This window comes from Pelodiscus sinensis, chromosome 2 (assembly GCF_052426305.1).
Source record: "Pelodiscus sinensis isolate ZL-2025 chromosome 2, ASM5242630v1, whole genome shotgun sequence".
Classification (NCBI taxonomy): domain Eukaryota; kingdom Metazoa; phylum Chordata; order Testudines; family Trionychidae; genus Pelodiscus; species Pelodiscus sinensis.
This window is the reverse complement of record NC_143053.1, coordinates 31,910,599-31,971,546: the sequence shown is the minus strand read 5'-3', so window position 1 is coordinate 31,971,546 and position 60,948 is coordinate 31,910,599. Positions and strand designations below refer to the sequence as shown.

The 60,948-nt window shown below is 43.1% G+C and overlaps 1 protein-coding gene across 1 annotated transcript; it reads right to left on the bottom strand.

Annotated features, from left to right (window-relative positions):
* Positions 1–4,263: 4,263 nt before the first annotated feature.
* On the bottom strand, positions 4,264–58,119 carry EIF3E (eukaryotic translation initiation factor 3 subunit E). The gene is made up of 13 exons (XM_006113017.5): positions 57,961–58,119; positions 55,471–55,585; positions 51,886–52,003; positions 42,382–42,424; positions 41,797–41,901; positions 37,213–37,338; positions 34,476–34,600; positions 25,657–25,783; positions 23,035–23,136; positions 21,511–21,620; positions 7,255–7,357; positions 5,909–6,043; positions 4,264–4,441 (listed from the first exon to the last, which is right to left on the bottom strand). The coding sequence occupies exons 1-13, from the start codon at positions 58,048–58,050 to the stop codon at positions 4,403–4,405; spliced, it is 1,338 nt and encodes a 445-aa protein (XP_006113079.1). The 5' UTR covers positions 58,051–58,119; the 3' UTR covers positions 4,264–4,402.
* Between the last annotated feature and the right edge of the window lie 2,829 nt (positions 58,120–60,948).

Below are 60,948 nucleotides of genomic sequence, written 5' to 3'. Positions count from 1 at the left end.
TCTCACTACTTCTTTTTACTTGGTCGTTAAGCCACGGTGGCACATTTTTTGGGGTTTTTTTGGGTATGCATTTAAGATGAGCCTTCATTATGGTGTCTTTGAAAAGTTTCCCAAGCAGCTTGCAGGGATTTTACTTTAGGCACTGTACCTTTTAATTTTCGTTTAACTAACTTCCTCGTTTTTGAAATTAAATGGCACAGTGTTGAGACTGATTTTTCCTGCCACAGGGATGTTAAATCTAATTATATTATGGTCACTATTTCCAAGCAGTTCAGTTATATTTACCTCTTGGATCCTGCGCTTCACTTAGGAGTAAAGAAAGAATTGCCTCTCCTCTTGTGGGTTCCAGAACCAAGTGCTCCAAGAAGCCATTATTTAAGGTGTTAAGACACTTTCACTCTGCAGCCCATTCTGAGGTGACATGGCTTACGTTGGGGCCCCAGTGTGTATGTAATCACCACCAGGCAGATTTGAACCTAGGATCTCTGGAACTTAAGTGCAGGAACCTCTATAGCAGCCGTGGCCAACCTGCGGCTCACGAGCTGCATGCGGCTCTTGTCCCCCAAAAGTACGGCTTGTGAAGCTGCTCCTGTGCCCCCTTCCAACAGGGCCCCCGCTTCCCTGTGCTTACTGGGTCAGAGCTGCACGGTTTTAAAAATGGTGCTCAAGATGGCAGCCATCTTAAAGGGGCAGCTTTCTTTTTTCCTTTTTTTTTAAATTTTTGTTTTTGCTTGTGTTCTGAGGGCCCTTTTTTTTTGCTTGACAATTCTGGTGCGTCTCTTCGCACTTTTTCTGCTGCTGTTTTGGCTCTTTCTGTTAAATGGTTTGGCTACCGCTGCTCTACAGCTTGAGCTATAAAGCCATCTGGCTGACACTCAGTTTAGGCTGTAGAGCCCCCCTGCTCTTATCTCTCACTGTAAGTGGTCTACGTGCCACTACATGGGACAGTAAATCACACTAGTTGCGTGGGTTACATGTAGATGCCTGGTGAATGGAGTGTGGCCTGAGAAGCCTTCAAAGTATGAAGGGAGCCACTGGTTTTCTCCACAAAAAGCTTAGTGCCTTTAAAGGGAAAACTGATAGGTGGAGGCAAAAGGTACACTGCATTACCACTAGCTGCTGTAGTGGCAGCACCCTGGGCACACTGTATCATTGATTTTGCTACTAGCTACCCTTCTTGGATGATTGCCTAAAATTTACTCATGCAGCTGCTCAATAAAACTATTTGGTTTCAAGTAATTCATGTAATGAAATTTTGTTATAAGCGGTTTGTAATTGGTGATTGAAAATTCAACCGTGGCCAAGGAATATGTCTTCCTGCCAAACAAGTCCAGACATTCCAGTTCCTATCATAGCAAATGGACCTCATGTGGTGTTTACAGCCACAAGAATTCACGGCTTTCACCACAATGGAGTTGAGTGAAGGGTGGAAGAAGAGGGACTCTGTTTCTCTTACAAAGACATACTACTTTGTCTTTGCCATCTTGCAAGCCAGTACAACTGATGTTGAGGTCTGTTATACTGTTCTTGAAGGGTTAAGAAAGGCTCGCTGACAGGAAGAGCCATTTTTGAGGAGCAAAATTAATGGAAAATGTCCAGGAGCTTGTGATGCGTGTCTTTCACTTCCTCCAGAAGTATCTGGAGAGAGGAAGACATGCTCTTAGCCAGATCCTAGAACAAGCAAAAATGATTCTCCTGGGATGCTAGGGGAGGCATGACAGCCTCATGTGGGGAGGAAGAGGATATAGTTCTGGGGGTTACCACCTCTTCAATATTGTCCTCACATTCCTCCACGATTCCTTCTAAGGGCTCTGAAACCCTGGATGCTGTGGCTAAAGAAGTGTGTGTCAGAGGCTCATGAGTGAAATAAAAGCCTCAGAGGTATGGAACAATATGTACTCAAGGGTGGTCATATCCAGATGTCTGCAGAGAGGTCATCTGGAAATACGTCTGTGGGCTTTGGTGGTATTGCACACTATTGGAGGCTTGGAAAAAGGACTAAAGTATACCCTTCTTTGCTTCACTATGGAGAACAAGGGAGCATGGCAAAGCTGTAGGGAAGAGTCCCATGCTGGGTAGAGACTGGGTGCAGAGGTCCTATTGTCAAAAAAGACATAGATGCTGCCAGGTATTTTGAAATAAACTACCACAATAATTGAAATGGATTATACAGTGTTATTTTAACAAATGCAATAGTTTGTAGAATTTTAAAATATACATAGAATTTTAATATTTCTGTGGCACAGGAATTCCTCCAGCGGTAGCTCCTGTAATCACATCTACACAGGCAACCTCCCCATGCTTGTATTGATTACCACTGGCTTCAATAAGACGCCAAGCGGGTATATTGGTTTGGAACACATTATAATAAGTTTGACTACTACTGAATAATTCTAAATATGGCACACCTCTGAAAGAACAATAGAACCATAGAGCTGGAAAAGACCTCAGAAGGTCATCAAGTCCAGTCCCCTGCTCTAGGCAGGACCAATCCCAACTAAATCAACCCAGCCAGGGCTTTGTCAAGCCAACACAAACACCGGTAGGAATGGTGACTCCACTATTTCCCTAGGTAACCCATTCCAGTGCTTCACCACTCTCCTAGTGAAATAGTTTTTCCTAATATCCAACGTGGACCTCTCCCACCCCAACTTGAGATCATTGTTCCTTGTTCTGTCATCTGTCACTACTGAGAACAGCCTTCCTCCATCCTCTTTGGAACCTCCCTTCAGGAAGTTGAAGGAGGTTATCAAATCACCCCTCACTCTTCGCTTCTGCAGACTAAACAGACCCAACTCCCTCAGCCTCTCCTCATAGGTCATATGCTCCAGCTCCCTAATCATTTTGGTTGCCCTCCGCTGGACCCTCTCCAATGCGTCCACACCCTTTTTGTAGTGGGGGGGGTCCAGAACTGGACATAATACTCCAGATGTGGCCTCACCAGAGCTGAATAAAGAGTAATAATCACATCTCTGGATCTGCTGGCAATGCTCCTCTTAATGCAGCCTAATATGCCATTAGCCTTTTTGGCTACAAGGGCACACTGTTGACTCATATCCAGCTTCTCATCCACTGTAACTCCCAGGTCCTTTTCTGCAGAACTACTACAAACTTAGATTAAAAATGGTAACTCATGGAACTCTCCTTCTGCAGATACTAGAATTAGTTATTTATTTGGAAAAGCAGAGGAAAATATTCCTACTCTCAGCTCATCAACTTTTGACTGGTGGATACCATCTAAGCCAAGTCTCTTAGGAAAAAAAACCAAAATCCCACCCCCTCTGAATAAAAATGGCAGCCACAGCTACTTACCCAGATCTAAGGCACTTGTTCAAATGCAAGATACAAAATACCATGGAGTATATGTTCTTATTCTATACTCATCAGTTGGGGTTGATCCAGTACTCATTAAAACTTATAGGACTCTCATCAAGTTTGATGACCTTTGGATCAGGTTTCTAAAGTCCAAATGAGAGCCCATCAGGCATGTTGAGCTTCTTGGATGAAAAGTATAGTCTATTACCTGATGGTGAATGTTCTCATTTTTATGCTTCTGGAGACTAGATTGCACCCTAAAAGAGTAGATAATGGCTTCCTATTGCTTTAGTGATTTATATTTAAGAACCATTTAAAACTTACAAAACATGTAGATGGTTTCATGTTTTGTTTTCCTGGGGCCAGTGTCCTCAAGAGCCGCACGCCCAAAGCCGGCACCCCCCCTCCATAGCCATGAGCCTGGGGCCGGGGCGGCCAATTCGCCACGTGCCTAGGGGCCAGAGCGCCCAATTCGCCGTGCGCCCGGGGCCGGCGCTCCCCGTGAGCCATGCGCCCGGGGTGGGGCCAGCCCCTAGCACTTGGCGGGTGCAAACAAATGCCCCTGCGGGCGCCATGGTGCCCGTGGGCACCGTGTTGGGGACCACTGGGTTAGTTGGTCAAAACTAACACACCTCTTAGGACTGGAAGTGTTGAAAAGTGGCAAGCCCAGGCAGCAGAAGCTCTTTTCCATGGTGCAGGGGGGGCAGCATTAACTCTCCAATGTGCCAATTTGCAACACAGAAAGAAAGAAATAGCTAGAAATACAATTCCCATGGAGAGATGGATCCAAAAATACACTTGAATCTTCTACTAAATGGAATTAAAGGCCTGTTGTAAAAATGTAGTCAACATTGAAGTTTCATTCACAGTTCTCCAGATTTTAACAACACCGTAGCAAATTTTATCTTGTAGCAATTATTTTAAACATGTCACGACAAACTATAAATCTACACACTTAAAAGAAGTAAATTTTATTCAACTCATAATTACAAATTCCCAGAATTATTTTTTTTTTTTTTTTGAGAAAAGGTATATTTTATCTTTTCTTCTCAAATGGAAATATGGTATTTTCCCCCTCAGAACTGTTTCAGTAGAAGCCAGAGTCTTGAGCACCCCAGTTCGGTGCCTAAAAATATGTAAAACAAAAAATTAGTATCAGCGGGAATATAAAACTGTTTGTTTACATCAACCACTGAAATGTTAACAACATATACTACACTGCTATTTATAATAACTTTTTAAAATAACCTATTTGCCAAGAATCATTTCCAGATCTGTCTACATATTTCAGGCCGACACCTATGGCTGGCCTGTGACAGATCACTCGACTCTCCCACCTCACAGGGTCCTACAGCCTGGGCACCAGCCCAAGCCTGCACTTCACACTACGATTGAACAGTCAGTCCCTTAGCCACAGCCTGAGTCAGCTGGCACAGGCCAGGTGTAGGTTTTTAACTGCCATGTTGACATACTTTAAGTGACTATGGTGTCCACCAAGCAAAAAGCAGGATTTACTCAAGAACTGGCATTTGCAGTACAGTAACATAATATCACATGACCAGGATGACCTTGCTCATTCAGTGTATAAATATATTTAGGTTGGCACAAATCTACTCTTTTTCATGTTAAATAGATGCTTCTGTAGTGCCACATCAGGAATCAGTTTAATGAATTACCTATTCACTTATCAAGTAGAAGGCATTGTTAAACAAGGAAGAGAACCAAAACAGAGAATGGAAAGAGGGATATGGGGCTATGTGAAAGGAAGACTAGAAGAATACAATAGGGATATAACATGAAGAAAAGCAGGAACTATTGCCCCTCTTGTAAACTCATAACAAAATAAATCCTTTTCAATTTAATTCCAGTGCCATAGAGCAGTTAATGTCCCTGAATGGAATGAAGCAAAAATTAGTGTATATTTAGTACATGTTGTACCTCCCTAAACCAGGCACTCTGTAGTCCAGCATCCTGCCAGACCATGGATGTTCCTGGACCACAGAGCCCAGGAACAGGGAGGTCTAGCATCAGGGAAGGAGCATGGAGAAGGGGGGGGGGGGGCAGCGACTCAGCTGAAAGTCCTGTGTCAGAGAGGGAGGACGGCGTGGTAGGGAGTTTTGGCCCGAGCGACCGGGAAGGCCCCAGCCCAGTTGTGTCCAGGGAGCTCCTGTAGTGGCAGCCAGGAAGCTCTGGCCCCGGCTGTGGAGGTGGGTGGCTGTGATGCTCCCTGGTTCCACGGTGGGGGCTGGAGCTCTGCAGCTGACACGAGGGCCGGAATTACCTGGCTGCCACTGTGGCCAGAGCCCTGTGGCTGGCAAACTCCAGCCCCAGTAGCAGCCACAAAGCTCCAGCCCCAGCAGCAGCACCATGCTCGAGCCTTATCCCTAGAGGCTGCAGGGCAGCACGGGCCATTAAAGGAGGGAACTCCCCTCATCCAGGAGAGTTCCAGAGCAAATCCCCTCGTTCAGGATCAGTCAGGTCCCAGGGGTGCTGGACCAGAGAGGTCCAACCTGTACCAATAAAAAAAAGTCTGTAGTCTTCTTAACAAGTTAAAGAAGATGTGGAAATATGGAAACATGTAACTAGAACTTACCTCAGACCTACTGCTTTGGTTCAATTTTTTCTCAGTGTTCATAGCCAGCATCTGACTCCGGAAAGACAGGCTTTTGGTCTTTTCTATTACTTGTTGGTAGGGTGACACTGCATTGTTACCCATAACTACGTGGCCCTGGAAATTAAATAAGAAAAAAACCCACTCATGAGAGATCATACTTTAATTTACCAAATATACAAAAATATTTAACCACTCAAGTGATAGTAAATGCCAAAATTAACACTGGCGACAACTAACTGTCCCAATGTATACATGTTCAAGTAGAGAGTATGTATCTCATCCAAAGCAGTCTTCACAGAATTCTATAAATATTTTTTTAATTCTTTTATACTTACAGTAGAGAGTTGTACAATTCATTGCTTGTGTAGATGAAGTGCATCACAAACATCAGGTGCTACTTACATTATTCCATTCTACCAACAAGCTCTTTTGCCCCATTCTCTAATTCTGGACCAGATTTTTCAAATACTCAGCACCCACCATAAGTGTGGCTAGATTATCCAAAGATGTCAGCTCTCCTTTACGTACCCAAATAGGGGCCACATTTTCAGCATCATTCAGCAACCACAAGATTCTCAGTGGGATTGTGACGAAAGTAAATCAGCCAATCAGCTTGAGTTTAGTTTAGTGGAAATCAGCTTTTCCAGTTTTTGCCAAAAATCAATAGGAATTGATATTAATAGCAAAATCTGGAAGAGATCAGATATCTCTTTTTCAAAATCACATTACAACAGAAAGACAGAGAAATGACATTAAGTGCAGGATCTCACTTGACCATCTACTTTGATTTCCACTCACAATTCAGTTAAATTTAAGAGATAAAAAAAATATTACAACTGTGGTTATATGTAAGATTACAGAAAATTATATGATTTGCAACTGAGACAAAATCTTGAGGCATACCATGACAGATAGGTTTAGCTCCTGCTCTCAGGATTACAGTTAATGATCTTTATACTTGTTACAGCAACCATCATCTGGTGCAGTGCCAAAACGGCTAAAGGGAAAACATCATATTTCAGAGTCAATGGGGCAGCTAGGGAACCCCAGCCCTTGGGAGCCCCAGTGGCACCGTAGGGCTCCAGCCTGGGCTGGCAACATGGCATGGCGCCTCCATGGGGCCAGTGGGGAGCCTGGGAACAGGACCATTGACCACCTGGGGAGCACTGACCTTCCCTGGTCTGGGACCATTCCGATCTTGAGGGACCTGGACCAGAGAGGTCCAACCTGTATTAATATAACAAATACTAAGAGCAACTTATATGAAAGAAAATTATTAAACAAATCAAGCTGGACTCTTCTACACAATGTACAAAAAAACTTACCAATTTTGAATCTAACTTGGCATCCAGTCTTGCATTTCGAATTAGATTGACAATCCACCGTTCTGCTTCTTCTGGGGTCATATTCAGTTTATCTGCCAGCATACTGATTAAAGGGAAAAACAGACTTCTCTCAAAAGACAGAAAACACCTCAAGTTACAGTGTAACACTTGTGGGTCACTTAACAAGTGTTTAGGTAAACTGACAATTACAGGTAACAACAACAAGTTGCCAAATAGCTAAAACATTTATCATGCATTAAATGTTGTGTTTGGGAAGCACATTTTCACTTGACTTTGAAATAATCTTATATACCACAGATTCTACCATAAGATACGTCCACAGAGCAGCATCTGTCTGTGGGGAGCACGGATCCCCCCGTTCCGTGGACAGATGCTGCTCCGTGGGAGGCAACGTAGTCTTTGTCCGCATGGAACTCGGGCCCACCACGGACAGAGGTTGCTTCGCAGCAGCCTCCTCTGTCCCACCCTCAGGCTGCTGCCTCTGATAGACGCAGTGGTGCAAGTGGAGGGGAGGCAGGTGGCACCAGAGAGCTAGTGCTAGCAGGAAACAGCTTTTAAGCTGGGAAACCCCAGCGCTGGCCCCTGCCTGACCTCTCCCCACTGCCTCTGGTGGAGGCAGCAAGGGCGGGGGGGGGGGGAGGGGAGAGGAAGAGGTGGGTTCACAGGAGCCAATACACGCCGAGAGCTGGCTTGGAAGCTGGCTCTGTGCACACGTTGGCTCCAGGCTGCTCCCCCTCACCCTTTGCGCAGCTGCCTCTGTATCAGACAGTCAGAAGCATGGTGGGGAAGGTGGGCAGACAGATCCGGTGTTTGTGGGGAGCCAGCTTTAAAGTCAACTCCTGCTTCCCCCTTGCTGCCTCTGTATCAGAGGCAGCAAGGGGGGGGGGGAATGCATGTAGTCAACAAGATTAACTGATAAGCCCAGTTTTATCATCGTCATCTACACAATTACGTCCCTAATAAGAATGTAGTCATAATGCTCTCCATTATGCACAATTACACAACATTTAAGCAGAAGCATACTTCACTAGATGCAAGCACAACCATATGAATTAAACAATACTATGCCCATCTCTAGATAACAAAATTTTCAGCATACTGGCACAAAGCTGACAATTATCTAAGATTCATTTTATTTTTATGTGGACACATACTGGATCCCATTTCTGAAATAGAGTGGAATATATCATTGTATGGAACTAAAATATTAGACCAGATACCCCCTCCCCGTTAGTCAGGCACCTCCCTCTCAAAGGCACATAACAGCAGATCAAAGGAGATGAATTTGCATCAGCTGCCTTTGGCCCCTAATGCTCTGACCACATTGTCAGGGCTCGACAAATGCACTCGCCCATGGCGAGTAGATTTTTCCAGTTGGCGAGTGCAGGGGCCAACTGGCCCGGTGGGCCGTTCTGACGGGCTGGCCGAAGCCCGCACTAGGGGCGGCGCGGCCCCATCTAATCCGCCGGCCGGCGGAGGAGCAGAGCACCGCTGGGAAGGGGGAAGTGTGGCGATTCTTCCCACCGGGCTGCCTACATGCAGCTCTGGCGCGAGGAGGCGGGGCGGGACGCCAGGACACTGGCGTGACCTGTCCCCACTGATTTTAAAGGACCGTGGCAGCTCGGCTCTGGCTGCGTGTCCCTGGGAGCTGACTGCGGCGAGCGGCACAGCCCCCTGACCCCGCCCCCAGCTCCAGTCCTGCCACGGCCCCAGCCCTCCTTTGTCTCCACGCCGCCTGTTCCCCATGCCTTCCCTGCAACCCGGAGCCCCTGCTCTCCCTCTTCCCTGCGACCCTTTGGCTCTGCGCCGCCCTTATACCCCACACCCTGCTCCCCCCGATCCCTGCCCCCCCCCAGCTCTGTGCTGCCCATTCCCTGCACTGCCCCTAGACCCCGATCCCTCTGCCCCTCCTGTTCCCCGCGTCCCATTCCCTGTGCCTCCACTGCAGCACCCTGCTACCCCCGATCCCTGCACCCCTCTGGCTCTGTGCTATCCCTGCACCCTGCTCCCCCTGTGGGTCAGGAGTGAAGGGTGCTTGCCCATAGGGAGGGGCTGGACAGGGCAGGGAAAAGGCTGCTGTGACCCAGCAGTGAGTGAAAAGGAGAATTCACTTGAAGCGCCTTTCCCTTTATGGAAAAAAAATGAAAATGCTGTTTGTTATTTATAGGACTAAAATGCCAGGACAAAAAAGAAAAAACAAACAAAAAAAAACCCCATTGCAAAATGCAAACATGTAAAAGACAACAACGAGGGGGTGGGGGAGAGAATGTTTTACTTGGGGCAGCAAAAAACCTAGTGCTGGCCCCTGGGGAGGAGAAAAATCTGGGGAAGGGGCTTGTGCTGAAGGGAGGGAAGAGGAGGTCAGGAGAAGAAGAAAAAGAAAGGGGAAGGCACCAAGGGACAGGGGTGCTGGAGAGAGAAATCCCAGGAGGCCAAGTGCAGACAATGAGGAAACGGGCAGGAGGGGAGGTGTCAGTGGGAGGGGGGACAGGGTGATGCTGTGAGAGGAACGGGTAAGGGCACTGGAGGAGAGAGAGGGAGGGGGAGTGCTGGGAGAAGGCTTGAAAGAAGGGGTGGGCATGAGGAAGGCAGGGATGGAGCAAGGCATCTGTGAGGGCACAGAGGCATGAGAGGAACGGGGGCAGAGAGTGCTAAGGGGGTGGGTATCAGGGAAAAAGAGGGCAAAGGGGGCAAGGGCAGTGAAGGAACGGGGAGGCATCAGGAGGGTACAGGTGCCAAGGGATTCTGGAGGTGGAGCAGAAGGGCAGACACCTGCAGGGGAGGGACCAGCACCAGAGGAGAGAGGCAGGGCAGGTGTGTAGAGGGAGGTTTTAGGAGAGGGGATGAGGAAGGGTAGCTCACGTGATCAGAGTGGGGCTACTGGAGGAGTGGGCACAGGGGGGGGGGAGAAGGGCTGGTGGAGGGGGGCAGGTCTCAGTAAGGCTGAGGGCAGCAACAAGGGCAGGAGTCAGGACAGCAGAGGAGGGTGAGGGGTTGGGGGGCAGCAGGCACCAGGGGAGCTGATGGAGCAAGGGGAGGAGACATGGCAGCAGAGAGAAAAGGTAGAGGTTTATAAGATATTTATTAATAACTTATTAGTAATTACTGTTCTTAGTAATAATTTGTCGACCCCCCCCCCACATTGTCATGCCAGTTCCTGGGGAATAGGTAGTACAGGAATTACAGCAGGCTAATGGCACGTGAATAACCTGCTATGAGATAAAAGTTTTACCACAACTCTGTCCTGTAGTATGATATACAATTTCTCCAAAACAGCTGAGAAGCTGGCTCACAGTATAAAAATCTAACCATAAAAGTACAGTCACATTCATCATATTCAGACTACAGTAGCCAGTAGAGTGGCTACAGTAGTAGCCGAGTGTGAACTTGAACAAATTCAAAATCTTGGTTGACTAGTGAAACATCTGGTTGACAGCAAATGTTGCATGATAAAGTGTTTGATGCAAAAATCATCTATCTAATAAGTCCAACAAAAATACAGAAATACTGACCTCCAATCCTGCCTCCTCGAAGAAATAAAATATGATTTTTAATTTATTATGGCCAGGTCTACTCTAGGGGGCAATGCTAAGGTACACAACTCCAGCTATGGTATACAACTCATCTATGTGAATAATGTAGCTAGACACTCTGTACCTTAATTTGACTTATTGCAGCATCCCCACTACAGGGGGTCGATTGGATGTTCGGTCTTTACTAGACTCACTAAAGTGACCTCTGGGAAATGAATTCCTGAAGTAGTAAGAGTAGACAAGGCTTAAGACCAGGGGTGGGCAATTATTTTTGCTTGGGGGCCACCTCAAAAATTTCTGAGGTGGCCCCAGACCACCAGAAGAGGTGGGGCCTCAGGCAGAAGGGGCACAGCCAGGATACTTCCATGCTTCCACACCCACAGACCCTGACTGGTCTGAGAAATGGGGAAGAGCGCAAAGTCATTACTTCCACCCCCTCAGAGAGAACTGCCAGCTATTCTGAACAGCTGGCAGTTCCCGCTAGGTACCCATGTCCCTGGCGGTGAGAGGAGACATCACACGCTCCCCCTCACTCTGAAGTAAATCAGAACCTGAGGGAGGGGCAGCACGTGAAGTGTCTCACTCCCTGCTCCCACCGTGCAAGGGAGCGCCAGCTTAGAGTCAACTGCCAGCTGAGTAACAGCTGGCAGTTGACTAAGTGCAGAGCCCTTTCCAGGATAGGAGGAGACTTCACGCACTCCCTCCACCCCAAAGCCCTTATTGGCCTGGGAGTAGGTGGAATGCACAAAGTCTCTTGCTCCCTGCCCTCAGGCATGTGCTGCTTGGGGTTGATTAAGCACCATGAGCTCCCTCAACCCTAGACCCTGATTGGCCTGGGGGCAGGGGAACAGCAGGGCCTCCATGGGCCGGATCAACTTGCTCGGCGAGCCGAATTCGGCCCGCAGAGGCCCTTTGCCCACCGCTGCCTAAGTCACATGAAACTACTATGACTCTCTGGCTTTATGGTTCCCTCACTCATCATTCAGGACACAATCAGTTGTAGAAATGGAAATAAATACAAAGAACTTTTTATAGCCGACTGCCCCACACAACTAACCCAACACTTAACTGACATGCTGCCGTTACTGCCGTCATATTCACCTTAAGATGAAAGCTCCTAAGCTTTGACACTTTAGAAGCCAAGAATGATACATGCCATAATAATTTAATATACTATTTAAACTTTGATTTTACATTTCTCTCACAAATGTCATTTCATAAATGGAAAAAGGTTCAATGTTGATGAACAGTTATGAAATTTTATTATATCATGATCAGGGCTCGACAAATTATACAATCTACTCGCGCGTAGTTCCGGGTTCCGGCGATCTGCGCATGCGCAGATGGCTGGACAGCACAACTGGCGAGCGGGGCTTGCCGCGGTTCAGCGAGCCCTGATCATGATTATATATTCCAGAAGCCAAAGGTATCAAATAAGATTAAGCACCTAAGTAATCTTACCAGAACATAAAACACCCAATACACACTATAAAAAGACCATCTGAGCTGCTTTTCCTTTTCTTGAAGGCTGGCTAGATTTAAATACAGTTTAGATAATTGGTTCAGGGAAGTGTTTCACATTAACTCAATTAGCAATAAAGCACCACACAGCTGGCAGTTCACTTTGATGTGCTGTGTCATGACACTTGTTCCTGAACTTCAGAGGGTTTCTAGTATAAAAGATTTGTGACAATTAAATCACCCTCTTAAGGATGATATTCTTTATGCCCAGATTTTTTTGGATTTCTCATTGTCCAAGGAAACCAGCAAGTGGGGATATGTGCCTTTTTATTTAATGGAACAGGCAATGTTTTGACCAGGCATAATTCCTGCATCTGGTGTTTCCTGTGGCTTTCCAATAAACTCTCTGCATTTCCTGCTGTAACTTGGCTCATTTTGGAGACTTATAAATCTCATGCTCTATCAGCTTTCAGACTTGACTAATGTCTGGTGCTTTTACCTGATGCTTCTGACCTAAAAGCAAATGGGTAACTAAGTTATAAAACAGGACTGCCTTATCACTGTTTTACCACTTCCTGTTGCAAACAATTAATCTTTTAATTGCCAAAAAAGTAGTCAGTAACTCTTTATGCAAGCCAATTAATAGTACTCTCACTAACCACATTAACTTAAACATAACAGAAAAAGACAAACATGATGACGACATTCACTTTTGACATGTAGTGTTCACAAAATTTTGGTGGGCAAAATATGCAGGATGTTAAGCCAATCACTGTAGCCCATAGCAAGATAATACTTTTTTTAAAAACTTCTGCTGTAGAATAAATCATCAACTCACACAGGCTAGGTGTCTACAAAGTGGGTTACCAACTAATTCAAATGGGCAAATTACTAAAATAAAACACCAAAGAGATTGTATCACAAAGAACTTTAGTTATGTGTAAGTACTTAGATGGATATACTCTAGCACAGTACGCAGACATGAACTACTTCAAGACAGGCCAAGAAAAGAAAACAACAGAATACCACTTGTCATCACCTACAGCCCGCAACTCAAACCCCTCCAATGAATTATCAACAATCTACAACCTATACTGGAAAATGACCCTTCACTCTCACAGGCCTTGGGGGACAGGCCAATCCTCACCTACAGACAACCCCTTAATCTCAAACAAATTCTTTCCAGTAACCATGCAACACACCTCCATTATAATCATCGAGGAACCCAGACCTGCAATCAAGCCCGGTGCCAACTCTGTCCACTCATCTATGCAAGCGATATCATCACAGGACCTAGCCACTACATCAGAGGCTCATTTAACTGCACATTCACTAATGTAATCTATGCCATCAAATGCCAGCAATACCCCTCTGCCATGTATATTGGCCAAACTGAACACTCTCTACAGGAAAGAATTAATGGACACAAATCAGATATTCGAAAAGGCAACACGCAGAAACCTGTTGGGGAACATTTTAACTTGCCCGGGGAACTCATTAATGGATCTCTAAGTCACTGTATTTTTTCAGGCCAATTCCACAAGCCAACTACATAGGGAAGCCTTAGAACTTAACTTCATTTACAGATTTGATTCCTATCACAAAGGTATGAATAACAATGGCTGGATGGCCCGCGACATTCCACATCCTAATGACATTAAAAAAAAAAAAAAAGTCAAACAATGGGTACTTAAGAACAATTTGTATCTTCTCTATCAGCTTCATGTAGCAGGGATGCTGTAATTGACTATTTATTTCCCCCTTTTTTCCCTTCTTTATCCTTCTCCTCTCTCATATCCACCCACCCAATTTATTTAGAAACTGGACCTTTAATAACTCCATTCATCTGAAGAAGTAGGTTGTGCCCACAAAAGGTCATAATATAATCTACACGTTATGTTAGTCTTCAAGGTGCTAAAAGACTATTAGTTGTTTTTTGTGTTTTTCTGGTTACAGACTAACTCGGCTGCCCCTCTGAAGCTTTTAAAATTAGTGACATTTAGCAATGAAACTTCGCAATCTCTCTCATCCTACAGACAAGTAATAGCTATTAAAAATGTTGCCAACACCCATCACTTTTTAGCAAAGATCTAAGAGCATAGAATTTAAAAGAATGTACTGCAGAATAACAGCATTTGGGAAAGTATTTAACTTGAAGTACATGCTGAAGTATTTCCCTGAATCAAGATCTACATGGCAAAAGTATTTGTAATTATAAAATAATAAGTTTACTTATAAGCTCTCGTCTAGTCTTGGGATGACTAGTCACTACTCTTGTCTAATAAAATGATAAATAGAAAGATAAATCATGTTTTTAATACAGGTTAACAAAAAAGGGTTGAGGATCGAGGTTTCTTTCTATTTAGGTAATGAGTTGATGTTACAAAATTCGTAAAGGAGACAACACCGGTGGGCAGTAGTATGATTAGCGATGGGGAAAAGGGAAAAAGAAGATAATTTAAGGTCATATTTACTATTGTCCTGCGGGGATTATTAATATGTAATTGAATTACTACTTGTAGAGAAAACTGATTGTGGGCAGATGAGTTAAGGAATTAGAAAGATAGCTGGAAAAAACATTTGATTATTTATGAAATCTGTTCGCAAAAAGTGCATTAAATATGGGGCCCTTCCTATTTTTAGATAACTTAGGTCAACAACACATCCTTGAGCTTCTCCTGCCAACATAACACCTACTTCTAAGGGAGATGGATTATAACGCTGATCATCCTAAAGCATCTTCATTAAAATGCTACAGCAGTGCAGCTGTGCTGATGCAGCATTAAATATAGATTTGCCCTATAAAACAGCTTGATTGAAAACAAATGCAAAAAATTGTTTCATTCCCTGAAAAGTTCTCCATGAATAGATTTGCAAACCCTCCCAAAAGATACACTACCACATGCAGATAGAGACTAATCCCTCTTCCTAGATAAGCCAGCATGCTAGGACAGGCAGCCTTTAGGGAAAGAGGAACTTGCCAAAATTTAGCACCGATCCCTCTCAAAACCAGGAATCTTAAGTGTTCACAGGTCTGGTCTACACCATCTATGTCATCAAATGCCAGCAATGCCCCTCTGCCATGTATATTGGCCAAACTGGACAGTCTCTACAGGAAAGAATTAATAGACACAAACTATTTGGACTTAAAACTATTTCAATTTAGGGGTACTAAGGTATGTGGGGTTTTTTTTTAAAACCACCAACATAGTTACCATAGTTACTATTAGAAGTCCTAATGCGAAAACAGCTACACTGGAATAAAGAATAATATATTACTCACACAAATATAGCTTATTCATCTTCCCAAACCCTCTAATTAGTACGGACAAGGCCTAACTCAGAAAATGAGAAAAAAAGCAGAAAGGCAAAAAAAGTGAACTAAGTGCTATAACCTTAACTATGACTTATTTTTAAATTCAAAAGTAGAACTATTTTGAATTTTACGTGGACATGCTTTAAGCACTAGTTTTAACAGTAGTCATAAGAAGTTGGTTTCAAGAACATAATACTGTACATTTTCCAATTTTTGAACAATACAGGTTGAACCTCTGCAGGCCAGGACACTCTGGTCTGGCAACATCAGATGACGGATTTTACTGGACCAGAGATCCCCAGCCTCAGAGGTTGCCATGGGGTGGGAGCTCAGCCAGTCTGGTAGCAGGCAGCCTGTAGGGCCAGTGGCCTGAGGGCAAGAAGCGCAGCCAGTGGGCTGGCAGCCAGAGAGGGGCCACTGACTGGGGTTGCTGAGCCTAGGATTGCCAGGTGTCTGGTTCTGAACTGGACAGTCCGGTATTTGAGCTTTCTGTCCGGGAAACAAATTGAGACAATACTGGACATATAAATGTCTGGTATTTTCTAATTAAATAGCTTTTATTATCATGAGTATCAGTATGTAGTTGCGTACTGCCTATTTCAATTGAAATAGATTTCTTTTGCAGAGGAGGTGCATGGACAGAAAAGTGGGGACTACATCATTAGTATTCAGCTCCTCTACTAAATAAAGACAGGCGTTTTAAGTTTACTCACATTCTGAATGAATTTAATCCATTTTTCACCACTACACATAATAATTGCCGGGTGATTTAGGAAGTAAAATTTTAGTTATAACTAACAAAGTAATTGCATCCTTGGAAAATGTCAGCTGCCCAACACATGTAAATAATAGTTAATTTTTAAAGTAAAGCATCTATTTTGTGTTTTAACATACGGAAAAACAGATTTCCCACTAATTGTTTTCAAATTTGTTCTGTATAATTAAGCAATACGGTGCGGGTAAATAGTTCTCTGGTCCAAGAAAATCACTGGGATTCACTTGGATGAATAGTTGTCCTTGACCAATACACTAAAGCAGTCAGCCTTTCAATAAGAAAACCTTTAACTGACCAATACCTGAAACTATAGTGTGCATCATACATGAAAAACATTTCTGTAAGATGCCCACATCCACTTTTATTATGCTGTGTGCAGATTTGGGCTTCAAAATGACAATAGGAACAACAAATGATTACCTACACAATGAAGCTGTGAGGTGTGTTAAGAAGGGACTGCCTGGCTTAACAAGTGACAAAGGGCAAATCCATGTCCAGACTCAAAAGACTGATTATACCCTATTAGTCCATCTCCCCCAGCCCAGAAAGGTTGCTTGGCACCATAACAAAAATAATCCGCTTGAGTTGAATTCTGAAAGTTTCTCACCCTGAACTATGTTCTGAACTCAAGTATTTAAAAAAAAAATCACAACCACTGTAAAGAATTCTAAAGACTCATCAATTCACATCAAGCAGAGTCAACCATGTGCTTGTTAACTGTTCAATATCTTCATCAATGATTTAGATGATGGCATATAGAGTATGATTATTATGTTTGCAGACGATACCAAGGTGGTAGGGGTTGTAAGTGCTTTGGAGGATAGGGTCAAATCTCAAAATGATCTGAACGAACTAGAGAAATGGTCTGAGGTAAACAGGATGAAATTTAATAAAGGACAAATGCAATGTTCTTCACTTAGAAAGGAACAATCAGTTTCACACATACAGAATGGGAAGTGATTGTCCAGGAAGCAGTACTGCTGAAAGGGATTTACGGGTCAGAGGGGACCACAAGTTAAACATAAATCAACAGTGTGACACTGTTGCAAACAAAGCAAATGATTCTGAAATGCATTAACAGGAGTGTTGTGAGCAAGATGCGAGAAGTCATTCTTCCTATCTACTCTGCGCTCATTAAGCCTCAACTGGAGTATTGTCCCAGTTCTGGGCACCACATTTCAAGAAAGATGTGGTGAAATTGGAGAAGGTCCAAAAAAGAGCAACAAAAATGATTAAAGATCTAGAAAACATGACCTATGAGGAATTACTGAAGGAACTGGGCTTGTTTAGTATGGAAAAGATAAGACTGAGAGGGGACATGATAGCAGTTTTCAAGCATCTAAAAGGGAGTTGTACAAGGAGGAGGAAGAAAAATTGTTCTCCTTGGCCTCTAAGGATAGGACAAGAAGCATTGGGCTTAAATTGCAGTAAGGGAGGTTTAAGCTGAACATTAAGAAAAACTTCCTAGCTGTCAGGGTGGTTAAACACTGCAATAAATTGCATAGGGATATTGCAGAATCTCTATCACTGGACATCTTTAAGTGCAGGTTGGATAGACATCTATCAGGGATGATCTAGATGGTACTTAGTCCTGCCATGAGGGCAGGGGTTTGTACTTGATGATCTCTTGAGGTCCCTTCTAGTTCTAGTATTCTATGATTCTATGATAACTGATTCATCAATTAAAACCTTCAGCTTTGTGAATGAGTGACCACTTAAATCCTTGTTATAAAAGTCAATAGTAAAATTCTTTTATATATGTTACATAAAATGTCATTCAGAGTATCTTTAATAAGAAGAGACTCTTTGTTTAGCCCTTTAACTTTAAGCTGACTCCATCGTACTAATCATCATTAAACATTTAGGCATAACTAGGCTCTCTAATATCATCAAGAGACCTCAACTGATACCAACATACAGGAATAGGATTTAAGATATACAAAGCAAATATTCATCAAATGTACAATTTTTACAGTATTGAAAATGTGTAGGCACTAGCAAAGCCACTAAAATTATCTTATATTTACAAGGAGCTAATCCCTACGAGCGTGGTACTTCACATGTGGAAATTTTGATTATTTATTAAAAAAAACTTTTATACTCTTATATCAGCTACAACTGATGCAAAAATACTGAAACAAGCAAAATAAAAACTCTAACTGGATACATAGCATCCAGTGTAGTTCAGCAGGATTACAATTTTACAATTAATATGCAACATTTTAGGGATGATTAAAATTTTTAAGGAAAGTAAATGAAAGTAATAGATATCCCCACTAATCTTCTCATTCTTAATTTTAAATTTTCATCAGTCTGTTAAAGACTTTCTTCAATTTGACACATAAGGAATCCACATGAAATAAATATTAAAGCAGCGATTATCTGGTAAATCAGTTTAATACAACAAATTATGCTAAATAATGAAAAGTAAGTAATGAAAAGCATTTAGCCAGAGATCAATGTAATAAACATTACTTTTGTCCCCTTATCTACTATAAATGTAGGAACAGGAAAACTTTTTGCTGACTTCAAAACCTACTAAAAAGCCTTTGGGTAGGTTCTATCTCTGTTGAAGTTAAAGATCTTAATTGTTTCTTTAACAATGTGACACAAAAGGAAGCAGAAGTCTATTCTGGGATAAATGCTTAAATATCACTTCCATATTCTGTCTTCATCTGAAGCTGAGTATTCAAACAAGGCTCAGCTTGAGCTGCCCTTCCATTCCTCTGCCCCCACTAAAAAGCCCAACATGTTCAAAGGCCTCGGACTACCTAGAACGTAAAAGAATTATGGGATATATCATTAGGTTGCAACTACACAACAACTTTACCTTATCGCCCACGACCTGGTCACAACAATGTTTAACCCCAGCCTTCTGCCTTAACAGCAGCTAGGAGAGTTTACCAGGTAGGTCCAAGATTAAACTCAAACCAAGAGTGTGATAGAGATTCTAATGTCACTTGAGACCTTCAAAAAAGATTATACAATTGATACAATATGTAACGTTGCTGATGGTGGCAAGAAGGTTTAGTAATTTTTCTTATAATAAAACTCCAATAGCTCAGTACTACAATCTACTTAACAATAAACTAAATAAAGATCAACCAGCTCTACCAGAACTGTGCTGAAATAAACCAATCTGTTTTGCTATGAAAGAAGTTGCTGTAATCATAATAGAGTATGGGAAATATAGTTCCAAGGTATTAATGCCTCCAAATGCCAAAAACAAAGATTCCATTAAATGAACCAATAAAAAGCTCGGCAGAATGTATATGTACATAGGGAAGTGAAGACAGTCAGCAGCTCAGACACTATATTTCTCCAATACAGGCAGTCCCCGGGTTACATGGATCCGACTTACATCGGATCCCTACTTACAAACGGGGTGAGGCAACCTCGCACTAGCTGCTTCCCCCCAGCACACCAGGGAGACGCGAAGCTAGCGACCCCCCCCCTCCCCCCCCAGCAGACCAGGGAGACGCGGAGCGGCTTTTCTCAGCAGACACCTCAGTTTGAGAATAAAGGACTGAGGGAAGTGAGGTGTGGGGGAATAAAACTGAGCTCTGGAGAAATGTTTGGCTAGAGTTTCCCCTACAATATGTACCAGTTCCGACTTACATACAAATTCAACTTAAGAACAAACCTACAGTCCCTATCTTGTATGTAACCTGGGGACTGCCTGTATTTCAATGGTGATGCTAAGAAGCATAGCTTCCTGGGGGGTCTCCCAAATTAGCTCAGCAGTTCCCTTACCCCCTCCTCCATATTCCTGCCTCTTCCACAACAAACTGAGAAAAAAAGTTTATTCTGTATGTACCTAGACTTCTAAAAAATTTTAACATTTTATCTTAAAAAAATACAAAGAATGATTAACTTTTATTCAATGACTTTCACATCAAGTTTATTCTAGTAAAGCTGCCAGCCTTACCAGTTCAATATGGGCGCTGAAAGTATCCATACTTCCAAAAAAAGTATTTACCTTTAGGCAAAGGTCATCTTTAAAGGAGGTTTTTTAAATATAAATGTATATAAAACAGGGAAATATAAATATCTACTATATATTTGAGTTTGTCTGTCCGTCCAAGAACTTCACCTAAATTGTAAGAGCTGGGACCACCAAATTTGGTATACAGCTTCTTCTTAAACTTAAAGCAAGGTAATGGTGTGGTTGTACAAGGAAAATGGGATGTGTCTGGAATGGGATTTCTTCTTATGAAGCCATACAAAAAAGAGAAACAGAATCACTAGATACACGAAACCTGAGTCCAGGAGTAACCCACCATTTTACTTTATTAATTGACTTAAGGACCCATGCTATGCCAGTTGAATCTTCTACTTTTTATATATATGCAAAACCTATTACAAATCACAAGTGAATCATTCCATTAGTATTTATTTTTAATAATGTGTTTCCTTTTCTCTGATAACATGGGACTATTACTGGAGCATAAACGGATCTCAATTCCCTAAAATATAAATCAATTAGGGCTGTCAATTGACAGGATTAATGCATTAAAAAAATTAACACGTTAATCGTAGGCATTAATGCTGTGCTGTCTCTTTAAAGGTGCCGGAATGGCACTTCAAAGGGGCAGCGCAAGCAGAGTCGGGGATCAGCTGGGGACTCCAGCTGATGCCCAGCTCCACTTGCGCTGCCCCTTTGAAGCACCGCTCTGGTGCTTTAAAGAGGCAGTGCTGCATGGAGCCTGGGGTCAGGTGGGGACCCCAGCTGACCCCGGGCTCCATGCAGCACTGTCCCATTGAAATGCTGCTGCGCAGTTTCAAAGGGGAGTTGCACACAATTAATCACGATTAAAACTGTTAATTACCTGAGGGTACGTCTACACTACCCCGCTAGTTCGAGGCGTACAGATAGTTCGGAATAGCTAGCTAGTCCGAACTATCTAGCCCGTGCCGCGTGTAGCCGCGCGGCACGGGGTTCGCACTAGCCGGCTTTTAAAAATGGCGGCGCCGGCTTTATGCTAATGAAGCCCGGGAAATTCAAATCCCGGGCTTCATTAGCAAGTTCGGTATGCATACATTACCCCGCTAGTTCGAACTAGCGGGGTAGTGTAGACGTACCCTGACAGTCCTAAAATTAATGGGCTAAATTTTAAGTTCACTACTGCATATGTTTATGGTTTTCTCACCTAATGCTGATACACTGATGAATACGACAGAAGGTCTCAAATATAAAAAGACGAGCATTCTCAATGAAGTCTTCAAGACATGCCACCAAGAAGAAGTCATTCACAAGCACCTGTGAAAATAGGGAATAAGGGAATAATGAAATAAAAACAATATCTATAAAAAACATACTTATATGGTCTGTTCATAGATTCAGTATACATAACCTCACTAAAACCAGTCACTGGTGTCTTCTGAAACAGTTTCTGCAACATTTTAATATATATCCAAAGCTTTACAAATTAGCACACAAGTTTTTAAAACGTAAAATTCTAAAACCAAATTTTTTGCAGCTAAACATAATAATTACTAATACCAAGTCTGGAGGAAAATGTAAAGTAAGAAAGTACTGTTACAGACTCAGTATCCACTTATTTTAAAGTATGAACAACTATGCTATTATAAAGTAGCCCAAGTTTTAGAACTGTAGACCCAATCACAAATGATTCATTACAGTGACATTTCTGATCTATAAATAATCTGCTTCAGTTACTTCTACTAACAATATAGTTTACTGTTTTGCAAGAACCTTAGTATATGTGAAAGTATGCCCCATACTATGAAGCACAAGAATTACAGAAGTATAACATACTTCCATATTAAGCTAGTGGAAAAGCAAATCAAATCACTAATCAACAGAGATGATCTATTTGCACAGACACAAGTAATAGAAAATTTCACTGCCCTTGTATATTTCAGTCATATGACTCAGAGCTTTTCAGCATGGAAATTGCCAACTTAAGAACTTTTGGTTATTATTTTCATAAAGATGGTAATTACAGGTGAAAAGCTCACACCCAATCTTTTCTCTGCAGCCATCACAGATTTCTGACCGAGCTTAGCAGTATAGTTTTTTCTGATAAACTCACCTGACAATACATCACTTGTGTGGTTGCTATTATCTAAGCCTCTCCACCTATTAAGGAGGCTCTGTTTATAAATTGAAAACTGCACTGGCTTAAAATATTTATAGAACATTTCTAACTAACATTAAACATAAGTCTTCCTTTATTTTGCCAGGACAGTGGTGTTCAAGAAAATGTTAGCTAGTTTTAGTTAACTTCACAATTATCTTTACCCAAACCCAGGGCAAAAACATTTCCCATACATATACAAAAGCTTTAGAAAGAAAATCATTCCTTGATTATGGAAAGCAAACATTCTTACCAGAGTACCTAAATATACATGGGGCTATAGGGGTACTAGCTTCTCTCAGAGGCGAGCCCATGTTTCTCTCACCCTGTACTACCTGGATGGACTCTCACCCCATGACAAAAATAGCTGTATCTGTGCTAACTGCTTCAGAAAGTGACAAAGAATAAAAAGGGGGGTCCAAAGAAGTCAGAGGACTTTTCATTTTAAAAAAAGATTAAATATTATTTACCACCAGATTCACTGAAATAATTTTTTAAAGACCATACTTGGTATATGTTGCCAATATCTGAAACTTAAAAACTTGTTAAGTTTACAGAAGTTAAAAATCTTACCGCTTCACACTCTCTCAGTTTTTTCTGGGCACCATCGAAGTCAAAATTAACATACAAGCATTCTACAAATTCTGTAATAGGATCTTGGTAGGTGTATGATTCCTGTCAAAGTGATTCAAGAACATTTGATATTTCAAGAAATAGTACTTCGTAATACTCAAATTTTTTTTTTTACACATTTCTTAAATGAACCAGCATGAACCATTTCCAGTTTATCTCCAGGTAGGTGAAATATTTAAACATCTTATTAAAAGTTAATTTAAACTATCACCTAAGGTTACTAGAAATGAAAGAACTATTCCTACTGATGCTTTATATTTTGCAAAATTTACACATTAGACAATGAAAATTAATGAATTTCACTACTAGAGCTATAATATTTGGGTGGGAAATACTGCAGTTGAAATGTTCACTAAAAGACATTGTGTTTTGTTTCATTTCCAAATGCCTTATTTCTTCAAAATTTAAATTCAAGGACAAATCTGAATCTGCTGTATTTTCATACCATACCACAGTCTGATAGGGATATTTGATTAGGAATGATCTCCCATTTTATAAAGATGTGGTACGCAAGAGTCAATCAAAACCATTTTGTATTTTGTAAGCTAAATATTAATTACTATGAAAAAAATGTCCTTAAGGAGATCAACTGATAACAACAGACCTGAAATTAAATCCATAAAGCTCATAATTAAATTATGAAATAAAAAGTTTATTTTTTAACACTGAAAGGCACCCCGGAACTAGTTTACTTCAAAAGTGATACTTAAGATAAACCACCAGTTGTCTGTAATAAGTGAGGGTACGTCTACACTGCAATGCTATTTCGGGATACCAGAGGTATATAGCAGACACGCCATTTCTGGCATCCCTGTAAACCTCGTTGCACGAGGGATAAGGGATGTCTCGAAATTGTGTGTTATTTCTAAATTTGGCACTGTGTAGACGTGCCAAATTTCAAAATAGACTATTTCGAAACAATCAAAATAAGATACGCAATTTGCCTAGTGAGAGTATCCAAAATGTACAACTTGTGATACTATCTGAATAACTTTTCCCTTCTTTGAAAGGAAGCTACTTATTCTCAATACTGGATGTAATAAATCATACATTTTCCTCATTCACAATTCAGTTTTGCAACTATTAAATCTTGTGAAGCACTACATTTGTTAATCCATTTATTGATGACCATCATGTAACCAGCAACGCCTAGAGTCTGGTGGTTAGAGCCCTGCATGGATGCAAAATTTGTATCTGCAAAAAACAAGCTGCGGATATCCACATCTGCAGATACCCACAGATATAAGCTGTCTGTCTGCAAATCTGCAGGGTTCTAGATACAAAATTTGTATCTGCCTCCATATCTACAAAACGAACCATGGGTATTGGTGGATTTGCAGGACTTTACCTGTGGTAGTGCAATTTAAGGTAATATAACAGCTGGAGGCCAATATAGCAGTTTCTGCTAATATTATAACTGCCAAATGTAGCCCTCCAGTTAGAGTTCTCTACCATCTGTCCAAGTAAGATAACTACTTTGAAATCTACATATGAAAAGTATTATTTAAAAGCTAATATTATAAATACAAAAGTGACTTAGCATCATAAATTGCTGGAAGAGAGTCTCTGAACAAGTATTGAGAGGCTTCATTATGTAGCCTCCTATATTTGGTTTGTTAAATATGTTTGAGCAATGTATTTTGCTTCAACCAATTTTTATGCAATTTGATAAGAAATATTGATAAAAATTTTCATGCATATACTGTTTGAAGCAAAATGTTTAAGAATTCTTAATGTTTTTAAAATTCAGTGCTGATCCTATTGCTTCATTTCTTGATGTCTTACATTACTGCATCAAGATTTCAAATGTACAGAAACTCAAGCTAGTAGTTCTTAATTTCTATGAATTTGAAATGTTAATGCTATACATTAACTTCTTTAGACACTAATATCAGATCTTTTGAAAATTTATACTAATATTTCAATTTCTACATTTTGTTTTGCAGTTAAGTAAGCTTATGTTTGATTTAGAAAAATCAGTTATATGCCTCTACGCATGTTTTAATAGACATGTGTAGCACAACTATTAATCATATTTATTATTTTCAAATATGTCTAAAAGACAAAGGCTTAACAATAAATCATGTGGATTTGAGGTGGCATCTTTCATATGAAAAACACAAAAGACTCCAACAATGAATCATAATATTTCTTCAGTAAGCATCTTGATTCTTTCATAAACTAATTCTCTGGTGTTAGATAAACTACACTGCTTATAGGTGTGGGTTTCTTTACATCCCTGAGTGAGATAGCTGGACTTATCCAAGGTTTTAGTATAGATCAGGCTTCAATGTTCAACCAAACTTGTAGGGCAAACAAGGTTTCCTTTTAACTTAACAGGAGCTGTTGTACAATATAATTCTCTCCTCTTATAGTTCAGACCACATAGTTTTTAAAGAGAATATAGATCCTATGAAGAAAAAGAGGTGCACTGGAAACAGTAAAAAGTAAAGCTCAGGATTCAAGTGTATTATCAGAAAAATGTACACACCATGAGAAACTTAAAACTGAAAAATATTTTATAGTATGATGTTATATATAAAAAGGGGGTTTATATCTTACCTGCTGGATAACCTTGACTAAATCTTTCAGCACTTGCCTACGTTTTCGAACATCCTTGTTTGTTATGACTGCTGTAGTCAGATATCGAAGGATATGGGGGCACATAGTCTGTATTGCATTAAGATACCTGAAGAAAATATTCCACTTATTTTTATATATTTAATAATTAACTTTAATGGTGAAGTATGATTAGAAGATAAAAACAGCTGACCACTTTATATAATGCCATACTATTTCATACATGTGTAAATATACCAATAACTAAACTTTGTTTTTATTATTTAGGTCAACAAAAGTGGTTAGTTACGTTTTCAGAGAATTATGTAAAATTGGACTTCATTTCATATTGTGACCATATAAGGTTTGAAATTTTTCTGAACCCATACTCCCAGTGATTAAAATCACAGAAGGTGTTTATAAAATGAAAATAATCCAGCATAACATGTGATTATCCCCAAAACAAGTAAACTCCAAAAAAACCCACAATAAATTCCCATTCTATTAAACTAGTTAAGCCTACTACTTATTTACCCTTTTACATCAGTACACATTTACTCATTTGTTTTTATGAACCTATGAAGTTTTGCCGAAGTCAATCTCAAATCAATAACATACTAGATTTTATCTTCTGATTCTTCCTTATTTTTCCATCATTATGGTGCATCAACTGAACACCAACATTTTTCAATCTATTTCTGTTTTGGGCTCATCCTTTTACGTTCAATAATCGAGATCACTCATGTTGGCCAGTGTTTTAAAAGGGCTCCATCTTCTTGATTTTCAACACTCTTAAGTAGTTTCAGTTTTATCATCAAATCAAATTAGAACTCCAATAAAACACAGTAGCGTGACAACTTGAATTTATAGCTCCTCCAAAACTTTTTATACTAGCCAATTAACCCGTCATAAGACGGGATTTTCAGGTCTCTCCTCCACGTCGGTCTTCTCTCCTGAGCCTCCGGTCTCTTGTTTCATTTCGTTTCATCTCCCTCTCCCTCTCTCTCCTCTCCTACTGCCTCCCCCCCTTCTCGCTCTCAGCTCTCCTCCCCCTCTTGCCTCTCGCTCGGGGTACCGCAAAGTCCAAATGGCCTTTTGGGCTCTACACTCCCCGCGCTGCAGGCGGAGCGTGGAGCCCAAGCGGCTGCTTGCCCCACTTGCTCCTATGCGGTGGCCTGGCTGAGCGGTGCAGAAGTCAGCCGTGTGCCATGGCGGGAGGCAAAGGGGGCGGGGTGATGACATTCATGGCCAGAGGGCAGGGCCTGGAGCCACTGTCACGCCGCACATCACCACCCCGCCCCCTTCCCCTCCTGCTGTGGCGCTCAGCTGACTTCTGCGCTGCTCAGCCAGGCCACCACGTGGGAGCAAGCGGCCGTTTGGGCCCCGCACTCCCCATGCAGCATGGGCCCCTCGGAGTGAACATCCAGCATTTCAGAAACAGCACCTCCCATAGGGAACATCCAGCATTTCAACGTTACAGACTCTCAGACACTGGGCTACCATATATGGGTGTGTCTACACTACCACTCTAGTTTGAACTAGGGTGGTTAATGTAGTCATTCGAAGTTGCAAATGAAGCCCGGGATTTAAATATCCCGGACTTCATTTGCATCTTGCCGGGCGCCGCCATTTTTAAATCCCCGTTAGTGCGGACGCCGTGCCCGCGGCTACACGTGGTATGGAGTAGGTAGTTCGAATTAGGCTTTCTAATTCAAAATACCGTTACTCCTCGTGGAACAAGTACTTACAGTGTATCTTAAGTATATCTTAAGTATATCTTAAGATCGCTAGTTTTTACTACCAATTCAAAGTTACGGGTGACTGACCCAGTAACATTTTCATTTTATTTGTCTGATCAAATGGCAGAAATTATCAAATTCCAAGAGAATGGGTACAAAAACTTAACAGAAATATTTTTCTTTCAACTCTTGGAATGCAGCAACCTGGACACAAAAATTTTGAGTCCCTGTTTTCATATCTAGAGCAGAAGACACTATATTAGAAACACAGTTTTTTCCCTGCACAAATATTTATAGACATTATTGGGTCATTTTGCATCACTATTAATAGTGATTTTTAGTTCTGCCTTTAACTTTTCCTGTATTTCTTTATTAGTAACTAGAGGTCGAGCTTAAATCTTTCAACATAAATATATCCAGAGCAGAGTAGTTAAGCAATTTAAGTAATTTGTTAATTTTGTGCTACAATGAAGGCAATGAGTTACCACTTCTCTGATTCTCTGGGGTTGAAAAATTCAGACTTAAATCAAGTGGCTTTTAAGAGCTGCACGAAACCTGGAAGACCAAATCATAATGACAACTTTTTTTTAAACAAGTGTATCAAAAAATGTCTCACTTGCAGGACTAATCCCAATGTTCTGCTCTGCCATGTCAACATTTCATTCAATTATACATTTTATTTTGAAGCTGAAGGCATGTTGAGCATTTTTAGGGATGAACACATATCTGAGCTACCTTCCTATGTTTCACCTCTTGACAGCATATACATACTAAAAACAGTTCGTTATATCAGCCCATTCGACTAGCTTCCCTAAAATTGAACAAAGTAAGTAAAACAAACACTCACCACACACCAGAGTATGAATTTAACACCCATTCACCAGTAGCTTTCACATTTACAGTGTAAACTAAAACTGGTCTGGTAGCACTAGACTAACAAAACATAGATCAGTGGTTATGTCCCATGGAACACTGGTGTTCCGTGAACAACTCGCAGGTGTGCTGCGACCTCTTCTTTGTTTGTGTTACTTCTTTGGGGTTTTTCTTTTGTGACAACAATTTTTTTTTTTTGAAGAAAATTGTCATAGGTGTTCCTAGGGTATTTTCTAATTAAGGAAGTTTTTCCGCTTTTCTTGGTGGCTGACAGAAGCCTGCTTGGGACACGCAGCAATGAATGGGGCTGTGACTGCATTTCGGCCTGACCTCCTGAGGTCGCCCTGGTTACTCCCCCCTCCCCGCACTTTCTGTACCCTTAACAAATTTTCCCCAGTGCTGCTGCTGCTTTTTAAGAAACCATCTGGTAATCCCGGGGGTGTGTCTAGACTACAGGGTTTTTTCGAAAAAAGTAGCCTTTTCGAAAAAAAAAACTTCCCCTGCATCTAGACTGCTGCCGTATTCTTTCAAAAGTAAATCGAAAGAACACGGCAGTTTTTTTGACGATGGAAAACCTTGTTTTATGAGGAAGAATGCCTTTTTTCGAAAGTGCTCTTTCGAAAAAAGGCACTATGTAATGCAAACTGTGCTTTTTCGAAAGAGAGCATCCAGACTGCTTGGGTATTCTCTTTCGAAAAAGCGGCTTGCTTTTTCGAAAGTACTGGTTGTAGTCTGGATCCTTTTTCGAAAGATGTTTTTTCGAAAGTATCTTTCGGAAAAGCCTCTTTCGAAAGAGGCTTGCAGTCTAGATGGAGCCTAAGTGTTCCGAATAAAAAAAAAATATTATTGTTTGATGTTCCATGGTCTCAAAAAGTTTAAGAAACACTGATATAGATGGTATCATGAGCTTTCGTGGGTACAGCCCACGTCTTCAGTTGATCGGAGAGGTGGACTGTGACCACGAAAGCTCATGATACTATCTACATGTTTTGTTAGTCTATAAAGAGCTATCAGACCAGTTTTTGTTTTTTAAGTTTATCCTGTACTGACTAACACGGCTACACCCTGAAGCTAACATTTACAATGGTCAGAATAAGGGCCTGCCCATGCTTAAAATGCTATAGTAGCACAGCTGTAGTACTTCAAGACACATATCAACTGTACTAACAAGAAATATTCTCCTGACAGCATAACTAATTCACAACCCCAAGCAGAAATAACTGATGGAGGGAGTCTTCTGTCAACTTAGCAATGTCTCCATAGGCACTTAGGTCAGCCTAACTACACAGCTCAGGGCCCTGAGCAACCTAGTTGTACTGAGCTAATTTTCTAGTGTAGACTGGGCCTAAGAAACAAGCTGAAGAAAAATCAGCACTTTTCAAAAATGAAAAATAGGGTGAGAGTTATATAGTATAACACAAAATCTCTTTATTAAATCAACTGTACACCTTCCAGAAATTTCTGAAATTCAATAACCCAAGACTCCTGATATTTTTCTTTGTTCTTAATTTTTAGCCTCAAAAAGACTTTTAAATATACTTTAATATTTATGAAAATATGAACATCCACCCAGTTTTCTCTCTCTCAAAAAAAAAAGTATTTCCCCAACTAAACTAACATATTAATTGCAGGTTAGACCTTCCTGATCCAGCACCCTCAACCACGGAGTTTGCTGACCAGGGGAGGTCAATTCTCCTCTGCTGGCTGCCCCACTCCCAGGCTCCAAAGGCTAGGGCTCCCACTCTGATGCTACTCGCTGTCACCAGAGTTCCCCGGGTTCCAGACTGCCTGGCTGCCACAAGAGTTCCTGGGGTTCCGTTCCAGGGCCACCAGACCACTGCCAGCCTTGCAGCCAATGGGCGATTCCTGAGTCAAGAGGGTTCTTTGGCCAGTGCCACACAGCCACCCCTGCCCCGCTGTCAGCGTGGATTCCTGGCTGGGGCTCCCAATCCACTTGGTCCTGTTGATGTCAGATGTTCCCCAGCTACCATCTGGCCCAACCATTTCTGGTCCTGCCAGGGCTCCCCAGCCCTGCTTTCTCCAGCTTGCTCCCACTCCGGCCTCCTGGGATCTTTGATCCAGCAACATCTGTGGCCCTGCCAGATCATGGATGTTGCCAGACAAAAGAGTCCCAGATTTGGGAGGTTTGACCTGTAATTCCCACCAGGACAATATACACATAAAATTAAATTAATGGAGATTGCCTATCTCCTAGAACTGGAAGGGACGTTGAAAGGTCATTGAGTCTAGTCCCCTGCCTTCACAGCAGGATCAAGTACCATCCCTGACAAATTTTTGCCCCATCTTCCTAAATGGCCTCCACAAGGATTGAACTCTCAATCCTGGATTTAGCAGGCCAATGCTCAAACCACTGAGCTATCCCTCGTCTCCCCCCACCCCATTCAGTCAAGAGGTATATCCATTGTTGGAAATCAAACAAGTAAAACTTCTATATAACTAAATTAATAAACTTTAACACATTTTAAAACAACTTAGATCTGAACATCCAGAGAAAAGCATGGAAGTAACTAAGCTCAAAGCTCTACCAAATAAAGTAAAATTGGAAAATAATGTAAACTATTATCTAGTCTTTCAGTTATAGTAATTTTAGATGCTATTTGTAATAAAGCATATGAGTTTTTAAGAAAGCACTGTCAACAGACTGGTGTGAGGATGAATGCATCATATTAGAAAGGAAGGCTGGCCAACCATAGCATCTAAGCCTGTGAACAGATTCTTTAAAATAAGATTTTTTTAAATGATGTTCTGGTGTGCCTTTGCTATTAGGGAAAGTGAGTAAATATTAGCAAAGGCACAGCAATTTCTTGTTTTAATTTTTGCAGGTCACCGTTCAATCAATAAAATTATATAAATAAGATCAAAACACCTAAATATTTAGAGCTTTGAAAACGATACCATTCTCATCAAGCACTCATGTGTAAGACACCCACCCAAAGTCAGGAGAACAAGCATAATGAGTTTAATGCCTTCAGTGTGACAATTTGAGAGTGTCTTGTTATTTTTTGTTTACAAAAATGACTTGCAAACAGATGTTCAGAAACTTGAGGCTCAAAGACAGAAATTACTTCTTATAAAAAAAGCTTTTGATGTGCAGCTGTCATTTCTAAGCAGCATTTTAATTATACTTTATTGGTCCTCAATCAGGTTTAAAGATTTAAAGTATTAATTAATTCAAGACTACTTTTTACTATGTAACAAACCCAAAAGCTTTACTATGTAACAAACTGAAAAGCTTTAAATTCTCCTGTAACCCAAAGAACTTCATATGAGAAGAGTTAATGCAAAATTTTCTAGAAAACTAAGTCCATTTCTTATAATGCTGCTACACTGGAAAAGGATTAAAAATCCAATTGCTATGTAAAAAAAATTGATTGCACTGCTCTGACTCAGAAAAGACTTATATTACAAATGCATTCTTTCATTAGCACCTGTATTTAAGTCACTCAGACAGAGTTTCATCTCTAATTGCATTTATTTACTTAGCCTAGATATTGTTTTACATCTTGAGATTCAAAAGCAGACGCTATCTCCATTTTTTAATTCAGAGTGAAATCAGGCAATGTTATCAGTACATATGATGTAACCAATTAAAAAAGTGCACTGTCATTCTACATTAATATTTAAGAGCAAATATGATACTCATTAGGTGTCTGTTATCCATAGACTAGGAATTCTTCCTAAATTAACTATCCCTTGTTGTTTAATGCTTGTTTGTCATTCTATTAGATTAATAAGTGCGTGAAACTAGAAACTTCACAATTGTGAGAATCTTACATATTTCCTTATCTCGTCTCATTTCTTTACATTATTTGTCTCTTTTAATGGCTATACAACATTATTATTAATTTAAACATTTTGGTCCAACACGAGTACTATGGTGACTATTTCTATTTTAATATTTGTAAGTAAAAAACCCCACAAAAACTACTCTAACATCAATAAATACAGGAAATCACAAGGTCAAAGATGAAAATAATGTTAACTATTTGAAAGCATCATACACAATTACTTTATTATACAACTCCTCCTACCAGTAGTGACTGAAAAATATTACCATATACAGGCAGTCCCCGAGTTACGCGGATCCGACTTACGTCAGATCTGCAGTTACGAACGGGGCCCTTCCTCTCCCTGGTCTCCAGCAGACCAGGGAGAGGAAGCAAAGCGGCGGAACACGCGGGCAGCGGACAGGGCTGTCCGCTGCCCACGCGCTCCGCGGCTTGGCTCTGGTTTGCTCTGCTTTGCCTCCCCGTTCCCCTGGTCTGCAGACCAGGGGGACGGGGGGGGCAAAGCAGAGCCAAGCCACGGAGCACGCGGCCAGCTGACCACGCACTCCGCGGCTTGGCTCTGCTTTGCCCCCCCCCCCCCCCCCCAAGGACAGAGCAGCTTGGGTGCTGCTGGGTTGGTCCAGTAGCGCCGAGGAGCGGCGCTACTGGACCAACCCAGCAGCACCCCAGCTGCTCTGCCCCAGGCATCCCCAAGTCAGCCGCTGCTGAAACTGACCAGGGGCTGACTACAGAAAGCCCGAGGCAGAGTTGCTCTGCCCCGGGCTTCCTGGAATCAGCCGCTGATCAGTTTCAGCAGCAGCTGACTTGGGGATGCCTAGGTTTCTTAAGTTGAATCTGTATGTAAGTCAGAACTGGCGTCCAGATTCAGCCGTGGTTGAAACTGATCAGTTTCAGCAGTGGCTGACGCCAGTTCCGACTTACATACAGATTCAACTTAAGAACAAAACTACAGTCCCTATCTTGTACGTAACCCGGGGACTGCCTGTATTATGTCTTATTCTCTATTCCTTTTTTAATGATTCCTAACATTCATTTTTTTTGCTTTTCTGATTGCCACTGCACACTGAGTGGATGTTTTCAGAGAACTATCCACAATGACTCCAAGATCTCTCTCTCGAGTAGCTGTAGCGAAATTAGTCCCCATCATATTGTACGTATAGGAAGGATTATTTTTTCCAGTGTGTATTACTTTACATTTATCAACAGGGCTCGCTAAGTCGTGGCGAGCCCCACTCGCCAGCCGCACTGTCCGGCGATCTGCGCATGTGCAGATCGCCCAAACTCGGCTCTTCTGGGTTGTAATCTACTCGCCCGGGGCGAGTAGATTACATAGATTGTTGAGCCCTGTTTATCAACATTAAATTTAATTTGCCATTTTGTTGCCCAATCACTTTGTTTGGTGAGCTCTTTTTGAAGCTCTTCACAGTCTACTTTGGTCTTAACTATCTTGAGCAGTTTAGGATCATCTGCAAATTTTGCCACCTTACTGTTTACCCCCTTTCTCTAGATAATTTATAAATAAATTGAACAGGATTGATCCCAGGACAGACCCTTGGGAGACACCACTAGTCTCCTCTTTCCTTTCTGAAAACTGACCATATATTCCTACCCTTCCTACCCCCCGCCCTGCTAGCTGTGTCAGTTAAGTGCCCCAATCCCCTGCCCCCTTCCATAACCTCCATTCTCTCCTGCCCAGACCCTGCACCTCTACCCTCAAGCCCACTTCTGGCTTATATTCATTTCAAAGAGTATAAAGTTATGTAACAGTTCTCTGGACTACATCATTCCATAGAACTTCAAAAGAATGTTACCCTAAATACACCCAATCTATTTGGTACTCAGATAATTCTATATGCACACACAAAAGGACATAGCCTGGCTGACAGCCTCAGAGACAGGAAAAAGGTAGACTCCAAAAACCCAGGGCATTTATGTCCTTTAGCATCCACTAAAGGTTTCAATCATAAGAGCCCAGTGTTTAATTGATAAAATATTGAGGACTGTGAAGATAAAGATGTTGATACAGACCAACTGGCTCTCTCAATAGGAGGCTTCACTATCATTCCTTCTCTAGAAGTGATTCCTCTAATTCAAAGAAGAGATGCACTTATGGAACTATGTTGAGACGCATGCATTTTGGCTTCCTATTTTCTAGTTAAATAGCACTAATAGAAATCTGCCACTGATCACTTTATATGCGCCAGTTTAAACAAGTTAGGCATTCTAAAAGTTCAGATGGAACCCATAGAAATAAAGTGTTTTATGCACCCTCTTGAATCTTTCTGAAATATATTCGGCCCATAGACTGAAAAGGCTGGACATGCCATTGTTAAATATTTGTGTCCTATACCCATTTTCTGCATCATTAAAAGGCTACTGTCTTACACTACAAGCAACTTACTGTGGTTGATAGAGAAAGAGATCAATGATGTTGTCTCTCCCTTTTGGGTGGTTGAAGAACACAAACAAGGACCAGTGGATGAGCCACGTTCTCTGCTGAAGAGACTGGAGTGGGGAGCTGACTGACTGAAAACAAGACAATAAAATAAAATTTTAAATAGGTGCAGATAAGATGCAATGAAAACAGGACAAAAGTAGTTCTCCTTGGATCATCATGATAATTGCCATAACCAGGGTTCGCCAGCCGCACGGTTTTGCGCTCTGCGCCGGCTCTTCTGGGGTGTAATCTACTCGACACGGGCGAGAAGATTACATTGTTTGTCGAGCCCTGGCCATAACCCTCCATCTCCCCTCAGTCATTCTGAATTTGGTTCCTCATCCTCTTCTAGGAAGTGATGGTGCAGAACAAGTGAGCCTAACACAGTGTGGGGAAATTTCTCCTACCTCTATACTGCTTTTAGAACTGCTTTTAGATCACCACCTCAGGATGTTCCCCACCCCAGGAACCACCTTACTGTAGTAATAAAATAAAGAGTGTAAAACTTAAGTAACAGATCTGCTAGAAGTAGATTCAACAACTGGAAAAACTTAGTTTTCAGTTCCCATCATCAGCACCATGGTCATTAGTAAGTTCACTCAGCAACTGCCAGCAGATTGGCAAACTGGAAACTGCAAGGTAATGATCATATACAATAGATCACTGTTCCCTAGCATTAAAAAATAAGCATGATCACAATACAGGCTGGACCTTGCTGGTCCAGCACCATAGGGACCCGAACAAGGGAATTTGCCGGGTTGGGAAGGGTCTCCCCCCAGATGGGCTGCTAGTAGACTCCAGGCGGGCAGCCAGGAGCCAGCCCCAACCTCACTGCTGTTGACTCTCCTGCAACTAGGTTCCCGGCCCAGGGCTCTCTGGTATAGGAAAATACGTGGTCTTACTGGACCACAGAGTCCTGGTTTTGGGAGGTATAACTTTTATAAGCATTGATACTCTTCCTTGTGAAATTTCCTCTGGCCACCAAAGCCTGGCACAACCTGCTGTACCCACATAGATTCAGAAGCTTTAAAAAAAGCTATCAGAAGATACGGAAGAGAAGCCTGCCTGGCATCAGCTGTCCTTCACTAGACAATACAAAATACAAATTTTAAATGTACTGAAACCTTCAAGATTTCCATTTAGAGGATCAATCACTTAAAAATAGCCAGCTCTGAAATAGTTTCTCTCAATCACACAAAGGACACTCTAATCAACCAGGTCATTTTTTCACAATCAGTGCAACTGTCAGACACTGAAGAAGTAAATATCTAACAAACATGCCAGCAGCCAGATTTTCCCTCACCATAACCAGGGTAGTCAGAAGAATCAGGAATGAATACTGCTTGCTTCAAGAGTACATGTTGTGGTGGAATGGTTGTAGAAACATAGCAGACTTCGGGTAGTGTCAATTTTTCATCTATATACACACTTCATTTACTGCCACTCCACATTACCAACATATTATAGAAGGCACTACATTTTTTCCATGTTTCTCCCAATAAGTTAGAGATGTTTCCTGTACTCTCACAATTTTCATATAATTTTAGTTAACACCATTAAATAATTTCTTAACTGAATGTGTTAAAGTGTAAACTGTGTGATATAGAAATCAAATTATACTACAAGAAGAGGGGAGCTATTCTATTACGTGGCATCCAGATGCAACTCTGAATTAAGGAAAAATCTAAGCCCCTCTGAAGTTGCCCAATCAATCCTATCTCTTAAAATGAGACTGCACAACGACAGTACATTTTTGTCATTTGCAGAAGTAGCACTTACAGAAGAACTGCTGATTGACTACTTTAAAGGCCGGTCACTCAGGAAGATTACAACTGCTTCACAGAAGCTAACCTCAGGACGCCCTTTCTTAAAAAGGCAGAAGAAACTAAAGAAAGTTATGACTAATACTGACAATGAAAATTTAAAAAATTCTTGAATTTTATCAGTTTGTGAATGTGAGTCAGTTTATATCATTTTCAGACATGTGTGTGTCAAATCCATCTTTTAAAATGGTATGCTTTATGGGGACAGAGAATACTAATACTATTCAGTACTCAATCAGAAGACAATTTCCATGTGCTGTGATGCCACAGCATGAATTCTTATGATGATCCCACCCTCAATTTAACCCTTCTGGAGATTGCAGACATGCCTGTATATAGGGATTGAACAATTTTAGTTTAACAGAAGCTTCTTTCAAATTCAGAAACATTTTCAAATCGGACGACAGGGAAGCATGAAAATTTTTCAAGAGCAACAAATCTTTAGCTATATGGTAAGTCAAATACAATATTTTATAGCACTGATTTCAATAAGTCAGTGTCTTACATTCATTTATTTCCTTCTTGTGTCTTAGATTTTGTACTGAAATCCCACATATGCCTGGGATTCTTCATTCTCTTTCCAAAGGGTCATCTAGGACCCTCTATTTATTTTGCTCTTTTCCTCTTTTTCTACTGTCCTACCCCCCCAAAAAGCCAGAATTCAGTAATCTTGTCTCAAACATGAGGATTGCACATGGCTCCTTTGCAAATACTTCTTGACAAGAAGAGACTGTAAAAGAGTGATAGCAGCCATAACTTCTCCTTAGAGCAAAGCGTAAGGTGGCTACAAAAGATGACTGTTTTTTAACTGACAAGATTTCTCCATATTTTTCTTAGCCTTCAGCTTTATGTATTAATATGCTCAAACTTTAACTCACATTATTATCTATAGTCTCTTTCAATCTTGTAAGATCTTCCATGGCTGCATCCCAGTTCTGCATTAAAATTTCAGATGCCAGTTTTCCCCAGAGTGAGCTCAAAGCATTTCTATCTGTTGCTGGAACCTGTTCAAAAGAGTAAACAGTTACTGTAAGCAAAATAATGTAACACTTTTACTTGGTCAAATGTATTAGATACCTGCTGGTACTATTTTTAAAATATAAATGTCACACACTCAACCTAATTTTTTCTAAATTAAAAAGAATTGGAGAATTAAAAAAATATTTATTTTGTAATTCAGTCAGCAGCTTTGTGCATTTTAAGAGCTACAGGAAAAAAAAGAAAAAGGGAAATGGCAGCAGATGCCACTGAAGACTCTTGTTGGTAAGCAGTACATGCAGTCACCGAGTTACGCGGATCCGACTTATGTCGGATCCGTACTTACGGACGGGGCTTTTCTCGCCCCGGAGGACGCGGGTGGCGGGACCACCCAGAAGCGCTGTGGTCCCGCTGCCCGTGTCCTCCGCAGCTTTGCTCCGCGTCTCCCTGGTCTCCCTTAAGGCCAGGGAGACGCGGAGCAAAGCCGCGGAGGATGCGGGCGGCGGGACCGCGGCGCGTCTGTGCGGTCCCGCCGCCCGCGTCTCCCTGGTCTGCTGGGGGGGGGGGGGGCGCACAGCTAGTGCTCAGAGTTGCTCTGCCCCGGGCTTCCTGGAATCAGCCGCTGATCCGTTTCAGCAGCAGCTGACTTGGGGACACCTTGGGTAGAGCAGCTGGGGTGCTGCCGGGTTGGTCCCCGCAGCGCCAAGGTGCGGGTCTGCGGGGCCTACCCGGTAGCGCCCCAGCTGCTCTGTTCCAGGCGTCCAGATTCAGCTGCTGTTGAAACTGATCAGCGGCTGATTCCAGGAAGCCCGGGGCAGAGAAACTCTGCCTCGGGCTTCCTGTAGTCAGCCGCTGGTCAGTTTCAGCAGCGGCTGAATCTGGACGCCAGTTCCGACTTACGTACAAATTCAACTTAAGAACAAACCTACAGTCCCTATCTTGTACGTAACCCGGGGACTGCCTGTATTGTAACAGTGCAGTAAGATGTAGTTGGGTAAGTTGGTGGGCCTGGGCATTCATATGAAGTAAAAACATCAAGCTTCTAAAACACAGGTCCACAAACCGTAGTTGCATCCCCAGAGGAGACACAGGGAAACATTCTGCAGCTGAGGCCTGGGCTAGCCCCCATGGAGGCAAAGGGAGCGCTACTCAGCTTCACTCCTGGCCCCATGTCCAGAGCCACAGCTTGACTCCCAGTCCTACCCCCAGCTTTGGCCCTCTTAACCTGTCCACATCCCTGCCTCTAGGAGCAACAACCCACTCTTGGCCTTGTCTCTGGGGGGGGGGGGGGGGGGGGAAGCATACCAGGGAAAGAGTTTAGGGACCAAATTCTAAAACCACTTCAGGACTAGCAAAAATATTCACTGTATTAAAAACTATTCCTTATTTTTAAAAAAACCCTAAAGAAACACAAAAAAGCAAGATGCCAAACACACAGTGATATGCTTACAGCAAACTAGAGAAACAATGAAAAAAGCTGGTGACAACTGGCACTAATAACTTCAGCACCAAATGCTTGGTGCCATACAGATCTTCTTGTGCTTTTAGACAACAATGATTTTAGAAAAGGCTCCCAAAAAGCAGTGGCCGCAATTGAGAATATGCAGAGATCACCTTGAAAAAGTAGAAAATCCATTTGGATAAAAGCATGTGGCAAAAGAAAAATGTCCTACTAAATTAGGCAGTATCCCTGAACACATCTAAACTCCATAAAATCTATTTCTCTCAGAGCAGTTCATCAAGTCTATTTCAAGCAAGGGTAGCTCTGGGATCAATCAGGTTTGGTTTATACAACACGGAACTACACTAGGTCATTCAGTGTGTCAAATTCTAATCTCAGACCACAGTTACAATGGTTCTTTCATAGCTTCTGTTTCACTAACCATTACTTTAAATGAATTTTCTCCCACCAAAAGAAGTAACAAGTATCCAATCATGGTATAACGTATCAGAAGCATACACTACTTTTATGAAAACTACTTTCAGAAAATTTTTAAGAATTATAGAATTTTATTTTCAACATGCTCAAATTTGAAACACAAAGGCAGATAATTTAGGACAACTACTCGTTAAAATCTAACACACAAAAAATAGCTCTTTGAAATACATAAAAAGTACACCCCATTGAACAGATTATAGAAAAAGGTTTGCTGAGTAATGGGTCACATACAATTTTTCTCGTGAAAAGCTATCTCAAGACTGAAATATGTTCTCCTCATTCTTTCGCCTTTTTTTGATAAACAAATATTACATTATTGTGAAAAATCTACTAGTTATTTGCTTTGGAATCCACTCTACATCTAATTATATCCAATTAACAGAATAAGCAGTGTGATTTATTCCAGAACTGATTAATACTATTCTCCAAAAGATTAAATATATACCATAGTAAGAGAAAATATAGATTAATGTCAAGAAATACAATAATTATGCACAATTACTAGGAATTGCTTTTATGAATTCTAAAAAGGGACATAATGAGGTTATTAGAACTACACAAGTCCCAAGTGCCAATGTGAAAAGCTTTTTGCTGCACCTTAGTAGGAATTTTTGCTGCTGAAGTTCATGTGCGCTACTTTGGCTCAACTCCATGTCATTACAGTTGGCACTCAGAGAACTGCTTTCAGTGATGGATATGCTAGAATAGTTTCGATATCTGGATTTTCCAGCAGTTACCTTAAATTTCCATTTGCTAGCAAAACGGCACATTCTCTCGTTCATCAGCAACAATAAAATTACTGTGCTGGGATTCTAACAAGACACTAAATCTTCATTCTCGAAATTCACTCCCAGCATTAACAAATGATATGAATAACCAACTCTTTTCATGAAGCTGTAATGAAGTCATGGCTCTAGTTCTACAATCCTTGTTTAAGCTGTTCACATTTCCAAAGCACAACTTTTACTTTTCTAAATCCTCCACAATATTCAAGGGAAGACAGATGGAATTCTTGATAGGAAGCTGTAAATTCAGTATTACCACAGATTACCTTCATTTTACCTGTTAACTTCGTCACCAATTTTTGTACACAGGAATTGAACTGCAAATGCTTATTCTTAGTTGCTACAATTAATATTTTTTCAGTTTTGATATACAGGCAGTCCCCGGGTTACGTACAAGATAGGGACTGTAGGTTTGTTCTTAAGTTGAATCTGTATGTAAGTCGGAACTGGCGTCCAGATTCAGCCGCTGCTGAAACTGATCAGCGGCTGATTCCAAGAAGCCCGGGGCAGGGGCTTCCTGTAGTCAGCCACTGGTCATTTTCAGCAGCTGCTGACTTGGGGACACCTGGGGCAGAGCAGCTGGGGTGCTGCTGGGTTGGTCCAGTGGCGCCCAGGGCGGCGCTACAGGACCAACCGGCAGCGCCCCAGCTGCTGTACCACAGGCGTCCGGAGCAAAGCCGCGGAGCACGGGGGCAGCGGGACAGGCCAGACGCGCCGTGACTATCCTGCTGCCCTCAGGATCCACGGCTTTGCTCTGCTCTGCTCCCCGTCCCCCTGGTCTGCACACCAGAGGGAGGGGGAGCAGAGCAGAGCGAAGCCGCGGAACACGCGGCCAGCTGACAGCCCAGACGCGTCTGGGCTGTCAGCTGGCTGCATGTTCCGCCGCTTTGCTTCCTCTCCCTGGTCTGCTGGATACCAGGGAGAGGAAGGGCCCCGTTCGTAACTGCGGATCCGACATAAGTCGGATCCGCGTAACTCAGGGACTGCCTGTATAGGAGGAAATGGGAAGTGCACAATACAAAGAATTACAACTTTTAAAAAATTTAAAATTAGCACTTTAAGTCTTGCTAATTGTTCATTTCCAACATTGCAATTCTAAAGATCATAGAGAAGTGAGATAAAACTCAATGCAAATATACAAACTAGGTTTTTGTCTATTCATGTACATGCCATGCTGAGAAAAGTTTTTGCTTTACTTTTCTATTCTTGAAATTAGCCAGGTGTTTTACATTTCCTTTTACAAGAATTATGCCATGACAGAAGGAACAGATGAAACCAACAAAATGGCAGGCACACAAGTCAATCAGAATAGACAACAAAATCCAGGTTTTTTTATTGGAGAGCATCCATGAAAAGACAACTATAATGAAAGTAAGCTTGAACTTACTTAGATTTTCATAAATTTAGTGATGGAAAAGTTATTTGCCAACAGTTACTATACAATATCAAATTATTTGTGAATGACAGTACTTTTGGCATTGTGCAAGATACAAATGAACACGTTCCCTGACAAAAAAGACCTTGTAATTTAAACAGATTACAGTACTCAGGCCATAGTTTTCCTCTATAACCACAAATAAAAAAATGGGACTGTTGAAAAATAACTTATCAGAACCACTAATTCTGAGCTTGTAAATCTTTTCAGTTTTCCTTTTGTATTTAATAATTGTCTCAAGCAATTTATAAATTAGTATATTTAAGAGTTTTTAAAAGGAAACAAAATGGCTTAAATATATAAAGAAAAAAACCTAACTACTTACCAAAACCCTAAAAAAGTAGAGATATTCTGCAGCTCCTGAATAGTTGCCACATTCATACTGGAACTTTGCATACCTGTAGAGTGTGTCTAGGTACTCTTGTCTAAACTGAGAAGGAACACAATGTTTTTCTTCATTATGAAACACATTGTACAGCAATGGTAAAGTCACATTTAATTACAGATACACAAGTAGCTTGTAAAGAACTCCAGGATCTTTGGACACTAAGTGCAATGATAGCAGTGACTAAACAAACACGCATAAAGTAAAAATTACTTCATCCTTCACTCATTCTGCTGACTATAGCAATGATACTAATATTAGAAGTATTACAATAACCAAGCATAATCCTAAGTATTAAGAATGCAATTAATATCTAGAATCCCTTGGTTTTGTAAGTTTATAATACATTTAGTTTGATTTACGCTTTTAAACATTTTTATATATGAAGTTTCATGCATAAGCTACATTTAAACTAGTCAGATAGCCCAGAATACCATGTTCTTGATATTGCAAGACTGCTGGATTGAATATAATTTAGCCTGTTACTTTTACATATTTAATTACATAAAAATAAAAAAAGCTTACACCATGTTTGTCAGCTAGGTAATCAAAGAGCATTCGTCCATCCCTGTAATAAAAATAAATATCTGTAAGATTTCAGCTTTAAATTGACCATCACAAGTTACTGTGTTGTACTAACCCAAGCTATTAAAAAGGAACACAGTCTTCTTTAAAACTTCTTGAAGGAGGCTTATTGTACCACCAGGCTTATTGTACACGAGTACACACTAACATCCCTCCCCCTGCACTACTGCCTCAGAGAGGCAGCAGGGACAGGGCAAATGCCTTGCCCCTCTACTCCCCCCCCCATCTCTCATACAGAGGCAGAAGTGTGTGGGGGTAGAGGGGGTGCCAGCTGGCTCGTAAGGAGCCAGTATGTGTGGGGAGCCAGCTCAAAAAACAGTTAACCATGCAGGAGAGTCAGATTGGGACATGGAAGATTCTAGAATGAAAATTCACAGAATTTTCCTTCTCTCCCCCCTGCGTCAGTTGTTGCAGTGGTCTGTATCTACCAGGGATGGTAACCACGTAACCCGGGGTGGAGAACCCTTTTTGGGTTGGGAACCACTGATCCACAGAAAAATCAGTTGGGGGGGGCGGTGAGGGGGGAGTAAGCAGGGGCTGGAGTGCCAGTGAGGTTTCCCCAATGCTGTGTAGGGTTGCCAGATGGTTTCAACCAAAATACTGGACACACTTGACTTGACATCACAATCTACATTACATCTTATTTAGAAAACACCGGACATTTATATTTCCTCATTTATATTTTCTCAATTTGTTTCCCAAACAGAAAGCTCAAATACTCGACTGTCTGGTTCAAAACCAGACACCTGGCAACCCTAATGCTGTGGGAGTGCATCCGTGAGTCCTGGAAGCTGGATCCAAGCAAGCCAGGTACCACATCTGGCCCCTGGGCCTTATTTTCATTGGATAGACCGGGGTAGGGAACCTAAGTTTTATATGGCAGAGCCTGCAGCTAAGCCTCCTCAGGAGCAGGACCACCAGCCCTGCTCCCAGGGAAGAGGCTTCCCTGCTACAGAGAAGCTGCTTTCCCAGAAGCTGGGAAGCCAACCCTGCCAGCTGCACTTCCAGGAAGGCAGCTTCCCTGTTGCAGGGAAATCTCCTCCCTGGGAACTGGGCTAGAAGGGGCTGCCAGTTCCACTCTTGGGGAGGAGGCTTTCCTGTGGCAGTGAAGCCTCTTCCCCGGGAGCTGAGCAGGCAGTCCTTGCTTGCCCAGCTCCAGGAAGCGACTTCGCTGCCCAGCTGCTGTCAAGCCCCCTGCCAAGGAGCTGACAGAACATAACCTACACTATCAAAAGATAAGCATCAGCTTATCAGCTAAACAGTCGCTTAAACTCTAACCTCCCTATTACCTACCATAGTGGTCACCAACCACTAGATCAGGTTCTACCATTAGATCTTGGAGCCTCTGACAGGTGATCTTGACTGGTCTAGCCAGGAAGCTAGCAAGCGCTGGCATTTCAGTTGCCCCTCCCCTCCACTGTCATGCTGCTCCTGCTCTCTGCCTTGGGTCTGTCTCCCTCTCCCCCACCCAGGAGCCTCCTCTCCTGCTTGCTGTGCAGGGTGGGGGAGGGAGAAGAGGGGGTCACTGATGTCAGGGTGTCCCTCCTCCCTTCCTCTTCTGTACCCTCTCTCCACACTGAGAGAAGGGGACGGATGGAGCTTTGCTATGCAAATCTCTGTCACTCACACACAGTGTGTGTGTCTGTCATTCTCACAAACACCAATTGTCCTTCACTCTCATCTCCTGACCCAACACATACGTGGGGGATTGTTGTTACTTCTTTTACTGCTTGCAGAATGGGTTATTTTTGGTTTTTGACTGGTCCGTGCATTTCATGATTTTTATTTCTCTCTTATGCTTAAATTTTTGAGTAGTGAGTTCTAGAATGCCTAATCTGTTGTGGCTGGAGTCATTATCCCTATGGTAATTACTACTCCTGGAAGTGGCTGGCATGTCCCTGCAACCCCTGAGAAAGGCAGAGCAGGGAGTCTCCACATGCTGCCCTTTCCTGCAGACACCACTTCTGCAGCTCCCATTGGTCAATAGGGGGAAACTGACCAGTAGAAGATGTGGGCTCAGTGCCTACAGATGAGGGGCAGCACATGCCAGCTGCTTTCAGCAGTGGTGCAGGGCCAGGGCAGGAATAAGGCTGCCTTAATCCCACTGCTCCTCCACCCAGAAGCCACCTCAGTTAAATAGTGCCCACCCAGTCTTCCTGAACCCCTCTTCCAGTCTTGAACCTCCTCTTACACCCAACCTTCTGCGCCAGAAACTCCCTGCACCGGTGTCCCCCTGCACTGAAACTCCTTCCTAGATTCTGCTCCCTGAAACGCCTCCTGGACCCCAATCCCTCACCCTAGGCTAAACTGGGAGCCCCTTCCACACTCCAAACCCCTTGGCTCAAGATCAGGGCCTGCACCCCAACCCTTTACCCATCTTGGTGAAAGTGAGTGAAGAGGGGGGAGGAAGGAGGATGGAGTGAGCAGGATAAGGCCTCGGAGAAGAGGTAGAGCAGGGGCAGGGACTCAGAGAAGGGGCGGGAAGGAAGTGAGGCAAGGGTATTTGGGTTTGAGGTAGATCTTACATTACACTTAAATTGAAAAAGTGATCTTGTGGTTAAAAAGTTTAGAGACCACTGATCTACTATATATTTGGTATACAGCTTCCTCTTATTGTCATTTAAAGCAACATAAGGGCTTGGCTGCAACCAGGAAAATGGGATATGTCTGGAATGGGATGCTTCTCATAAAGCTGTACAGAAGAGAGACAGAAGCACCAGGCAGGTGACTGTGAGCAACAGTCACCAGTCCCTGGGCCAAATCCCTGAAACAAATATAAGAAGATCCTGTTAGGGGGAAGAATGCTTTATCTGTGAGTCTGAAACAGTCGGCAGGCACATGTCCTATATCCTTCCTGAAGGAAAACAGCTACTTCATGACCTCATATGGGATCCATGGAGCCTAGGAGAGGAAAGGACATAAGCACATCTGTCCAGGAAGGGAATGGACCGCACCGACTAAGCAGTGGAGATAAGAGTCATTTGTACCAGAAATCACAGCAACTGGTACCTCTTTCGCAGCTGACTTCACAAGTAAAACAAATTGTGAAAGAGTGCTCTGATGCCTTCTCAACTGCCTCAACACTAATCTTGTCAACATACTGGCTGGGAGCAGGAATTTCTTCCTTCTCCGAGCTTCAGTGATTTAGGAGGCTCCAATGAAACTTTTCTGATTGCTCTGCAAACTATAGGAACAGGCGTCCACATCTAAGTGAGCAGGGGGGAGGGATGTAAAAATGTACCCCATATTCAGTGCCATTAATTCCAGCCTGGTCTCAGGGAAGGAAACTTTTGGGTGGCCTGCTCAACCATCTCAGCACGGACCTCATCCATATAGTAGCTCAGCGTTGAATTTATGTGACCTGTCCGTGAGGCAAGAGAGGAACACTTCAAAGCCTCCTCAGAAACTCAGAAATGTGCTGTATGGAAGAAGAAAATTCTGGAGAGTTCCTCCAAGTCTAAAAACCAGACTCGAGGCAATAATCTGGTCAAGGATACCTACAGATATCATGCAGATGAGGAACGTGCCAGTGTGAAGCATGAGACATGGAAGGAACTTTGAATAATTTAAAAGTTTGAGTTAATAAAGCCCATTAAAAGCTCATATAGAGAGGGAAAAGATTAACCATTTCACCGGTAAGAGTCTTCATTCAAAAATGGGAACATCAGATTTTTCAAATACAAATTTAGTACTAATTAGTCTGTGTACTCCCCAGATTCTGAAAAAACATTGCTTAGTCAAGATCAATAAATTTATACAGTTTGACATCTACTATAAGCAGATAGTTAGGAAGAATAATGTTGGCAGATTCCAACTACAAGTTCCTCCTTTATGGGAAAAACCTTTGTTATGTATCTCTTGCGCTAACCTGGAAAACATTAGGCACCCAAGATTCTGGAAGGCCATTCCAATCACACATACCTGTGCTAATATATACATCGAAACTGAAACCTGTAGTAGTTAAAGAACCCTGATCAATTAAACTAGATAACAAAGACAGATCCCTTGAGCTCCCTCAAAGAAATCTCGTTTAGATTGGCCAAACTTCCAGATTTATAAAAACTCAGCACTCCCCTCTTCTTGAGTTCTCATGACTTTATTTTTCTTTGAACTGGTGGAGTGTCTCATGTTTTTGTTAAACTACCTCAGTGAAAGTTAAAGATGCCATTAAAAAAAAAAAAGACATTTAGTGGGTGGGCTATATCCCTGTATGAAACAAGAAAACAGGAAGCTTCAACGTGTCACGGTACTCTGAAATGTTCATCTACATAATAGGGATGTAACAGTGTAGTTGATTAACCAATTAACTGATAGGCAAAAGCTTATGGATTAATGCTATAGACTACACAAATTTCCCTCTCCCGTTCTCCCTCCAGCCCTTCCCCCCCCCCAAACCTCAGTACACTTTTTAGCAGGCTGGCCAGCAGCCCAGCTCAGTCCTGGCTCACGCTGGGTCCGGGACCTACCCCCACCGCAGCTCTGCATTTAAAGTGTACTAAGACCCAGGTGGGCAGGAAGCTCAGCTCAGCTCACTTCCAGCTTACACCACGTCCAGGAACTCAGACCCTGCCTGTCTCCTTATCAGAGGTAGCAGCACAGGGCGACAGGCAGCCAGTGTGCGAGGGGAGCTGGTTTTTAAACTGGGTCCCCTCACGGACCAGCTCCTACCTGCCACCCTGTGTTGCTGCCTCTGATACAGAGGCAGCAGCGCAAAGTGGCAGGGTGCGTCTCGGAAGTAAGGCTGGAGTGCACTGGCTGTTGGGCCCGCCCCTGGGGACTATAGAATAGTCGACTAACCTTTGAGAATTCAAGAGGTTACTTGACTATTTAATTAACTGATATTTAACATCCCTACTACGTAAAATGGGTCTTCAGTACTGGCAAGTATCTCTTGTGAGGCTTTAACAGGATACATAGAGTTTGAGTCTCAACTATGCCCAAAGCGAGCAGGAAACTGAACATAAGAGTTTCAATCCACCATATTCCATTGCCTCCTCTTCTGCCTCCCCTCTCAGAGGAGGCAGAATCAGTTCTCACACAGATTCCTCCTAGGCAAGGGAAGTTTTCCAGCACAAATTTCTGGCTGCTTTAAATTCAAAGTTGTGACTACCTGAAACATCTAAGCCAGTGGTCCCCAACATGGTGCCTGCGGTCGCATGGGGGGCGCTGTCCCCGGATGCACAGCTAATGTGCAGCCCCGCACCTGGACGCGCAGCTATGGGGGGCGCCGACCCCGGGCGCACGGCGAATTGGCAGTCCCACCCCCGGATGCGCGACACATGGGGTCGTTGACCCCGGGAACGAGGCGCGTGAGCGGCCCTGCCCCCGGGAGCCCAGCAACTCCAAAAGGTTGGGGACTACTGATCTAAGCAATAGACCTTGAAAAACGTAAGTCATTATGAATCCCCAACTTACTGTGTGCTAACTGATCTCAATAAGGCATTTTGAGTAACTGACAATCAAATCACTAGTCAGAAGACTTGCATAATGTCTAAAGACCTCACTTAATTACTGAAGATAGGCATATCCTATTGTACATGGTGTGAACTACTTTTTCCTAACTTGAAAATGAGGATATGAAGTGTTTTTAAATAAATCCCTATTGTGCACCCTGCAACAAAAGGTGGGAGAAGGCAACTAGAGTCTTTGGCTCTCAAACTAAATTTGTACAGGTTGTACCTCCCTTAACCAGGACTCCCTGGTACGTCAACATCCATGGTCCAGCAGGACCACATATGTTCTGGAACCACAGAGTCCTGGAATAGGGAGATCTGGCCGTGAAGCAGGAGGGCAGCCCTGGGGGCCAGTGACTCAGCTGATAGCCCCAACCCCGCGGCCACAGTGGGGCTAATGGGAGCTGGAGAGCTCCAGCCCAGGGAGCAATGGCTGGCTAGGAAGCAGACGAGTGGGCTGGAGCCCCATCTAGAGGGAGTGGGGGGCTGTTTAGCACAGGGCAGGAGGAGAGGTCCAACCTGTATATATTCATGTAAGCATTTTCTAATAGTATCTTGCTTTTGTACCAATACTTAATCATAGATCCCGACCTGAACAAGAGAATCTTTGTGTTGTCATTAGATATACCTTTCCATCCATGCAATAATGTGTGAGAGTTGAAGATAGCAAAAAGTGTCCATACAGTCTCATGATGTGTCTACATCATGAAGGAACATTTAAGCGGTCAGGTGCACTGGTGAGCTTCCAACAACAGAGACCCTGAAGGTTCCCTTTTCCTGCTTCAAACCCCATAGAAGGCACTACTCCAAAACCCATCTGGACCCACTTACCAGAGCAGCAAAGTTCTTCAAGTCATGCAGGAGATGTTAAGGCACAGCAGTCCCAACCTGTGCCACTTGGTGGAGTCAGAACCTTACCTAGACAAAGTAGAAGTCCTCCCAGGAACACAACCCCAGCCCTGTTCTCCTCCTCTTTCACTTCTGCCCCCACTATGCTCACCAGGACACCACCTCTGCCTCAACACATTCACTACTTCACAACACATTTTAGTGAATGATATTGTGAAGAAGTTATACTGAGAGTTGTTAGTTGCAATGAGTGTTGAAAGCTAAAGTTTTTACAACAAAAATCACAGCTCACAACTTTTTTTTTTTTTTACAGCCTTATAAATCTTTGCCGTGGTCCTGCAAGCGGATCCACGTGTTCATGTTGAGCTTCACTGAGATTAACAGGACTCCGTGTGGGTACAAGGGTACTACCACATAGATTTAGCTGCTGAAAAAAGACCTTAGTAATTAACTGCATATTTCAATGTTATTGTTCACTGTGGTGTCTTTGCAGGATGGGATCTAAGATGTTTAAGAAACAAGCACATTTCATGTAACACCATGTCAGAGTGGTTAAACACTGGAATAAATTGCCTAGGGAGGTTGTGGAATCTCCATCTGGAGATATTTAAGAGCAGGTTAGACAGACATCTATCAGGGATGGTCTAGACCAGTGGTTCTCAACTGTGGCCCATATGGCTCCCAGGGGCCACGCCCTACCTCTAGGGAGCCACATGGAAAAACCGGAACATTAGGTAAATTATGTACTTTTTTTCCAACTAACAGCGGCTCTGAGGGGGGCCACAGAGGTAAATGAGGCTCAGAAGTGGGCCATGAGCAAAAAAAAGGTTGAGAAACACTGGTCTAGACAGTACTGGGTCCTGGTGTGAGGGCAACAGACTGGTCTCGATGACCTCATGAGGTCCCTTCCAGTTCTAGTGTTCTATGATATAGGGATGTTAATTGTTTGTGTTTGTAATTGTCTAATCACTGAAAGTTTCAGTGGTTGCATGTTTACACTCAGGGGGGCAGGGAGGAATCAGTGCCTGCTTCTCCCCACCAGCATCAGCTCCTGCCTCTTCCACCTCCCTCCCTCCCCCCCGATCTCTGCAGCCTCTGAGGCAGGGGCAGCAGAGCAAGGGACAAGTGGCTCCGTGGGAGCCAGTATGTGAGGGAAGCTGTCTTGAATGCTGTCTTCCCACGTGTACCAGCTCCTGCCACCTCTCCTCCAACGCATTTCTTCCTCTGATACAGAAGCAGGAGCGACAAGGGGAAAGCGGCTCGGTGGGAACCAGCTTCTATATGCCCGTCCGCCTATCTTCCCCCCCCCCACCCCCGATACAGAGGCAGCAACATGGGGGGTGAGGGGGGAGAAAGGAGACAGTCGACTCAGCAGGAGCCAGCTTGAAAGCCCTTTTCCCCACGTACACTGCCTCCTGCCTCTCTTTTCTCCTGTGCTGGTGCCTCTGTATCAGAGGCAGCAGACAGGTAAGGGAGAAAAGAGGTGCATGTAACCGTGCAGGTTAACTGATGAGCCCAGACTTATTGGTTAACCATGTAAACACTAACATACCCTATATGAAAGTAAGATAAGGAGAATACTTGTGCTTTCCTTACTGGTGATTATATTAATTACATTTTATGCCCAGAAATATTTTAACAACTCAAAATTATTCAGAGTATTGAAAGGATATCTTGCCATTTCGTCCATGCCATAAGTACAGTAGACTTCCAATAATCCAGAACCTTTGGGACCTAAGTGGTGCCCGATTATTGGATATGCTGGACTATCAAGAGGTACTATAAGATGGTGTTATGTGTTTTTTAATATATATAGTATATACTGTATAGAAAGTGTTAACAACCCTTTTTATTGTAGCACAAGCACTGTCCATCATCACACAATGCCAGTGGCAGACTGACTCGGTCCCGTCTGGTTTCGCTTGGTACAGCTGATGCCGCTGGTGCCTTCTGACTCGTTTTTTGCCAAAGTTCATTCACTAGGCTCTTGCCATTTTGATGCCATACAATTGGATGCCAGACTACTGGAGTTTTACTGTACTACAAATTTTCTGAACCTCTAAAATTAGCTCAGGTTTTGCATATATTGCACTAAGGAGAAAACAGACTGCAATTCTCACCTCTTGAACTAACAGACCTATTAAATATCAGAGGGATAGCCGTGTTAGTCTGAATCTGCAAAAGCGACGAGGAGTCCTGTGGCACCTTATAGACTAATAGGTTTTGCAGACCTATTAAACTGTCTCAAGTGGCTCATATTTCTAGTTGTTAAAGAAATTACTTTTGCTATCCTGAAAGTGATTACAGCCAATTATGTGCCTGGAAGTATGGTACTTCCACATTCTACTTAGAAGGTATTATGTGAAAAGAGCAGAAAATTAACATGGGCTTGGGCTTTTTAGGGGTGTTTTCAAAGGCTTTCTAACCTATTCCATCACCTAAACACAAACAATATTTATATTATGATAAAACATTTCTTAATAGACGATTTCCTTTTATTTTATTTCTATATTTGAGTAACTAATTGAATAGGCGATAGGATTTCCATCGACTAGTTGATAAGAACTTCCGCGTTCTGCCTTTGAAATGTATAAGAGCTCAAGCGGGGGCTCTTGTTCAATTCAAAGTTGGAACACAGTGGAACCCAGGGGACTCTTCTACATTTCAAAGTTGGCTGCCACTGTGCCCCTCCCCCCCCCCAAAGCTGGGAGGCACCAGCTTTTAGGATGGCTCCCTCCAGCACCAGCTCCTCTCCCCACACCGTTGCTGCCTCTTTGTGATAGAGGCGCAAGAGGGCAGGAGCCACTAGTCATTAGTGTGTCTACTATCCGAGAAGCTTTTGCTTATCGGATAGTCGACTGATTGCTTACATCCCTATATTTAACCATGTTGGAGGTCAATATTCTGAATTGTAAGCTAAGTCTCTCAGAAACATGGAGACATTACTAATGAGAAGCATAACATGATCATATGGATAACCAAGACATCATAGCATACATATTAACACCTGGCACAGGAAACAGAATAAAAGATTGTGCAGCTTCAAACTGACACTGCTTAATTAGAAAGCCTGTTTAAACTGGTCCAGCAAAGCATTCGGGATTAATTCCTACAATGTTTACAATATTAAAGAAAATATTACCTAGTGGACTGCATCTGTCTTGTAGTTTCTGGATCTTCAAACATCTTGACAATTGGCTCAGTTTCTAACTGAAGCTGTTTCAACTGTGCAACAACAGCAGTCCTCTTTTCACGTAAAGCTAAAAAAATACAATGTAAAGTTAAAATCTTATCAAGCAGCCTGTAGTTATCTAATATAAAATCAGCTGGAATACAGAACATTTTGGCATCCAGAAACCTCAGCTCATTTTTGCCTTCAGTCAAATCACAAACTGCCACAATGATTAATAAAGAAGTATAGGAGTGTGATGTAATTAATGCCTAACAACACGGATTTATGGAAAATAGATCCTGCCAAACTATCTTTGTTTTTTTGGGTGAATTGTAAGCTTAGCTGATAAAGGTAATAGTACTGAAGTAACACTTTTTCTGTACAGCATGTGATTTGATGCCATATACTGGATTTTGATCAAGAAACAGAATGATAAATTAACATGGTAATAATTAAATCAACCAAAAGCTAATTATCAGGGCTCGACAAATAAAACAATCTACTCGCCATAGGCGAATAGAAGAGCCAGGTTTGGGCGATCTGTACACGCGCAGAACCAACTGCACATGCGCAGATTGCTGGACAGCGCAGCTGGCGAGCGGGGCTCGCTGCGGTTCGGTGAGCCCTGCTAATTAGTATGTTGTGGAATCCCACAGGTATCAGTTCTTGGCCTTATGCTTTTTATCAATCTGGAAGAAAATAAAATCATCAAGGGTTAAGTTTGCAAGGGACACAAAAATGGAGGGAATAATAAATAATGAAGAAAACAGGTCACTGATACAGAGTGAAACTGGCCCCAAGCACACAATATGCACTTTTAATATAGCTAATTATACACATATAGAGGTAGGAATAAAGAACATAGGGGATGCTTACAGGATTGCAGAGTCTATCCTGGAAAGGAGTAACTGGAAAGAAATTGGGGTTTATAGGTAACGCATTTGTGGGATGCACAAACAGGGAAGTCTTAAGTAGGAATTAGGGATATTAAGGACTAGTTGCTTCCTACCCGCCCACACACCCAAGGGTGCTCCTGTTGATCACAGTACTCAGATAGAGGTCCGAGGCTCCAAACGGCACTGTCACTTTGAAAAGCTGGGGGAGAGGGGAAGGGAGCCCGGGATCTGTTGGGGACTCTCCAGCTAACCCCGAGCTCAGTGCAGTGCTGCCACTTTAAAATGCCGGGTGGAGCCCGGGATCAGCTGAGGACTCCCAAAGAAAACCCCGGGCTCCAAGCAGAGTGCTAGCTTTGAAATGTACAGGAATCCTCAGCAGGGACTTTTGTGTATTTCAAAGTGGAAGCACCCGGAGTCAGCAGGACTTCCTGCTGGTCCTGGGCGCCGCACTGCGTTCCAACTTTGAAATGCACAAGAGCCCCCGCTGGGACTCTTGTACATTTGAAAAGCAGAACACAGAAGTGCCTATTGACTAGTCAATGGAAATTCCATCGAATACTCGATTAGTATATGAATGGCTAGTTAACATCTCTAGTAGGAATAGAAGCCATTTTACCTCTGGACAGTATTTAATATTTGGCTCTTCAGACTAGCTGAGAAATGATGCAATGTCTGCAAGTTGAAGCTAGACAAATTCCAACTGGAACTAAGGCCACATCTATAGTAATGGGAAGATTGACTCTGCCACAGTTGATCCTCTGGAGTTTGATTTAACGGGTTTAGTAAACATCCATATATTGAAGACTGAAGGTGCTCCTGTTGATCACAGAACTCCTTGCTGTTCCAAGGAGAAGGGAAGTTGACGGGAGACCTCCAGCAGTGGGAACAGTGTCAAAGTTCAGCTTAAGGTACATCAACTCCAGCTAAAAAGATGTGTTTTAGGACTGGGGAAGTTTATGGCCTGTATTATATAGAAAAAATCAGACCAAATAACAACACTGGTCCCTTTTGACCCTGGAATCTAGGGTTCATTTTACAAGTGCCTAGCTTAATTTAAAAAAACACTCTCTATGGAAGAGTTTTGCAGCCCAATCATGAACTTAAATGGCTTCTCATCCATCATGAAGAAAAAAAACTGTATTTTAGATAGGGTTGTTTGCTTCTGATAAAGTTGTGAAGGTGAAAAGAAATGCAAGGGAAGATGCTACATATATTTAAGGGGAATGGAATGGAACGTGTATGAAAAAATGTACACAAATCTGGCTAGATTCTTGTTCAGCAAGCACTCTGACAGAAAACTTGTGTGGAAAGAAGATGCTTGTAAAACGGCTAATCTGCAAAATTACCTTCAAACTGGTAGAAATAGTTTTACATCTACTACTGTTTTACATCTAATGCTACCATGTATGACAGAGAAAGCATTTAAATATCAACTTGAAGAAAAATGCTTTGGAGCTCAGAACAACCCAAGTTTGGGAAGAATCAGGCATTTGAGTATAAAACAGGTATAAAAGAAATGTTGTATTGTAAATTATCACAATATAGTAGTATCACTAAATAGCTATCAAATTGTCAAGAATATAAAATAGTTTAGTGTCAAGACTATATCACATGCTCTAGTAAATGTAAACAAAAGGATAATTTTGGGGAAATGCATAAAAAAATGTATGTAGCATAGCTGGTTGTGTATAGAATGCAGAGGTTTGCCAGCAACCAAACTTATTCCCTCAGCTTTCTTCCAGCTATGAACTCAAACCTCAAGAAATCATTCCTACATATATGCAAGCTATTTAAGTGAAACAAAATTATTCAACTACAGGTTGAACCTTTCTAGTCCGGCACTCTCTGTTCCAGCAACACATATGGTCTGGCATGATTTCAGTTAGCTGCATATCCACTTATTATGGGTGTGATCAAGTTTCCTGCAGTCCCACAAAGTTTGTTTACAGCCACCAGTCCAAGCTCAGTGTTTTGTACCAGTGGTTCCCAAACTTTGTTATACTGCAAACCGGCAAACCCATTCACAAACTTTTCGCGAACAGGTAACATTTTATTTGCATATTCATTGAGCAAATAATGAATGTACCAATAAAATGCTGTCTGTTCCTCTGGCCCAAAGCCAGCCCCTTGCTTCTCCACCCAACAGCTCGACCCCACCTTTGCACTCCTCAGAGCCAAGCTGTTCCCTCTACGGAGTGTGGCCATTACTGCCATGTGGACAGGGGGGAGCAGCCTTTGGCACATGGTCCCTTCTCCTTCGTGACCCGCCTGTCCCAAGTGCTTCTCGTACCCCATGAGTACTGGCGGGGGAATGGGGGGAAGAGGGGAGGAAGCAAGGAGGTCCAACCACCACCTTACCTGGGTGAAAGGCTATGAACTCAAACCTCAAGAAACCACCTCGTGTTCTGCCTCCTCCAGCCGCCGCCTCAGCCACAGCATTGGGCAAAATCAGCCACAGAGACAACTGTTTTTAACAACAACAACAAAACTAGGGGTCCTGCATTTTGCTTCAGCTACCCCAGACTAACATGGCTACATTTCTATCACTAGGGATAGTTTTGAGACCGTAAAATTGACAGTTGTTTGACAAGATTGTTATTCAAGCTGTGATTTTAGAACTGATTGCAAAATCCACAGACCCACTTATGACCAAGCTTACCATGAGGAATCTCATCTGAATAAAGGTTTTTGTACACATCCATAGCAAAATCCACCATGTTGGTATCACTAAGAAGGTCCAATTTTCCTTGAAGTAATTCTTTTTCATTGTATATCTGAAAAAAATAAGTTAAATGATTTCTTGTGACACAGTGAACAGCTCTTTATAAGGACTTAAAAATAGCTCTGCCTATTTACGAATAAGGTGACGATAACAGAACCTTATATTTTACATTAAGTAAACTCTCCACAATTCTTTCCCACAAGCAGAAGATGCCATGGCAGTGGTCACCAACCAGTGGAACAAAATCTACTGGTAGATCCTGGAAACTCAGGAAGGTGATCCTCACTAGTTTGGCCAGGAGACTGTCAAGCGCTGTCACTTCAACTGCCCTTCCCTCACTGCCATGCTGCTCCTGCCCTCTGCCTTGGAGCTGTCCCGTGAAGTCTCTTTGCTGTGAAGGGCAGGCGAGCCAGATGATGTCAGGGTGTCCCCCTCCCACAACCTTGTACCCATCTCTACAGAGGGGGGAAAAACAACACAACAGGGCTTGGGATGAAGGAAGCTTGCTAGAAACAGTGCCTAAGGCTGAACATGTTCGGCATACATAAAGGAGCAATTTGAATCTCTGTCCCTGGGCCTCTCCTGTACTCAAACTTTCTCCCAGAACCTGTACCTCAACCTCTGCCCCAGCTTGGTGAAAGTGAGTGAGGATGGGGGAGGAACAGACAGAGTGAGCAGGGCAGGGCCTCAGAGAGGGGATGGAGCCTTAGAGAAGAGGTAGGACAAGGATATTTGGATTTGAGGTAGATCCTGAATTGCACTTAAATTAAAAAATGATCTTGTGCTTAAAAAGATTGGAGACCACTGCTCTATAGCATATTTGTATGTCCTATGGTGGGAACATGGAGTCTTGTACATTGCACTGTAGTAAAATGTTAAATATTTTAACATCAACGAATATTCTGCTCTATGACCTTTAACATTATACCTGGCTTGATCATTTACATTCAGTAAGAACCACATGGCTGAAGCGTGATAAATCCAATGGAAATATTACACTAATTTTTAAGTAAAGTATGTATGGCTATAGACTAAATTAATGCAGACAGATGACCACAGAAAGCAGTGGGGGGGGCGGAGGCAGGGCAGACAAGGTCTACCACTGCCGTGGTCTTACCCCAACCCCCAGGCAATGTCTACACTGGCAGCATCTTGTGCAAGAAAAGAAGCCTTGCGCAAGAAAAGAAGCCTTGCGCAAGAAAACGTCCACGCTGTCATGTGTGAGCTGTGCTGGACGCTCTCTTGCGCAAGAAAGCTCTGATGACCATTTTAGCCATAGGGCTTTCTTGTGCAAGAAATTCCTGCTGAGCATCCACACTGCCCCCTTGCACAAGAGCTCCTCCGCAAAAGGGCTTACACCTGTTAAAAAAGAACGTAGCTCTTCCGCAAGAAGCCCTCTCTTACCACGCCATACTGTAAATTTCCTTGCGCAAGAGCAGGCGGGCAGTATGGACACACTGTGGATTCTTGCGCAAGAACGGCCATAGTTGCACAAGAAGCCGGGAGTGTAGACATAACCAGAGACAGTACTCTAGGTTAATTCATAGGAAGGTTAAGGCAGCAGTCACGGAGGCGCAGCGCCCCCAAAATGTGGGGTCTGACTCTGTTTTGATGATTCTTTGTCACAAACAGCCAAAATCTAACAAAGTGGGTCTTTGCCCACGAAAGCTTATGCTCCTACACTTCAGTTAGTCTATAAGGTGCCACAGGACTCCTCGCGGCTTTAGTCAAAAACTAAGTAAAACTGAATTCACTGGAACAGCCTTGTCCAGCTTGTTGAATTCTCCCCCTCCCTCCCGAACACTGAATTCTAATAAAGTGTAATGGATTCTTTCTTTTTACAAAAGCCATGTTTGCCTCTTCCCTAACAAATTATGCCCCTCTATGTGTAGATACATCAGTTTAAGCCTCAGAGCCACCAGGTTCTTCAAGAACACTAGAAGGTTTACAGGAGACAAACTATGGTGGTAAGAAAAGTCTCCCCTGCCTAGGGAGCGATGGAAGAGCGGAGACAAGCCGATACAAGGGCAGCTCCGCGAGGTTTGGCGGCAAGTCCCTTGTCTCACGGTGGGAGAAACTTCCCCCAATCCGCCACGTGTGGGGACGGGGCCCAAGCCGCGGGCAGCTGAGGAAGGATCCCCGCCCTGCCCCTGTGAGGAAAGGGGGCCCAAGTCTGCCGTGGGTGGGCGGGGAAAGATTCCTCCTCCCCGCATCCGGCCTGCGAGCAGCTGGGGCAGGCCCAGGCAGGGGCTTCACGAACACCCTGCGCACCGCCGGCTCGTGACGCTGCCTGTGCGACAGGCCCCGCGGGGAGGCCGAAGGCAGCCGGGCGGCTCCGGGCCTCGTTACCGCTCTCCCCGCTGGCTGGTTTCCGCCTCCCACGTGCCAGCTGCGAGCCCGCGAGGGGCGGGCCCGGTCTCCACGTACCTCCTTGACGGACAGGAACTCGAGCAGCGGGAAGACCAGGTGCCGGTCCAAGAAGTGCGCGATGCGGGTGGTCAGGTCGTACTCCGCCATCTTGGGAAAAGGAGGGGCGGGGCCGCAGCCGCCCCGCTTCCCCCCACGCGCACAGCGACGCGGCTACGACGCCGTCGCGAGAAGGACGGAGGGAAAAGGCGTGGTCTGGGGGGAAGAGAGCGCGCGTGCGTGGCGTGGCGTGACGTGACAGCGAGAGGGCGCGGGGCTGTGCGCGTGCGTGCGGAGATGGCCCGAGCCGCGCGTGCGAGTCTGGCTGAGGGCTGGCAGCCAGTCGGAGTTCTAAAGAAGCTTCGTGTCCTTTCCTACGTCGTGCGCGAGCTGCGCGTGGCTTGACTCAGCGTGGCCGGAGCCGCTCAGTGGTGTGGCCCTGTCCGGGGCTTCCCCACCTACAAGCTGCTCTGGCTGCATTGAAACCCCTCCCTTGGCCCCCTGAGTTGCATGGCACGTGCAGGCCCCTACGCAGGCATTGCCCGGGGAGGGGGGGTCTTTTTTGGTAAATGTGGACCACTGTTTGTTTTAAATATAAAGTTCAAAATAGGCACCTAATGAGTTTAGATAAGAGAGGTTAATGAAAAACTTGAGTGGAAACTGATGGGTAAAGTGATTTTGTTATGCTAGACATTTATACTGCAATAAAGGTTTTATAGAAATTACCTTCTGGGATCTTCCCATCATATTGTAAATGAAAAACCATATTGCAAAATATTGCAGTCTCCCTCTCTGGTTGCCCAGGAAGGCTGGGGAAGAGTCAGACTGTGGCTGGCTAGGCTGCCTGGCCTGACCTGTGGGAGGGACTGGTGGCTACCCAGTCTCCTGCTAGAGCAGCAGAGCCCTGCCCCTCTACTGGAGGGCTACGTCTAGCCTGGCATGATTTTCTGCAAGTGCTTTAAAAGGAAAAGTTTTCTGTTAAAAGCATTTGCGGAAAAGAGCGTCTAGTTTGTCACGGACGCTTTTCCACAAAAGCACTTTTTGAGGAAAAGTGTCCGTGCCAATCTAGACATGCTTTTTTGTGCAAACCAAATCGGAGCTGTCTACACTGGCCCTTTTGCGCAGAAGGACTTTTGCCCAAACGGAAGCAGCACAGTATTTCCGCAAGAAGCACTGATTTCTTACATGAGATCGTCAGTGTTCTTGCCGTAATTCAAGTGGCCAGCTGTCACATTACCTAATTTGAGGGAAGCAGCCAGATCGCTGCTGCACCCCTAGGTGGGGGTGGTGGCTCCAGAAAATGGTATAAAAGGGGGCCATGTGGGGTGCTGAATAGAAGCTTATTATCTGATAATCCTATGTAAGATATTTATGTGGTTGTATAATGTCTGTGTGTGTAGTTAGGAATCTGTAGTCTGTGTGGATACTGAATATTTCTCTGAATGTGGTTGAGCATTGGGCAGAGCCTGGCCTATGGACATGCTAATCATAAAGGCCCTGTGGGACAATGGCACTCGATGGGCCAAGGACACACCTAAAGCATGAGGGCGGACATCTAAGAGCTGCCAGCAGAGAGAGGCTGAGGACCAGGTGACCTGCTGCAGCCAAGAAGAGGCCAGGAAGGTGGTATAAAGAGGCCATGTGGTCGAAGCCAACTTGGTTCTCAGCTCAGCACTTCATCCCAGAGGCAGCATTGCAAGGATCGAAGAGCCCGGAAGACCTGTGAACCCATCCTGATACTAGGATGTGCAACAAGAACTTTTAAACCAGCAGCTGTAACATCTCTGCTAGAGCCTGCATCGAGGACTGGGAGATTCGGTGCATGTAACGTACTGTACTTTAATAACCTTACTCTCATGCTTTTCTTTCTTGTGATAATAAACCTTTAGATATAGATTCTAAAGGATTGGCTCAGCGTGATTTGTGGGTAAGATCCAGAGGGTAAATTGACCAGGGATCTGCGACTGGTTTCTTGGAACTGGACAGAACTTGTTCTGGGTAGGTGAGATTGGGTGCTAGGACCCCTCCCCCCATCTGTGTATGAGGCCTGGGGCCATCTGGGGCACGGATATTGCTGGGGTGTCAGAGGGGTTTTGCTCATGAGGCTTCAGGCAGGCTGCTGAAGCGCTCTGTGGGACTGGTTTGTGGCCTGTTTGGAGAGGTCACCAGTCTGGGGGCTGTAAGGAGCCCAGGATTTGAGCAATTCGCCCTGAGCGGACGCCCTCAGCTGTGCCCAGACATGGCCTGGTCTGTCACATCAGTGTAGACAGCTGGCAAGTTTTTCCTCAAAAGCAGCTGCTTTTGCGGAAAAACTTGCCAGTCTAGACACAGCTGCGGGGGGGGGGGGGGGGGGAGCTGGGGGAAGGAGCGGCAGGGGAGAAATCAGCCCCAGCCTACCTCTGGCGGGCAAGAGACAGGCTAAGGAGCCTTGGACAGTGTGCTGCTCCTGCCTTCCCCCAGCCATCTGGAGCAGCCATCTGGAGGAGGGAGGCTCAGGCAGCACACTGCTCCTGCCTTTTCCCAGCCAGCCAGAATCGGCCTCATGGGTGACCAAGGGGGGAGGTCTGTTTGCACCCTTCACACACCCCTGCCACTGCATATGGCCCTGACACGGGATGATCAGAGACATAAAATCACCACAAATACATAACAGAGAGGCTCTTCCAAGTATGATTATCATACCATGTCTTCAGTCTAGCAGTTTGCTCAGCATTTATTGTATTTTTCATCTCCTTAGTAAAGATACTTACTTTAGCTAGGCTATGTCTACACTGCCCTCTCTTGCGCAAAAAAATACGCAAAGGAGGTGAAGTGTGGAATATTGCTGTGCCTCATTTGTATAATTAATGAAGTTCCATTTTTGTGCAAGAGCCGTTCTTCCGGAAAAAAAGCATAATGGGTCTTGCGCTAGAGGGGTTTTTTGCACAAAAAGGAGCTGTGTAGATGGCTCCATTTGCACAAAAGCCTCTTGCGCAAAAACAGCCTAATTAATTATGCAAATGAGATGTG

Coding starts and splice junctions, on each gene's coding strand:
- EIF3E (XM_006113017.5), bottom strand. CDS start 58,050: ATGGCGGAGTACGACCTGACCACCCGCATCGCGCACTTCTTGGACCGG. Junction 42,425..51,885: donor AGACAGATGCAGTCCACTAG/GTAATATTTTCT, acceptor TTTTTATTACAG/GGATGGACGAATGCTCTTTG. Junction 4,442..5,908: donor ACCAAAGCAGTAGGTCTGAG/GTAAGTTCTAGT, acceptor ACATATTTTTAG/GCACCGAACTGGGGTGCTCA.